This window comes from Lygodium microphyllum, chromosome 13 (genome assembly GCF_053477565.2).
Source record: "Lygodium microphyllum isolate KBCC chromosome 13, Lygodium_microphyllum_v1.1.10, whole genome shotgun sequence".
NCBI lineage: Eukaryota > Viridiplantae > Streptophyta > Polypodiopsida > Schizaeales > Lygodiaceae > Lygodium > Lygodium microphyllum.
In genome coordinates, this window is record NC_141147.1 from 141,927,604 (window position 1) to 141,999,692 (window position 72,089).

The 72,089-nt window shown below is 39.8% G+C and overlaps 1 protein-coding gene and 1 non-coding gene across 2 annotated transcripts; one reads left to right on the top strand and one right to left on the bottom strand.

Annotated features, from left to right (window-relative positions):
* Positions 1-34,191: 34,191 nt before the first annotated feature.
* On the top strand, positions 34,192-38,225 carry LOC148027288 (pentatricopeptide repeat-containing protein At1g11290, chloroplastic-like). The gene is made up of 2 exons (XM_087691866.1): positions 34,192-37,124; positions 37,227-38,225. The coding sequence occupies exon 1, from the start codon at positions 34,227-34,229 to the stop codon at positions 35,949-35,951; it is 1,725 nt and encodes a 574-aa protein (XP_087547992.1). The 5' UTR covers positions 34,192-34,226; the 3' UTR covers positions 35,952-37,124; positions 37,227-38,225.
* Positions 38,226-62,718: 24,493 nt separating this feature from the next.
* LOC148027289 (small nucleolar RNA SNORD36) lies at positions 62,719-62,787 on the bottom strand. The gene has a single exon (XR_015693001.1). It is a non-coding gene; the product is annotated as a small nucleolar RNA SNORD36 (small nucleolar RNA).
* Between the last annotated feature and the right edge of the window lie 9,302 nt (positions 62,788-72,089).

The following is a 72,089-nucleotide window of genomic DNA, read 5'->3' on the forward strand; positions in this document are numbered from 1 at the left end:
AGCCCATGTAGATTGGGTTTGACTATTCAGAGTTTAGAGTAAAATCTGGTGTAAAACAGTGAGTTGTCTGCAATCTTCCCTGCACTAAAATATGGCCATAGATAACCAATCTTCAACCAAAAGAGTCTACCAAAAAATATAGATGCTGGTCTAAATGAGATCCCAAGCAATCCATTAGCCTCTTGGATCAAAAGGTATTTTGTCATAATCGTTGTCCAACAGAAGAGAATGCCCATCAACCACATACTCCAATCCACTGGGATCAAATGGATATAGTGAAGTATCCCGATAATCAGGTCCATAATTACATCCATAATCTCCCAGATCATAGGGAAGCACAATGCCATCTTCATCTTCATATATGCCCAAATCATGTATTACATCATCATCAAACATATACCAGTCATCGTAACCATGATCAAGGTATTCATTATCAAATGCGTTCAATGGCTATTGTAAACCTTGATTAAGTGTCAACTGATGCTCAAGAATATCATCATGAGGTTTCTCCAAGAGTCTAAAACCTTCAGCATAACCATCTACATATGTGAGTGTCTCATGTGATTCATCACCTAAGATGTCATCAGTTTGTACATCTTGCTCTTCAATGTTCCCTTCTTGTACATCTTCTTGGTCTTCTTTCTCATCTTCTTGTTGATCGTGTTGCTCATTATCCTAGTCTTGTTGTTTAGCTTGCTCATTGCTCTCGTCTTCATAATGAGCACTTTGAAAAGAACTCATCATTACATTTGGGTAATCATGAGGTATGAATTGATTGGGATATATGATACCATGGTAGTTGTGAACTTGCTACTAATCAAAGCTAGAAGAGTACCGATAAGCATGACCATTATTATCACGTCCATAAGAACTGGGCTACTAAACTAAGAAAGGTTCACATGTATAATCATGACTATGTTGCTGAAAAGGTAGATGCTCATAAGCATAAGCATGTTGCCCATAATAACCATTTTGCTGCCAAGGTTTAATGGAGTGATACTCTGTATTATGACATGGTACATCATATCTATAAGCATTAACATGATGTCTAGATGTACTTGCATATTGCTCATGTTCGTTTGCATGTTGCTCTTGTCCATATTCATAAGATGCATGCAGGTCATAGTATGTACCATCAGCATATACATGTTGGCCATAAGCATAAGCATCGGGTGCATAATGCCCATGAGAATTTACATTAACTGATGCGAAGGTGGTTCTTTCAGCATGTGCATGTGACTGATCTTCTTGCTCTTTCCCTTTATTTGGAATTCCATCCACTTAGTGAGCTGGGCAAGTAGCAAGGGTGTCCATAGTGGTCCTCATTTGACCAATGCCTTCTATCAATTCTCTATGCCTCTCAACATGCTTTGTCTCATGCAAACTAAGGGTGTTAGTGAGTGTGCTGAGGCTCCCCATGTCATGAGAGTAATCTTCATCTTCCACCTCAGGGTTAGTTTCAACCCTCGGGGCGCGTGCATCCCTTATTTGTTGCTGGAGGTCATCATTTGCCTTAGTTTTTCCCATATTCCCTGCCATGGCTAAGTGTAGTCCCGTTAGACCCCCACTCACTATTATGCTCGTAACTTGAGCTAGGGAGCTCCGATTGACCTATTTTTTTGTTCAAGTCGAAGCCAAGGGTGTCCTCTTCGAACTGAGCATAAGCACATTGCTACAGGTTTAGTATAGAAAATTCTGTACAGAAAATCTGTAGCTATTTTATGCAGTCTTGCACTTTGTTTGAGAGCAGTAGGGGACTGTTTTGGCCTGTAAGGGATGGGTAATGCCCAATTAAAGTGCCAAACTAATAGGGGGGTTACTGAGGTCTGCAAACACTCTTTGGGAGACCTTCTCTTCAGCGCTAGTACTCACTCTTTACCTCTGTAAAAATGTCTACAGCACTACAAGGAAACAAAGCAATAGCGACGCTGAGCGTCGCAAAATAGTGACGCAAATAGCGACGCCCCATAGAGAAAAAAAGCGGGCCGAAACCTGAGTGTGTTTCATTTCGCGCATTTGTGAAACTTTTCGAGAGGGAGAACAAGAGAGAGAGAGAGAGAGAGAGAGCGACCGTTTTGCATAGAGAGGGAGAGAGGGAGAGGAAGAAGGCTTGTCACCACCGCCACCGCCGTCGTTCGCGAAGGAGACGAGGAGCCGCCAAACCCTCCTACAAATCTTTACGGTGAGTCTATTCTCTCCCTCTTTTACTTGTTTAGGGTTTAATTTGTGTATATTGAGAGAGGGAGAGGAAATGAGAGAGAAAGAGAGAGAGAGGGAGAGGGAGGGGAAGGAAAGGGAGAGGGAGAGGGAGGGGGAGGAAATGAGAGAGGGAGAGGGAGGGAGAGTGCATTCTCTCTCTCTTTTACTTTTTTATATAATTTGTGTATATTGAGAGAGGGAGAGGAAATGAGAGAGAAAGAGAGGGAGAGGGAGAGGGAGAGGGAGAGGGAGAGGGAGAGGGAGAGGGAGGGAGGGAGAGAGAGAGAGAGAAAGAGAGGGAGAGGGAGAGGGAGGAAATGAGAGAGGGAGAGAAAGGGAGGGAGAGAGAGAGAGGGAGAGGGAGAGGGAGGAAATGGAAGAGGGAGGGGGATGAAATGAGAGAACGAGAGGGAGGGAGAGTGGATTCTCTCTCTTTTTTATTTTATTTATGTATAATTTGTGTATATTGAGAGAGGGAGAGGAAATGAGAGAGAAGGAGAGGGAGAGGGAGAGGGAGAGGGAGAGGGAGAGGAAATGGGAAAGGAAGAGAGAGGGAGAGGGAGGGAGAGAGAAAGAGAGGGGGAGGGAGATGGAGAGGGAGAGGGAGAGAGAAAAGGAAATGAGAGAGGGAGAGAGGGAGAGGAAATGAGAGAGGGAGAGGAGAGAGAAAAAATGAGAGAGGGAGAGGAGAGAGAAAAAGAGAAAGAGAGGATGAGAGTGAGAGAGGGAGAGGGAGAGGAAATGAGAGAGGGAGAGGAGAGAGAAAAAGAAATGAGTGAGAGAGAGAGGAGAGAGAAAAAGAGAGAAAAATCATTAAACCTAATAGCGAAAGAGAGAAAGAGAGGGTCAGGGTGAGGGAGGGAGAGAAAATGAGAGAGGGAAAGAAAGAAAGAAAAGAAAATGAGAGAGGGAGAGGAGAGAGAAAAAGAAAAAAAATCATCAAACCTAATAGGGAAAGAGAGGGATAGGGTGAGAGAGTGAGAGGAAACGAGAGAGGGAGAGAAAGAGAGAAAGGGAAATGAGAGATGGAGAGGAGAGAGAAAAAGAAATGAGAGGGGGAGAGGAGAGAGAAAAAGAGAGAAAAATCATTAAACCTAATAGGGAAAGAGAGAAAGAGAGGGTCAGGGTGAGGGAGGGAGAGGAAATGAGAGAGGGAGAGAAAGAGAGAAAAGTAAATAGGACCTTACAATAAGCTCATCCTAGGCTCATAGGGGTTAGGCCGATCCTCAACAAACCTAAGGGATATATGGCTAGAGAGCCCTAGCATACTTGTGCCTCCTAGCATAATGTTCTTCTTGCAAAGAGACCTCTCATACATGGGGCTTGTCCTAGCCTCCACCACGCAAATATACAACGAAGGCAATTAGCATATCAGTATGAAAAACATTCATTTTTCATAACGTAATCCCAAAAATAACTTTGGATATTTCATAAAAATCAATCTCTTCTTAAAAAGACAAATACAGAAAACTAAAACAACATCATTCATATGCTTCGCAAAACTAAAACAGCATCACCATAAGATCTCTTAGGAAACTCATCTTCAACTATCAATTTTAATTAATAAATATAATATAAAATCACTTTCAAGGAAGGACACTCTTTTATCATTAACCCTCTTTCTTCCTTAGAATAGTCTTAGGAACAAATTTCTGCTCTAACAAGCATATATTTGAGCATAATAACTATTTTAAGGTTTATTCCATGAGTAGTAGTAGTATATATGCAACCATCAAGCTGGAGATCATGCTTTGGTATCTATGGAGATCCCAATCTCATGCCCTCATAGAGATTGTAGTGTGCAATAGTATGGAGAGAAGATGGGTGAGTTGTAAATGGTAAAGGATAATTCTATTGATGATGGAGAGAAGATGAGGTGAATCGCCAATCCTATTCTTAGTGAGTACAACCTACCCATAGTCCACACGTATGAATGTTTTCTTGGACGACCTCCAACATGTATGAATATTGCAAGCTGGTACGAGCTGAAAATGGTCCACACGGAGTCACATCCAAATGGAATGCGGCGGTTCTCAGTTTTCTACGAGTTGCCATATTAGACCCACTTACAAGTCAACCATTTGTTGGATCCCATGCGTATTTTCAAGAATGTGGGCAACTTGCTTTGGGACCACATCATAGGAAAGAGAGACACTATAGGGGAACGAATGGATTGGAAGGAGGTAGGTAAGATGGAGGCGCTTTGGCCACAGTCGAGTGCTAATGGTCGCGTGTAGCTACCTCACGCTCCTTGGGTTTTGTCCACTAAAGAAGAGTGCATTGTGAAGCAAGTAGTCAAGTCTATCCGCTCTTTGACGGGTATGATGCGTGGTCATGACCAGACTTGTTTAGAGGTCTGCATTTTCTAAAGACGACCAATTATCAAGGCAAAAATCCCATGACTGGCATAAGATATGTCAGATTTGTACTACGAATGGATTGTAATTGGCGTGCCCATTTTGCTATTTGGAGTGTAGCCATTATTCATAATGCTTTTTCATTTGTGGTAGTTTGTACTACCAATCACGATCGCAGGATGTCTTACTCCAGAAATACGGGTATGATGCGTTCTCTTAGGTCTGCATTTTCTAAAGACGACCAATTATCAGGGCAAAAATCCCATGACTGGCATAAGATATGTCAGGTTTGTACTACGAATGGATTGTAATTGGCATGCGCATTTTGCTGTTTGGAGTGTAGCCATTATTCATAATGCTTTCTCATTTGTGGCAGTTTGTACTATCGATCATGATCGCAGGATGTCTTACTCCAGAAATACGCAGGGCCATTTATAGGTTGTCAACTTTGATGCAATGGATCTCACAGAAGGAGATTAGGAGGTCCTCTATTGAATCCACGAGGTGGGGAGCAGTGGAGACGATCTGTCTCTTTGAGAAATACCTGCCCATCAGCATGCTCACGATACAAATCCACCTTCTTGTGCATCTTGTAGATGAACTAGAGATTGCTAGACTTGTCCATATACGATGGATGTTCTTCTTAGAGTGCTTCATGAAAACCCTGAAAGGCTTTGTGCGACAACGAGCTCGGTCAAAAGGTAGCATGGTTGAAGGTTGGTTGGTGTCTGAGGCGCTAGTGCATATTTCACAATGGCTACCAACGGTGGATCCAGACAACGAAATGCTATGGTCGTTGAAGGACGATGATAGACTAACTGGAGATGTGATGGTTGGAAATGGGGTAGAAAAAAGAATGGATGTCTCAATGGAGGAGAAGGTGAATCGCTTTTGTATGTTGCACCATGCCTCTATGGAGACGTGGCTCACCAAGTACTAGATCACTAGGCAAGATCGAGAGGAAGCGCGATCTGGATTCCGACGTAGTACGTGTCATCGACCGATTCGATATCCCGAGGGCATGGAGGAGATGCCGCGGTTCATGTCAACGCGATGGTTGCATGGAGCTTTGACCGCAGCATCTTGTGAAGGGACAGAGGTCTTAATGGAGGAGTGGGAATTCTTGAGGGGATGTAGTCCAAAGGCGATGAGGTGTTTAGGATTTGTCATATCTATATTTTATATGCGACATCTAATTTGAGTGTTTCAATGCACATTACAAAATATATAGTGTAGTGTGGTCACGCGGACGGCATTTTCGCGTGGAGCGTATTGACAAAATGCGCTCCACAATGGACTGTGGTATCATGGCAAGGTTCGAGCAAGAGAGCCAGCGACGAGCAACGGATCCAAACATAGTTGTAGATGAGATGGAGTATTTTGGAAACTTGCAAAGTATTGTTATGGTGGATTACCGTAGCTTCTCCATGATACTATTCGATGTGCAGCGGTTCAAAGTGGTACTTGGAGGAGCTGGAGCAACAGTTCGACAAGGTTCATCTGGATTTCTCGAAATAGATTCCGAAAAAAAATGGACGGATTTTCACGACACCTTTGTGTTGCTAGCCCATTGTGAATAGGTGCATGGACTCATTTGTTTATTAATTGTATTATGACATGGTACATGTCACAATGGTTTAAACTCTCTTGTACGTGTTTGTGAACATGTAATCTTCTATCCAAACCCCCGACAACCTCGATGGTGGTATACCTTCAACTCCACCAATCCACAATAGACTTTCTCATGGCCAGTAATGTTTGTTCATAGTAATGTTTGTTCATTGCAGCCTCCTAAAAAACTAGGGTTTCTCCTGATAAGATTATATGTAGACTTTAATGATGTATATAGCTCATCAATGGATTGAATGTCCAAATATTTCAGGAGGATTGTTTCTTTATCTTCCTCTTTGAAGGTATTAATATTAACCTGCATTAAAAGAAGACAATATAAATTAGTATGCTACTACATCATAAGTTATTTAGCTACTTCTTAATTTTAATATATATAATAACATTGAGTTATTGATGAAGTTCCTAAAGACAGTTTTACATTAGGAGAATCCACTTTTTTTAATGGATCAATATGGTTGAGCGCCTATAGTGCAAACAAAAAATTAAACTTTTAAAAAAAATCATATCGCATTACTTTAAAAAAATGCAAAGAAGTACTTTAGATTGTTTCTTCTTTTTCCCCTTACTATCTTTTTGGTGTTGCTTACTCTACTTCATTTTCTCACTCATCTTATCATAACAAGTTTGTAATTAGATATAATTCATTAATTGCATCCATTAAAACAAATGATTGAGGGATGACTAAGTATACCTTTCATACACGAACACTTTTCCGTGCAGTTTCAATCTCCTCGAGATCTTCAAATGTATCTTGAGGAAAAGAGCGTTCACTACTATATGAACTCTACAATACAAGGAAAACAAAATATATTTTCATATATAAGTACACAAAATCAAGAATATTATATAAACAAAATACTCATACATTTGGGATTCCTTGTAGAAGCTCCATAAAAGTATGATTAGAGTTCAAATAGTCCTAAAACATAGGTTAAGTATTAGAGGAAATAAAATGAAAAAAAAACTGTAAATCAAATTATACCAACCATTTCATCATCTTTTTTATGTTTGTTGGAAGTAGAGACTGAATCAAGGGGTGGGCCATCATTTTGTGATTCCAACTAATAGAAGTAGGAAAATTAAAGTCAATATCCACAATTTATAATTTCAAATATCAAACTATATTAATAAGTAAACGATGTACATACATGCACTGTGTTATTCTCTGAAAAGGTACATTGATCTTCCACCATAAGTTGTGGATAGTATACTTCACCATTTGTATCCTAAAATTTTAGAGAAAGTATACATAATGAAAGGTAAATATATTTAAGTAACTTAAACATAAATGATTATAATAATTAATAATAATAATGATTACATTAAACGATAATACTTAAGATGAAAATTTATAAATCTTACCAATTTTCCTTGCATATCTTCTTGCTCAAAGCTACGATTCTCCTCCTATAAAAAAAACATAATTGTGTCCATTAGTGCTAATTCCATCTATATATAATCTACACTGAGAAAAATTTTGATAATAAATAACTTACCAAAGATATATCCATAGAAGATTATCTTTTCCTCTTGAGTTGCTTTCTGAGATTTTGAGCAATGGAAAGATATTACAGATATACATCATCCTTCTTCTAAAGGTAAGTAGCACCAGGAAACTCAAGGGGTAAAATTTGATATTATTTTTTATCTATGATCTCTAGAATTCTTTGTTTGTCATCTCTATTATTATGAAACCACATATCCTTGCCAAACTCATGGTTCTTAACCCAATTGTACACTTTTCTGTGATTGGCACAATATCTAATATTTTGTATATTTCTATAATACTTCAGTAAAAATGGTTTCCCAAACTCATCTTTGTCTTCTCGACTAATCTTTTTAGGTGGTCTAAAAATTTGGTCATACGTAGAAGTCTTCATCAAAGAGACATCTCTTAATTGTATATTATTGATTTGCTTCTGAGGTGATAATTAGACTCTTTTACTTTGCATTGAAATTGATTTACCCATGCTCACTATTTGCTCAAAACTATCATTCTTCGATTTCAATTCCTCAATTGTTTTCTGCAAAGTGATAATGGTATGCATCATTGAATCTAGAGTTTGCTGACTTAGAGAGGCCATGAGACAAGCTAAAATTAAATTGAAAAAAAATGTGTCAATATTCAACCAACAAAAAATCATTTCATTCTGTATAAAAGGATACAACAAAATCTCTCTCTCTCTCTCTCTCTCTCTCTCTCTCTCTCTCTCTCTCTCTCTCTCTCTCTCTCTCTCTCTCTCTCTCTCTCTCTCTCTCTCTCTCTCTCTCTCTCTCTCTCTCTCTCTCTCTCTCTCTCTCTCTCTCTCTCTCTCTCTCTCTCTCTCTCTCTCTCTCTCTCTCTCTCTCTCTCTCTCTCTCTCTCTCTCTCTCATGTCCACAACCTACACATGATGAGGCACAATATGAGCTATAACTATGAAATACTATCCTCATATACAAACAACCATAGATAAAACATAATGATATGTACTAGTGGGTTCCTTCAAGTTCTTATGTCTGGGTGAGTTCCAATGCCTACAAATATATCGCACGTGTGGCATGTAGCAACTGATGTTCAGTCAATCAGCACACAGCATCGAGCCACACTCCCTCTAGAGAACATACACCTCCAAGACAAAGATTAAGAGAAGGTGGTGCTCTAATATATCCCGTGTGAGAGTGGAGCCTAGCAAGCCGGTGTCATATTTGTGATTGCTGCAAGTTGACCGAGAGAGAGAGAGAGAGAGAGAGAGAGAGAGAGAGAGAGAGAGAGAGAGAGAGAGAGAGAGAGAGAGAGAGTGTGTGTGTGTGTGTGTGTGTGTGTGTGTGTGTGTAGGTTTGGAATTAATATTATTTTTAAAGTTTGAGATCACTCACTCGACACTTGGGATTGGTCTTAGATTTGGGAGATCTATGAATACTAAGATAGTAGAGATATTAGATTATTTTTGCGTTTGAAAAGAAGTTTCTCATAGATTTTGCATTTTTTTATATTATGATCAAAACAATCTAGACTTTGAAAACTCAAAAACACTCTCGAAGCATGTCTTTATAATTTGACACTCGGATATGGTGTGAATGTGTTGATATGAGAAAATGTTGGTTATAATCAATTAATTGTAAAAGGAAACAAAGTGGTAATAGAAAAATATTGTGAGGAGGTAGTTTAGGAACAATGTAACCAAGACTCATTATTCTCCTTTATTATCTTTAACTACAATTAAGCCCAAAAGCGCATCTGCATGAACATGTCACGTGAGCATCCTTGCATGCAGTTAAACACATGGAGCTTTGTTGAGTCTTGCTTGTATAGGGTGAATACAAAAAATGAGGTAATGGAGGACAATGAGCTCCCTAGCATGCAAGACTTAGGAGGCAACAAACCTCTCTCATAAGAGAAAAAGGAAGGAAGCTTCCAACTCTGATGAAGGTTTGACAAAAGTTAGTTAGCCATCTAAGGAGCATATAAGCACGAATGATCAATCTCTCAACACTACTCAAGACTTTCAACTTAATCTAGAGGCAAGACCCTAGCTAGTGTTTGACATTCTTTCAAAAGCTCTTAAGCATAATATAGAGGGGGAGTTTGAAGGGAATGGAAAAAAGATTGAGTTGGATATATATAAAGTATACAACAATATCCTTCTCTTTAATACTAGAGCAGCTCTCATATTCTTCACTAGTCGGACCATCAAAGACAATGGAAGTGGCTACTTGGCTGAATATGATTCTCAAGGTAGAAGGATCAGTGGATCAAACTTACTATGGGGGTCATAGTTTCTTTTAGATGGTCTTTGACAAGAGAGAGGTAGCATGGAAAGTATTGGCTCAAGGGACCTACTTCTGGGGCTTGGACTTGGTGTACATTGTGCAATGGCAGCCCTTAGAAGTTGAAAGAGACTTGCTCAAGCAAGAGTGTACTATTTGAGTGGAGGTCTCAAATATCTTGGCTTACTTACACTACAAGATACATGCCTCATACCAATGTTCAAAGTGACGCAAATGTTCATCAAAAAAATTGCCCCCGTCGTTGCCATGTGCATACAATCTATCGATCAATGTAGTGAGACCGTGTCTCTCTGCATATTGAGTCTTCAAGTCAGTGGGATCGCGGTTTGTAATGGAGTGCTACAAAGAAAATAGAATACAACTGTTAGAAACACGATTGTTAGTACAAGTGATATTGCAAATAAGAAAGTGAGAAGAATAAAAGAAAAACTTACAAAGTCCTCTAGATAAGTCCTATGGCCACCACTTCCCAGATGATGCATGACCCCTACCTCTAATCATGCCCTTGCTGCCTTCCACTGTTATCACCAACGTCCTGAAGAATTTGTAGCCTCATCCCTAAGTCTCTGCCAGCCATTTGCATCTAGCCACTTGGGCTTTGAGGTGCCACTCTTGAGCGCCTTCCATGCGTTCGATCATCTATGTGACATGTATGCACACATACACTCCATCATCCACCCAGTGGAAAATCTCTCTGCCTCGGTAGGTATTGGAAACTCCTTGTGCAAGGATACTACTATATAGTCCTTGCTCCCCTCCGGTATGTTCTACCAATGCTCCAAGACATTGTGCCGAAAAACTTGTTGGCACAACTCTCTCATGCAAGACATCACCCTCCTCCCCTCAACATTCATGATCACAACTCCTCTCCTGTCATCTACAAGGTATCCATACCCCTCTGGGATATGTCTAAGGTATGTCCTCTCCCACCTATGATTGCACTGCTAGGCATAACTAGGAGACCCCTATACATCTGGTGTACCCACGGGGGTAGTATCTCCCGGAGTAGCACCCATAGGGGGTGCCACCTGTGGACGACTGAGTAAAAGCTGGAGTCACTAGAGTAGATGTCCTCACAAGTGTGACAAATCCTAGAGATGACACGCCTCCACAAGAACAACAAGACAGAGACACTGCATCGATGCCTCCACAACACCTATCTGAGCCACCCTCTCTCGAACCTGTATGAGAGCGAGGAGTAGCATCCCTATCTTATCTGAGCCACCCTCTCTCGAACCTGTATGAGAGCCAGGAGTAGCATCCCTATCTTATCTCGAGCCAACCGTGGGCTCACAACATTCACATCTCTACAGCACCCCCCAAAACCACTCCCTCCGTCCAGGCCTTGTCTAGAGTGTCGACCTCGTCTACTACTAGAAACTGAAGCATCAGAGCATACTGAAGTAGATCTAATAGAACGGCCCGATGGTGTCCAAGACAGCTCCTAGTCCGTCACATCTCTGAATCAGGCCATCTGATCTGGAGACACACGTGTGAATATGTCCTCCAACTCCTCGTCACTCATCCCTCTAGTCATCATGCTCTCCAAATATCGTCGAAGGTAACTTGCACAAATAGAAAATGATGTTAGCATAATCAATATAAAGATTCAAGTAAAGCATGGTAATATAACTCTGAAAAAAATGATGTCACTTAAAATGCATATTCTAGCGTACCCTTATAAGTGATTCATCAACGAATTGAGTAGGCAGATATTGTAAGTATGACGTATATGGTCCCATGTCAATCTCCTGGCACAACTTTGTTGAGATATCGAGCTCCACTCGTGATATGCCAGGGTGACCGTTGTGCATTTATGTCACCGACTTGTCAGTTGTTGCAGATGCGGTTGGTACACCGTCCATGAATAATAGCTAGATGATAGCTATCCTTATCTACTCTAGTCCGTGGCTCAGTTAGTATGCCACCTTAGTTAGTTGAGTTTGGTTTGAGACCCATATATAGGGTTCTTCTATTTCTATGTACTAGAGTTCTTTTTGGCTTACACAACTAAGAAGAGGAAAACTGTTTTCAGCCTCCACCTCTGTGTGTATTCCCCCATTGTGCAAGCAAGAAAGCTACAAGTGAGACTCCTTCCTTCTCTCCCATAATCTTGACATGGTATCAAAGCCTTGTTCGTGGTAAGAAGCTCAAGAAAGCAAGCCAAGTTCACGGTGTTCTGGTAAGAGGACCAGTGTTGCTTTCATTTTTCTGTTTTGGGAGCAAGTCTCTGCAAGTAGCACAGCCGGAAAGTGTAAGAGTGCATTGTCTCAGATTGAGACCCCCTTCGGGGTGTAGCAGGAGGGCAGTATATGTTGCGGTAAGGGCTTTAGCCCTTGGTTGCTCTGTTTTTTTGAATTGAGGCCATTTCGGGGCCTGTTTTGGAGGCGGAAGTTTTATGCACGCACTCAAGAAAAGGCCCTGTTTTATGCTGTGCGACCACTGTTCTACAGGTCGGTGAAAAGTAACCACAGAAATTGCATCGTATGCTTGTGTGCAGAGACATTGGGAGTTACAAAATCATCCTTGTTTCTTGTTTATGCAAAATCATCACTAGGAATTGACTGTGTGGTCAAATACCACTTTCGCCAGTTTTGCAGATTTGCCCTTGTGAGGGTGAAGCTGTGTTTTTTGCAGTGACAGAATTTTTTTGCAGTGTTCTATAATGGCGTCTGATTCTCTTTCACAGATTGTAACTGAAAAGCTTGACAAGAACAACTTCCAAGCATGGAAGTTTAGAATGATGAATTTCCTTATGGAAAAAGGATATTGGGAATTTGTTGCAGGAAATGAAGAATAACCAGTTCTTCCTGATGTTCCCAATCAACAGCAAATGCAGACCTTTAAAGCAGGGCATGAGAGAGCCAGGAAAGTTATGTACTAGCTGTCTATCAGCATTTCAGACTCTATGATTGTGCATATTCAAGATGCAAGTACGCCAAAGGAGGCATGATGGGATACATTGTCAAAAATGTATAGCACAAATACGCAAGCCAGGAAAATGCAGCTCAAGCAAGAGTTTCACAATGTGCAAAGAGAAAATATGAGCATCAATGACTACCACATGAAGGTGAAGAAGATTGCAGATGCACTTGCTTCCATTGGGTCGCCAGTGGAAGATGATGATTTAGTTTATGTGACCTTGAATGGTCTAGGAAAGGATTATGCACAGTTCCGAACATCCATTTCTGTCCGTGAAAGATTTCCTGATTTTGAGGAGTTGATTGCTCTTCTAATTTCTGAGGAGCAGAGAAATGGTGGTGCATCTTCTTCAGGAGGAACTTCAAAAGAAGTTGTCTTCTACTCAAATGTTGGAAGAGGTAGAGGCACAGGTAGAGGAGGCCGATTTGGAGGCCGTGGTAGAAATCAGAATATGCAGCAAACTCAAGAAAACCAGTCCTATGGAGGAGGACGTGGTAACTCTAGAAGCGGGGGGAGCCAAAGAGGTCGTGGTGGATGGCAAAGAGGCCAAAATGCAAAAAACAATGTTGAATGCTACTAATGTGGTAAAATGGGTCATATGGCTAAAGACTGCTATAAAAAGCAGAATGACATCATGAATGGGAAATTGCAACAAGGGAATTATGCATCTTCTAGTAGATAGGCTGATGATAGAAATGAGCATTTGTTTATGGTGCAGCACATGAACAATTCTGTGACAAGTGTAGAAGAAAGCAACGATGTATGGTATGTTGACTCACGTGCATCAAACCACATGACAGGTCATGCAGAATGGATGGAGGATGCAAGGAAAATGGAAAAACTAGGATTTGTGGAGACTGATGATGATACTGCACATCCTATTGTGAAGATTTGAAAATTTCCTTTGTCTATGCAGGATGGGAAAAAGAAATACCTGTCCGATGTATTTCATGTCCCGAATATCACCAAGAATCTGGTTTCTGTTGGTCAAATGGTTGAGCAGGGCTTGCAAGTCAGATTTAATCCTCATGGATGCTTTGTTGTAACGTGTCCCCTAGCATCATCCAGGACACGTCTTGGCAGCCCATCGGAAAGGATGTCTAGAAAGCTCCGCCCGGCACTCCCATGGAATGTTACGGGTTTTGTGATCTAGTTCTTCCCGCGTCTGCCACGTAGCAGAAGTATCCTAGCCGTTCCCACTTAGGATCGACCGAAATTAGGGTTTTCCTAATGGGTCATTAGCTAACAGCAACTAGCGTCAGACCCGAGCGAACTAGTTTACGCAGAAACGCCAGGTCCAAAGCGGATTCACGCTGCACTTGGTTCAAGGAGAATGGGAAACGAGAGGGATGCAAAGCTCAACCTCTTTGCCATAAGGCATAGTCCCATTCCGTTCCCCTAAAACAACGTAAATCGGGTAAGACGTAACTCTAGGTCATTGTTCTCGTTATTCTTTTTGATGATGATGATCATTCCGCTATTCTTCGAGATTTTTGAGAAAAGTTCCCGGCTAACCGGGACCACCCAACCGTAGGACGGACCCATGGCCCATCCTCCGCACTTTCCTCGGTTTGTTTTAGTTATGTAATTATCTAACACATTAATTTGACATATAACAGTCAGCTTCTTTAATTAATCCCTTTAAGCATTGGTTCCTTCACGTAATCTTATCACGTGACATAGAAAAACAATATCAAGCAAGTTCTTTTAACATTTCATCATTTTTTCTTTGAAATACAAGGAGTTCTGCCCGTAGGCTTGTTCATAATCTGCCCGAAGGCTATCCAGTAATCTCCAAGGATCACTATTCCAAGCTTCCGCTCGTCAACTAGTATACGGGCCTTGAGATCCAATCCCGAGTCACGTTAGCCTCTTGTGCAGGACCCGGAAGGCAAGGGATTTACGGCCAGAGCCCCCCTGGCACCCAAGCGTCCTCCTGCTCCAAGTAGGGCTCAACGGAAAGACCTCTCGCAACGGGTTCGGTCCACGTTCGCGGCGCGGTCAACAACCCCCTTGGTTAGGGTTAGGCAGGCAGTCGGGGGTAATTGAAGCTGCCTCTCCCTTCAGGCCTTTTAATCTGAAGTATAGGTACTCATTTAATTTGTAATTCATCATTCAAACAGAGCCCTAAAATCTCTAGCAAGCACAAACATTTCCGTTAATCAACCGAGTTGTTTGGCAAACTACTAAGGAAGTGTTCTTTCCTTTTGAGTGTAACAACACTCGTTCCCAAGGTGTCTTGTAAATTGGCAAGATCTCTTACATTCCGGTGTAGGGCATACCCAACTTGGTTAACCCTAAGGTGCCTTAGATATGCTAGTTTCTGGTTTACAACTTTCTTTATTTAGAAGGATATCCAAAAATACGTCTTTTTGCAAGATAACTTGCATAGGGATCTGCCGTCCTTGATGAGGGTTTTTACCCTTTTCCCTTGTGAATCAATCACAAGACTAAATGATCTCATACTTGTTGCGCAAGTCTTGCGATGGAATAATCTGTTTAGGTTCTTTAAGCTGACGTATGTCAGGCCTAGGGTTTCTTCTTTTAAGAACCTTAGGGACAAACCCTAGTTCCTTATCTTTATGATTTTATTGTCCCTACAGTAAGGAAAGTAGTCAAGTGTTTAGGGTATGAATGTTTCTATGTTTAGATTGGTTCAGTTATCTTTTGGAAGGTAATATTAATCATCTTGTCATGGTTTTGCTATCCTTGTAAAGAATAAGGCTAATGGTGCAAGATATAATTTCTACACCTTAGGATTTAACTAAAATATACTACTATAGTAAATGGATAATCTTGCTCGTAATTTATAATGCTTGATGCAATTTGAAGAAAACTAAGTTCTATTCATTGTCATTCATAAGCTAAACTCCTTCGTTACAAATAACTCGAACAAATATATCCTATCCTTAACAATTTTTCTTTGCATGATCGATTTAAAACCGAATTAAAGCCAAGAAGAAAAACCTGGCTTTGAGGTGAGATATCCACATGGATACCGGGGGATGACCCTCCCGCAGCTACACCTTGGACTTTCTTTGGCGGCATCGTAGTTCGAATGTGAGATAGCCTTTTCCTCTTTCTTCTGGAATTCCACCGTCTTCTCCTTCCTTCCCTTTCTTTTGTCTTTTTCCCACTCTTCCTCCTTCACTCCTTCTTTTCACTCCCTCTACTTTCCCTCCCTATCTTTTATCTTCACGGCTATTTTTCCCTTATAGGATACCATCCGAGGCCATGATGATGGTTTGGATTTTTAGGTTCGGGGGGAAAATAATAATGGGGATACGGGGGGGATTAGGAAGAAAGCTTAGGGAGTTGTGAGAAAATGAGAGTTATGAGGGGGTTTAAAACCAGGGGAAAAAGGAAAAAAAAGAGGACTTTAGAGGGATTAACCGCCGGGGGGGGGGGGGGGGGGGGGGGGAAACAAAGGGGGTTTAAGGGGGAATTAAACCCAGGGGGAGGGGGGGAACAAGGGCTTAGGGGGAATTAAACCCGAGAGGGGGGGGAACAAGAAGGGGGTTTTAAAAAAATCATAAGGGGGGGGGGGGGGGGGGGGGGGGAGGGGTGAAAGGGGGCTAAGAAGGTTCTTTAGAAGCTTCCCCCCAGGAAGCTTCTAAAGCTTCCACGTGGGAGGGGGGAAAAGCTTATTAAGCAGACTAACGACGGCGAGGGGAGGCGGGATGATCAGGCGGCGAGCGAAGGCGTCTTCTGTTCCTCCCTCTCCTTGGTGGCATGCCACACGCAGCAGCGGCACGGCCTCTTCCAACCCTTCTTCCTCTATTCCTCACGGCTCCAACCTCCCTTTTCTCCAGCGCCCCCCCCCGTTTAAATAATGGAGGGGAGGGGGATCTTCCCTCCCTGCGTGTCGACATGCATGTCCCCCCTCCCTCCATAAGGCTCCAACAAGGAGCTTAATGGCTCCTACTATTTCCCTCCCCCTCTAGCTCATCAGTCGGCTAGAGGGATAAGGGGGGAAATAAAAAAATTTCCATTAATCCAATTCATTTTTTTTTAACGCGAAATATTACATTTGTTGAGGATATGAAAAATAAAGGTCGCTTGATAGCAAAAGGAAAGAAGAAGGGCAGAATGTTTACGTGGGATGTAGACATGCCTGAATTGAGTGTAGCAATGTTTGCACATGGGACTGGTGTAGTTGCAGATATTGATATCTGGCATAAACACATTGGTCATGTTAATGTACAACGACTTAAATCAATGCAGGCCCAAAATATTGTTGCAGGATTGCCTAAATTCAAGGTTGCAGAAATGCATAAGGTATGTGAAGCCTGTCAATTTGGAAAACAGGCAAGGAAACCATTTCCTAGACATGTTCAAGAGAGTAAGAAGCCATTGGAATTGATCCACTCTGATGTGTGGACTACTAAAACTGCATCTCTTGGAGGCTGTCATTATTTTGTCACTTTTATTGATGACTATAGCATAAAAGTTTGGGTGTATTTTATGAAAAAGAAAAGTGAAGTTTTTGGGCATTTCAAAACTCTTAAAGCTATGGTTGAAAAAGAAACAGGCCTGCAAATAAAATGCCTAAGGTCAGATGGAGGGGGAGAGTACCTCTCAAATGAGTTTGCAAGGTTCTTGCAGGAGCATGGCATAAAGCAGCAATATTCATGTAGTCATACCCCACAACAAAATGGAATTGCAGAAAGGAAAAACATGGATATTGGAGAGGTATCTCATGCCATGCTCAACGAAAAAGACTTGCCAGATTTTTACTGGGATGAAGCAGTTGCTACAGCAATCTACATAATGAACATGACTCCCACTACAGCAATACATGGGATGACTCCAGAGGAGAGGTATACTGGTAGGAAACCAGATATTTCTCATTTGAAGATTTTTGGTTGCATTGCCTATGTTCATGTGCCAGATGAGTTGAGATCCAAGTTGGATCCAAAAGCTGAGAAGTGCATCTTTATTGGTTACTCTCTGTAGCAAAAAGGGTATAGATGCTATAACCCTTCTACTCGTAAGTTTACAGTGAGCAGAGATGTTGTTTTTTATGAGATGAGTAGCTGGTATAAACCAGTAAATGTGATTGATGATGTAGATGCACAAAATAGTAATGCTGCACAAAATTCACAGCAGCAGTCACAAAATATTAGTGGGCCTGGAGCATCCTCTAGCAGTGGTTCACATTCTTTGCCATGGACAGGCAGATTGAGATTAGGACAATCTTCTCAAAGCAATGCAAATAGTGGTATTTAGGTATCACGAAAAGGAAAAGAGAAGGTAGATCAGCCCATGTTTGATGTGAATGCAGGTCACTCTTATGTGGATGGTGAATCCAGTGGCTCAAAACAGAGCATTGATGATGAGTTGGGTATTCCTTCTATTGTTACACCTGGAGTAAGGAAGACCAGGGATGTTTTGAGAGCACCTGGGAGTGAACCTACTTTGCGCAGGTCTACCAGAGCTAGGTATCCTGTGGATAGGCTGAAATATGATGGATTTACAGCCATTCACTATGCCTATATGGTCAAAGTGATACAGGAACCAGAACCCACTTCTTTTGAGCAAGCCATGGGAAAAGAAAAATGGGAGAAAGCCATGGATGAAGAAATGGATGCCTTGGAAGCAAATGCTACATGGGAGTTGGTACCTTTGCCTAAAAATAAGAATGCAATTGGCTGTAAGTGGGTTTATAAGGTGAAGCACAACGCAGATGGTTCTGTGAACAGATACAAGGCAAGATTAGTAGTCAAGGGGTATGCACAAACATATGGCATTGATTATGAAGAAACATTCAGTCCGGTTGCAAGGATGGCAACCGTAAGAGTAGTCATTGCTATGGCTGCATCATTGCTATGGCTGCATCAAAGGAATGGTCTTTACATCAGATGGATGTAAAGAATGCCTTCTTGCATGGTGATTTGCAAGAAGAGGTCTATATGGAGCAGCCACCAAGTTATGTGCATGTTGTTCATCCTGAGTTTGTTTGCAGGTTGAAGAAAGCATTGTATGGCTTGAAGCAAGCACCTAGAGCATGGTCTGACAAGATAGTACAATATCTTGTCACTATTGGCTTTTAGATTTCCAAGGTAGATTTCTCACTTTATGTGAGAAAAACAGAGAAAGATATTATGCTACTTGTCATTTATGTTGATGATTTGATTATGACAGGTGACAGTGATGAAGATATCCTTCATGTGAAAATGCTATTGAAGCAGAAGTTTGAGATGAAGGATTTGGGAGAGCTGCATTATTTCTTGGGCATTGAGGTGATTAGATCACCAAGTGGGATACAGCTCTTGCAGAGGCAGTATGGATTGGACATGCTGTCCAAATATGGGATGACAGGCTATAAGCCTATTTCAGTTCCTTTGGAGTAGAATGTGAAGCTGAGCGCAAATGCAGGTGAGCTTTTGGAAGACCCTACTATGTACAGACACATAGTAGGAAGTTTGATTTATATGACTATTACCAAGCCAGATTTGAGCTATGCTATTGGATTGGTAAGTCAGTTTATGCAGGCTCCAAGGAAACCACATTTGGATGCGGCTAGACGCATACTCAGGTATGTGAAGTCCACATTGCAGTATGGACTACTTTATGAGATTGGGGATTAGATACAGCTGCATGGATACACTGATGCTGATTAGGCTAGTAGTATTTCTGATAGATGATCTACCAGTGGATATGTGTTCTCTTTTGGGAGTGCTGCAGTCACTTGGAGCAGCAAGAAACAGCCTACAGTTGCCTTGTCGAGCACAGAGGCTGAGTACAGGGGTGCAGCAATGGCTGCATGTGAGGTAGCTTGGTTGCATAAGCTACTTTATGATATGCATCAGTCTGCAGATGGGCCAGTTGTCATTTATTGTGACAACATGAGTAGTATACACTTGGCAAATAACCCAGTCTATCATGCTAGAACAAAGCACATTGAGGTGCATTATCACTATGTCCGAGAGAGGGTTTTACTAGGTCTTATTGATCTAGTTTATGTCAGCACAGAGGATCAGGTAGCTGACATATTCACGAAGGCATTGGGCGTAGAGAAGCTGTGCAAGTTCAGAGACCTACTTGGTGTGCAAGAATTGGGATTGAGCTCGAGGGGGAGTGTTGAGATATCGAGCTCCACTCGTGATATGCCAGGGTGACTGTTGTGCATTTATGTCACCGACTTGTCAGTTGTTGCAGATGCGGTTGGTACACCGTCCATGAATAATAGCTAGATGACAGCTATTCTTATCTACTCTAGTTCGTGGCTCAGTTAGTATGCCACCTTAGTTAGTTGAGTTTGGTTTGAGACCCATATATAGGGTTCTTCTATTTCTATGTACTAGAGTTCTTTTTGGCTTACACAACTAAGAAGAGGAAAATTGTTTTCAGCCTCCACCTCTGTGTGTATTCCCCCATTGTGCAAGAAAGAAAGCTACAAGTGAGACTCCTTCCTTCTCTCCCACAATCTTGACAAACTCTGCGTATACTGGGAGGTCTATAAATTCCTGGCCTCCTGTTTCTCTATCATCGTTACCTAAATCTGCCTCCTCTACACGCTCCAAGCCATCCTCGACCTCCACCCCTTGCAATACCGACCCCTCCACCTGCATGCTCTCCTCATCTACATTGGAAACATTGCTTTGATCATACACTCTCGCACTCCGCGAAGCTGAAGGCACAACATACCACTATCAAGATTGTTGGGGGGTTTGGATAGAAAATTACATGTTTAAAATCACATATAAGAGAGATTCAACATTTTTTATTGTTCTATGTCGTAAAAAAATTTTAAAAAATAGTTCATGCACGTGTTCACAATGGGCCAGCAAGACAAACGTCCCGCGCATATCCGTCCATCTTTTCTTAGAATCTATTTCAAGAAATCCAGATAGACCTCGTCGAACAGTTGTCCCAACTCTTTCCAATACCACTTTGAACCACTGTACATCAAATATGAGCATGGAGAAGCTACGATAATCCACTAAGATAACACTTTTTAAGTTTCCAAAATACTCCATCTCATCTATAATAGTGTTTAGATCCGTGGCTCACCATCGGCTCTCTTGCTCGAACTTTGCCATGATACCATAATCCATTATGGAGTGCATTTTGTTGATGCACTCGACGCGAAAATGTCGCCCGCGTGACTACGCTGCACTGTATATTTTGTACTATACATTGAAACGATTAGATTAGTTAACATATAAAATCTAAATATGATAGCTTATAAAACATGCGGTCACCTTCAGACTACATCTCCTCGAGAATTCCCACTCCTTAGTAGAGACCTCCACCCCTTCACGAGAAGCCACGATCAAAGCTCCATGTAACTATCGCATAGACATAAACCACCGCATCTCCTCCATGCCCTCAGGATATCGAATCGGTCAATGGCGCATTCTACGTCGCAATTCTGATCGCGCTTCTTCTCGCCGATTCTTGGCCTGCTCGTATCTAGCGAGCCACGTCTCCATGGATGCATGATGCAACATACAAAAACGATTCACTTTCTCCTCCATTGCACCATCCATCCTTTTTCTACCCCATTTCCAACCACCGCATCTCTGGTCAGTCTATCATCATCCTTCAGTGACCATAACATACTGTTGTCTGAATCCACCATTGGTAGCCACTGTGAAATATGCATTAACGTCTTTGACACTAGTCAACCTTCAGCCATGCCACCTTCTAGCTGAGCTCGTTGTCACACAAAGCCTTTTAGGGTTTTCATGAAATATTCAAGAAGAACATCCATAGCATATGGATAGGTCTCGCAATCTCCACTTCATCTACAAGATGCACCAGGAGAGGTGGGTTTGTATCGTGAGCATGCTGGTGGACAGGTACTTCTCAAAGAGACAGACTATCTCCACTACTCCCCGCCTGCGGATTCATCAATAGAGGATGTCTTAATAGATCTCCTTCTGTGATATCCATTGCACTAAATTTGACAACCTGTAAATCGCCCCACATATTTCTAGAATGAGGCATCCCGCGATCACGATCGGTAGTACAAACTACCACAAATGAAGAAGCATTATGAACATTGACTAGATACTAAATAGCAAAATATGCAGGCCACTTACAATCGAGGTCAGTATAAACATGATATATCTTATGCCAATCATGGGATTTTAGCCCTGATAGTTAGTTCTTTAGAAAAAATCCCACACAATGGACATGCATGATAACCTGAGATAACCAGACCTGTCCCAACACCCCTATTTAGTCAACACAAACTTGAATGAGCTATGTTAGATATCACCAATGAGAACGGAAGCCTACTAACCTGAGCACTCTTCGAATCCCAGAAAGTCATGCATGGTTCGCATGAGAATGGCTCGTATATTGGTGGACTGTCTACCATCGCGCTTGCTCATATTTTCCACGGTGACACCCTCCTCCCACAAAATCTTAAGCTCATCAACTAATGGACTGAGATAGATGTCCATATTCTTGACTTTGTAGCGCCCAAGAATGAGTAAGCTAGGGATCAGGTGTCCTTTCTTCATAGAAAGCCATGGTGGGATATTATAGTTAACAAGGACTACATGCCACACACTGTAAAAAGTTGAGCGGAGACCAAATGGGTTCACGCCATCCATAGCAAGACCAAGCCAAAGATTCCTTGGCTCTCGTGCAAAGCTTGGAAAGGTAGAGTCAATGTGGCTCCATGCGTGTGAATCCGTTGATATTCGTTAGACTCCATCTATGGATCTATTCTGCACATGCCACGTTGTCAAGCTCGCTATGCTCGATGTATGAAACATGTGACGTATACGCGGGATAAGTGGAAAGTGTCTAAGAACTTTCTAAGATGGTTTGCCCTTGCAAGTCTTGTCAATACCTGTGAGCATCACACTTTGGACATGTCTCCATAGTCTTGTAGTCTCCTCGAAACAGCACACAATCATTGACACATGCATGGATGCTATAGTAGTCCATGCTTTTCATAAAACATGTCGCACATCATCACGAGACTCAGGCATTGTATTTCCAAGTGGTAATATATGATACTTTAGCAACCTGAAAAAAAAATCATAAAACACCTTGAAAAAGCACGATTGTTTTTTTAACGTAGAATATACCTGAACAACTCAGTCACACTCGCATCACTCCACCCCTATTTTGCCGTACACTTAAGAGCGCGAGCAACATCTTCAGGCAAGATGCTCGGTACCTATCATATAATAGTATGGACGCTTCCTCTCTTAGCGGATCAGATGACTCGGCATCCATGGGTATCAATGCATCGATCATTGCCTCCATCTCAGGCTCCAAGATTGGAGGAAGGTCCGAAAGGCTGACTATCTCCTTTGGTATTTTTTCTTCATTTGCACTCGACGCATCTCACTAAATAAAATCAAAATCAAAGATCAAAAATAAAAAACTCATAAAACAAGGCATTGAAAGACTCTCTCTCCCCACCCCTCTTCGTGCCTCTCTTTCCCCTCTGCCATTCTCTTTCTATAATTTTGTTCTCTCTAATTATCTTATTATTTCCGTTTTTCTCTCTCTTTCTCTCTCTCTATTTGTTGTTTTTTCTATCTCTCTTTTTTTCATATTTTGTCTCTTTTTCTCCAATTCTCTTTCTAGCTCTTTTTTTTTCCACTATCCTTCGTGTTCTCTCCCCCCTCTCTTTCTTTCTCTCTTTCTCTTTCTTTGTTGCCCCCTTGGGGAAGTTACTCATGAATATATGTGTGCATCATGTGAGTTTAAAATAAGATATTTTTAAAATATCATATATATATGTGTATATATATATATATATATATATATATATACACATACATACATACATACATACATACATACATACATACATACATACATACATACATATATATATATATATATATATATATATATATATATATATATATATATATATTACATACAAAAGGGTGTAATATAAAGGGGTTGTTTACAGATTGAATAGAAAAGGGTTATGTTTTATTCAGGAAAATTTCATAGATAAGGATATTTATAAATAGGCCTTGAACGCACGTGATGTATAATATACATATAGTAACTTCCCCGAGGTTACCCCTCTCTTTGTTTCTCTCCGGCCCCTTGTTGTTTCTCACTCATTCTCCTCTCTCCCTCCCTTTCTCTCTCTCTTTCTCTCTTTCTTTGTTATCTTTTATCTTCTCTCTCTCTCTCTCTCTCTCTCTCTCTCTCTCTCTCTCTCTCTCTCTCTCTCTCTCTCTCTCTCTCTCTCTCTCTCTCTCTCTCTCTCTGTCTCTCTTCCTTTTTCTTTCTTCTTCTCCCTCTCTCATTTCCTCTCATTTTCCCTCAATGCATCTCATTCTCAAGAAAAACAAAAAAAGGAAAAGAAGAAAGCACAATAACAAACCATGAGGAGGTAGTATACTTACCGCAAAGGCCTGAGGATGGATTCTTTGTCTCCTCTTCGCAACGTCCCCTCTTTCTCCTTCGTACACTTCTCCCTCTACTTCACGTACGACAGTGGCGGCGACGGCGTTGAGAAGCTCTCCTTCTCTCTCTTTCTCTCTTTCTCTCCCTCTCCCTCCCAAAGCCACGATCTCTTTCGCTCTCTCTCAAACTGTTTGCGGCAAAATGCCACGCTCGGGTTTTTGCTCCTTTTTTTTTTCTTAGAGCGGCGTTGCTAGTTGTGTCACTATTTTGCACATAAACCACCGCCCCTATACCTCCCTTCCCTTGTAGTATTGTGGGATCTCCTTCTAAACATTGCCAAGGTGCATTGGCAAGTCCCTTCAAGAACCGTGTATGCCTACTCTAGGATATAGCTAACAAGAAATCAGATTTTGCGGAATTGGCTTTGCCAACTATTTGCTAGCTTAAGTTGTGCCTAGTCTGAACTAAGTTTGTGGGTCTATCTCGAGAGGTTTACTATATGTATATTCTCCATATCACGTGCATTCAAGGCCTATTTATAAATATCCTTATCTGTGAATTTTTTGTGAGTAAAACATAGCCCTTTTTTATTCAATATGTAAATAGCCCCTTTATATTATACCCTTTTGTATGTAAACAATATATAAAATGGTATTTTAGAAATCCCCTATTTTGAATCGATGTGATGCATACATATATCTATGAGTGATCCCTCGAGGTGTCCATGTTTTAATTTTTGCTTCTATGGCTACCATTATAAGGAATGTCCTAGTGGATTGGAGGAGAAATGCATGGATAAAACTAGCCCAACTAGAAATCATTGGGCAGATGTGGTCAAAGGGTCATAGAAAGTTACCTCGGGGAAGTTACTATATGCATATCTATACATCACGTGCGTTCAAGGCCTATTTATAAATATCCTTATCTGTGAATTTTTCCTAAATAAAATAACCCTTTTCTATTCAATCTGTAAACAACCCCTTTATTTTACACCCTTCTGTATGTAATATATATATATATATATATAAATGGTATTTTAAGAATACCTTATTTTGAACCCATGTGATGCACATATATATTCATGAGTAACTTCCCCGAGAAAGTTACAAAGTTGATTGTAGAAGGGAGCAAACTTGATGAAGGAGATGAAGGTTGGATTGAGGTAAAAAATACCAAATCTAAAGTTCCGTTTGCTAAGTGCAAACATGTCACATCAAACAATACTCAACAAAAATTAGGAACTTCTAGAATCATGCTACTATTCCTTGCAATAGCTTTTATGTAACTTAGCAAGGTCCCTCTAGATCACCTTGAGAGGGAATTCCTAAGCATCGATGCTAAGGTTCAAATGTCCATTGTCATGAGGCAAAGGAATTTGTTGGATGTGCAAAACTATGATTGGTTCACTACTCGTACAACATGGAGTGTATTTTTTTTGGAGCCCCTACAACTCAAAGATTTGACAATCAAATCTCATTTATTATCTAAACTTGTCATGTTAGGCAATATATACATATTTATACACAAGGCATATATGCATACACACTCATGTACTTATAGTGGTTATCCTCTACTTATCCAATGTTAAATAACACATGAAATGCAAGCTTTATGAGAATATATATATATGGATATCAAGAAGTTTTTGATTTACGATCCCTCTTTACATTGTAGTATAGGTGACTTCATGCAATAAAATGCCTTTAAAATTTTAGCTTGTAGCCATATTAGGTGATAAATGGTGATTCTTTTTATGAATTGCAGCCAAAATTTTGTGTTTTGGAAGCAAGTCTAGTGAAATGAACGATAAGGATTGGATGTTGGAATAGGGAGATCTAGATGCTAGTACTAAGGGTTTTGAAAAAGAACCGTCCCATAAATTATAGTAGTGAATTCATGAAGGACCATCTTAAAATAGCTACAATCAATGCCAAAGGATTGAATGGTGAGGCCAAGAGGAGCTTGTTTTAGAGATGGATTAGAAAAGAAAACTTGGATGCAATGTTAGTGTAGGAGCATAAACTACACAAATGGAGTGGATGATTCTTTAGACATGGAGAATACACTTACCTCTTCAAAGGGGAGAGTGATGAAGAGTCAAGTTGTCTCACTAGCCCTCCAAGGCATTCTACTCTATGACATAGAAAACAATGAGCTCAAGTGGGCCAATGACATACTCATGGGGATGTTGTAGAGGAGCAATAGGCACAGCCTTTCAAGAGATGACATCAAAGCATTTCAAGTGGCACACAAAATGAGAAGAAGTTTGAAGAGCTTACATGAGGGAAATTAAAAAAATCTCCTTACAATTTAATAGGCGCCCTAGTGTTGGATCCATATTGCAGTACTTCACCCTACTTTATTAGAAGTATTAAGTAAAGAAAAAATAAGGAGAGCTTATTTGTCTTGGATTAGGATGATGGGAGCTAGATGATCAATCACGTGCAAATTGTCAAATTATGTCACAACTACTTCTCTCACTTGTATAGGAAGATGAAGGTTTTGATAATGTTTTGCAACTAAATTCCTACTAGGCTTTGTTGAGAATGTTGTCACAAATAAAAACAATTAACTCTCTCTCTAGGCCTTTTTCATAGAAAGAACTTCTAACTACCATCAAAGGACCTAGCAATAATAAATCTCTTGGCCGTGACAGTGTGACAATTGAATGCATGCTCCACTTTTGGGGGAATATTTTAGAGGAGATTATAGGGGGATCATAGGCATGATTAATATGTATTGGAAACAAGGTTGACTTCATAGTTCCTAGATTTTCTTGATACCTAAGCAAAACTAGTATATTAAGCTTTCATACTAAGCATGGTATACAAATTATTTGCCAAAGTAATAGCTTGGCAGCTTGCTCCCAAAGTTCAAAAATGTGTCAACTAGGAACAATATGGATTTATTAAGAGTGGGTCTCTCTAATAATGTCTTAAATGCTATTATTATTGAGCACTAGGCCAAATGATATGGTTAAAAGATCATTATCTTCAGCTTATGTCAAGAAATCTATTGATTGGGTTAGATGAAAGTACTTGTGATTGGTTACGCAAAAAGTGGGGTTTTTCTCCAAAATAGTGAATCTTCTTCGTCTTCTAAAGAATGGGGACATCTCTCAAATCACTATATGAATGGAGTTTCTTATTGGGAGGGGTGTCATGCAAGGGTGCCTAGTAAGTCCACTCCCTTTCACCCTTGCTACACGATCTTTTTCTGTATGTTTGACAAAATGACTAACAGAGGAGATATCTTAAGTATCAACTTGATACAAAGGTGTGCAACTAGTGGGTCAACATTTTGGTGATGACCTTCTAATGAATCTTCCAAAGTGAATTTACAAAAGGCCCTTGATATGTTTGAACACTACAATGATGTGCCTAGTTTCTCCTTCAATTTTAGAAAGTCCACATTGATAAGTGCAATTGAATATACCTTGCTCAAATTGGGTTAGAAAGGTAGGATTATGAATTGAGGTCGATATTTTCATTATCAGGAATATCTAATAGCTATATATGCCAAAGAGCCTATCAGAACTAGCTAGGTATTGGAGAAGCTTAGAAGCAAGGTATGCAATTGGAGCAATATGACGTGACACTCCATGTAAAACTAAAAATCTTAAAACTTTTCCAAGAAAGGAGTGGTAGATAGAACCATGATGCATGGCTAGGCAATGAATCAAGGATTTGGGAGTCACTGGAAGTCTCTAGGAGGCTAGGGAGACTAGAACTTATCCAAGGCAAATGGAATTTGTTGGGAAGCAGTTGCTCATTAGTTGATTGGTTTCAAGACGGTTTCAGGACTATCTCCAAGAGAGATAAGGACCCATGGATTGTTTTGTTTCTCAATAGGAGCAATAGGAATATAGAGTGTTGCTTTGATACTTCCAAAATTAAAAATTTGGGCAATGCATATGGATAATAGCATATTAGAATCAACACAAAGCGTGGGGAATTGTCTTGTTTAAGGAAGAAAGTCAATAAGTTTTGAAGATCAACGAGTTTGCAATGCTCCCTATGAAAGAGAAGTTATTCTTATGGAGAGTCATACTTGGTGTATTCATGACATGGGATAAACTTTTCAAAATAGGTATCATGGATGGTCAATGTAGATGTCGAGCCCACAAGTCTACCCATCGTTTGTTTTGGGAGGAATGTCAAGCTTTGGCAAGAGGTATTGGCCCATTTGCAAATCATAGGAAATGAATGAGACAAACTTAAGGTATGTACTTTTGGCCTCTCCCAAGGGCATAAGATCGAGAGCTCTCTCAACCTCAATCGTGGCACATTCCTCATTGTCCATGCATTATGTGAATAGAGGATCTTTGTGGGCTGAAGTGATCGCCCTACTTGGGAAGATCTTATTTACAAATACTTTTAGTTTTGGAAGTTAGAGGCCGAGAACTTGAGGGGAAAAGTTAATCTAGTGAGGTTTTTCCTTGTGTTGGTTTTTTGTGGATGTTTTTTTATTCAACCACCTATTGTCCATATGTCACTTCAGTTATTCTTCTTACTACTATATTATTTTGGGTTGTAGGTTGTTTGGGAAGCCCCGAACCTCCTTTGGGCTTCCCGAACCTACCCCCTTTTCCAAACCTCTCTTTTTTTAATTTAAACCCCCTCCCCTCTCTCTCACATATATCTCTCTCATGTGTAGGGTCTAGTCTCTCTCTCTCTCTCTCTCTCTCTCTCTCTCTCTCTCTCTCTCTCTCTCTCTCTCTCTCTCTCTCTCTCTCTCTCTCTCTCTCATTCTTTTACCTCCCTTTTTAAAATTAAAACCCCCTCCCCTCTCTCTCACATGTAATCTCTCCCTTTCTCTTCCCCCTCTCCTTTTTAATTAAATTCCTCTCCCCCCCCTCTCTCTCATGTGTAGGGCCTAGGTTGACACACACACACAAAAAATTCAATATCTCAGAGCTAGATTGAACTTTTTAATTTAAACTTTCCTTTTTTAAAAGTTCTTTTAAAGAGAGAGAGAGAGAGAGAAGAATAAGAAGAAGAAGAGAGAGAGAGAGAATTATAAAGAGGAATGATAAATTTTAAAAGAAGAAAAAAAGAAAAAAGGAGAGAGAGAGAGAGAGTGTGTGTGTGTGTGTGTGCGTGTGAGTGAAGAGAAGCGAGGAGAAAAGAAAAGAAAAGGAGAGAGAGAGAGAGAGAAGAAGAAAGAGGAAAAGATGGAGAGGGGGAAAAAAGAGGAAAGAGAATAGTCTTTTTTAAATTAAACCTTTTTTGACATGGTTTTTTACTTAGAGATAGAGGTAGAGAGAAAATATATGATTTGAGAGAGAAAGGAAATAGGGGGAGAAAAAGGAAAAGAGAGGAAATAGAAAAATAGAGGGAAAAGAAAAAATATAGATAGAGAAAAGAGAGAAAGAGAAAAAAAACTTGAAGGGGAAAGAGAGAAGAAACGAAAAATGAGGAGAGAGGGAGATAGAGAACAAAAAACTAAGAGAAAGATACAGAGAGAGAAGAAAAGAAAGACGAGGAGAGAGAGGGGGAACATCAAGAGAGAATTATAGAGAGAGGCAAGATAAAATTTAAAAGAGAGTGAGAAGAAAAAATGGAAAAAGAGGCACAGAGAGAGAGAGAGAGCGATAGAGAGAGAGAGAGAGAGAGAGCGGGAAGAGAGAGAGAGAGAGAGGAAAAGTGGGGAGAGAAGAAAAGAGGAGAGAGAGAGAGAGAAAGAGAGAAAAATAATAATAAGAAGAAGAGATAATATGGAGAGAGAGAGAGAGAGAATTATAAAGAGAGGAAAGTAAAATTAGAGAGAGAGCGTGAAAAGAAAAAAAAAATAAAGAGAGAATGAAGAGAGGGAAGAGAAGAATTAAAAAAAGGATAAAAGAGGAGAGAGAGAGAGAGGGGGGGGAGAAAAGAGGAAACATAATAGTCTTTTTTAATATAGTTTTTGACTTAGAGAGAGAGACAGAGAGGAAATATATAATTTGAGAGAGAGAGAGAGGAAATAGGGGGAGAGAAAGGGGAAGAGAGGAAAGAGAAAAATAGAGAGAGAGAGAGAGAGAGAGAGAAGAGAGCAAGAGAAAAAAACTTGAAATTAGAGAAAGAGAGATGAAAAGAAAAACGAGGAGAGAGAGAGAGAGCAACAAAGAATAAAAATCAAGAGGAAGAAAATTTAAATAGAGAATGTAGAGAGAGAAAGAGAGAAGAGAGAGAGAGAGAGAAGAAAAGGAGAGAGAGAGAGAAGAAAAGGGGGGAGAGAGAGAAGAAGAAGAAGAAGAAGAAGAAGAAGAAAGAGGAAAGGAGGGAGTGAGAAAAAAAACTTGAAAGAGAGAGGAACAAAAAAATAAGGGGGGAGAGAGAACAAAAAACCGAGAGAAAGATACAAAGAGAAAAAAAAGAAGAAGAGGAGAGAGGAAGAACAGAGAAAAATAGAATTATAGAGAGAGAAAATATAAAATTTAAGAGAGAGGAAAAAAAACGAGGAGAGAGAGAAAGAGAGAGAGAGAAGCAAAAGAGGGGGGGGGAGAAGAAAGGGGGGGAGAGACAAAGAGAAGAAAAGCGGGGAGAGAAGAAAAGGAGAGAGACAGAGAGAAAAGAAGAAGAAGAATAAGAAGATAGACATACATACATTTGCTTTCGAACACGGTCCCTCATAGCCAACATCATTTCCCTTCTTGAAACTGGATTTACATAGGATCCATACTCATTTGATGCTGGGATATTTGGAGTACAAAGCTCCCTTTGCAACCTGCATAAATGTGGATTTTTTTCCAATTGTATATCCTCACACGCACAAAAATATACCGATTTCATGCATGATATGATCCACTTTGTTCACTATGAAATGTGGTATCCAATCCATGGTCCATAGGTCCTTTGCCATCACTGCCAATCTTTGCCTTGGCATTATGAGCACATACTGCACTAATGTGATAAGAGGTCTTAGCATGATCATTCAATGTCGACAATTGGATGCTTTGAGAGCCTCCTTGTGTATAGGTATTTACTTTGTTGGCATGTTGATACCATTGGCATTTCACTCTTTCCTCGTTACATAGAGTTTTACATATGTATGACCATGGAGGCAAAAGAGTCCATTGATGTTGCCACTTTCATTTCACCTTTTTAATAGAAGCATCAACATTGGAAGAACTCTCTATTGCATTTCCCACATTCACATTTATATTTTTTGTATCATTTGACACTACTGAAGTCATTCCCTCTTGCATTCTAGAAGCATTTGCATTTAGTGCTGACATTTGACCCATAGTTTCATTAGCATCTTCTGATGCCAAACCCCTTGGCCTTCCACAAACACTTTGGCCTCTTGATAGGAAAAGAGGCTATAGAAGGATAAGCCTTTTTCCTTGCCAAAGCCTTTTGAGATTTGGATGGATTTATGGTCGAGCTATCTACAATACATAAAAAGATAACATAAAGTAATGTACCTTATGTTATGATTATAATATGCATGCTTTTCAAAGGTTGTTATGTGAAACAATAAAAGAAGGTTGTCAGTGTGTACTTGAAAGTAATAGCTCAAGTTGATATACGTTGGTGAATTGGAGAGAAATTTCCAAGTCCCAAGCCTCCCACTAAATCTCCAATAGTATCTATGTCACACAATAACGAGACAATAACTATCAAGGATGCTTACATCCATCAAAGATTGAATCATAATGCATATTATAATTTGAGTATAGCATTATGTTTCAAGTATTGCATACTAAGCACAATTGGCAGATTGAATCATAATGCATATTATACTTTGAGTATAACATTATGCTTCAAGTATTGCATGCTAAGCACCATTAATAGGATGCACAAAATTATGATCAAGGTAACCACTTGGTTACATTCCAATCTATTGCAAAGAGCAAATATATTATAGGCCCAGAGGCACATCACACCTACTTTATTCACGCACCTACCTTTGTACTTGTTAAGTATTGTTGGCATGAATCTTCCTTTTCGGTTTAGCTTCATGTCATCTATTCTCTATATACTTTTTAGAGTAGGAAAATTAGTGTGCATGTTTACATATGGTTCAAAAGTCCAAAAGAAGTCACCTCCAATGGGTTAAAGGCTAATATTTCCCACAAGAGATTCTCTTTGGAAAAGATGAAACAAAGTTTTAGATTATGTGCATGCACCAATCACTTAGGTTGGCTAAGATATGACTCTTAAGGGCACATGTATGAAGTTACAAGAAGAATCCTAAAACAAATCCTCAATGAAAGGGATGGTTTCTATATCTTTTAATTGTTTTAAGTTGATTAAAGGAACCTACAAGCTACAACTCTTTTGTTTCTTTTCAAATGTATTAAAAGAAGCTGCAACATGCTAATTAACTAGACAACTTTCCCCTTAAATACAAGCTAGACTCCCCTAACCATCTTTATAGCATGCCCTTATTGGCACTACTAACAAAGGAGACCTTACGAGAATAATTACTCTACATATTATTCCTTACTTCAGAGATGAGCTTGAAAATTCATTGCCTTTTACATATTATTTTTAAAAATGCATTATGTTGAAACATGGTTTTGGGTCATACTTTGGGCTCTAAAAGACTCACATTTCTTCCAATTTTAACATGTAACGAAGCCTCACCCTCTCATCTTCTTGAATCTTACTTTAGTGAGTATTCCTTGCTAACCTACAAAATGTTAAAGCCCAATAGCGATAACGAATCATGATTCAACCTTAAACTCCTAGAATAAATCGATCAATTGATAGAATAGAAAAACCCATTATATCACTAGCAATAGCATGGGCCTTGTAGGTACCTATTTGGTTGAACTCAACTCTCGCTGCCAGCTAATGGACTCATGAGCCTCCGCCTATTACAATCACCTCTGTCCGGTGCTGTCTTCCTCGTAATGTGTTGATGAGTCACTAATGATTGTGCCTCACTCGCTCTCACTTGGTCATGAGTAGTGACTCCAAACTTTGGCCTTGTAACTTTTGACTGGCCCGTGGGCTGTAGCTCTAGCCTTGAGCCTACCACTTAATATAGCCAGGTGGCTTGAGCCTCGCACCAAACAAAATCCAAATGCCTCGTGAGTCATTGGCGACTAGGGTGGCAGGCCTGTAGCCGCCCACAATTAACGACTCAAAGCTTGTCTCGTTGGAGCTTGGTACCCTAGCTCTTGAATCTCGAGCCCTGTTCGCAACTGCCCAATGCTGTTTACTGCCTCATGAGTTGCAGCCTCAAGCCTAGACCTGCTTATGCCTTATAGTTCAGCTGTCTAGTTCAAGTACATTGTACCACTGCTTAGCTTCAGTCCATTGGATGGAGAGTCGAGACTAGACCAGGGTAGATTTGAACTTGAAGATTGAGCAATGGTTGTTTGCAAACTGCGGTGTGCACTCTAGATTGGAGATGAGAATATGATGTACCTTCTTTGAAGTTCGCGAAATTGCGAATCACACTGTTACTCGACTATGTTAGAAACCTAGATTGATCCCGACCGTTGATTCTCAAATCCTAGGTTTTAGTCTTAGATGAGGTAAATGAAATATAGTAATAGTAAGAATCTTTCGTCTTACCAAGCCACTAACCTAGTTAGTAGTTGAAACTTGAAAACTCACATGGTACTTGCTAGGTACTCGAGAATCACCAATTCCCGACTTGCTATATAATACCAGTACATACAACTAGTAAAAATGAAAGGCAGCTTATAAATGTTGACATGTCAAATGATAGGGCATTTTAGCTAGGCATGTCGTCGTGATGACATGCAAAATTCGATCTTCGACTTGTATTTTGATAGTGCATTTTTGAAAAGTCTTGTTTTGACAAGGCAAAATGGCCCGTCACAGGAAAAACAGCCGTCACATTTACTTGCCATGTTGAGAGAGCTTGCAAATTCGTATTTGAATTTTGAAGCGTCAGCCTCCAAAAGTTCTGAAAGTTTTCAATAGAGAGCCGATGAACGAAAGCACATGCTAGCACGCCCGCCCGGCCCCCCGCCCGTTAACTAATAGTATAGAAGTATAGATGCTTCCGTAAAAGATGTGAGGGACAAAGCTTTCGCTCACCATGGCGGCTCGGGCTTTAAGTTTTACATCACCATTCGACAGTGAGCGTTCGATCTCCTTCTGGCGCCGGGGACACGTCTTGCGTATCAACTCGATTTCATACTCTTTCATCTTCACATCGGACCAGGAAGAATCAGCATTGGCGGCACAGCACAGAGACTTTAAGCACAAAGGGATTAAAGAGCCCTTGTGGATCAATGGCTGGAACAATCCACCCTGGGTTGAAGAAGAGATCTCCAGACGGGAGCTGCAAACTTATCAGCTAGGGTCGGACCAGAGGCTTATTACCGGCATCAGAAACCGCAACAGCAATGGCAACGGACAGAGGCCTCAAGAAGACAGTGCAGCTGTTCTGGCATTGTTGAAGGTCTGTGCTAAGCAAAAGGACCTCTGTAAAGGCAACAGGATCCATAATGATATCCGCAAATCTGGGCTGCTCGGATCAAATATTTATGTTGCCTCTAGTCTAGTCAATATGTATGCCAAATGTGGTGCACTTGCAAAAGCGCTGGAAGTGTTCGAAGAGCTTCCAGTTCATAATCTAGTCTTGTGGAATGCTCTAATCACAGGATATGCCCAACATGGACATGGTCATGAAGCACTTAACTGTTTTGAACAGATGCAACAGGAGAATTTTGCTCCAAATGCTGTCACCTTTACTTGTGTATTGAAAGCCTGTGGCATGGTAGGAGCAGCTGGGAAGGGGGAAGAAATCCATGCTGAGATTGTTAGGCAGGGATTGCTGGAAAATAATACTATTCTTGGCACTGCATTGGTGGATATGTATGCCAAGTGTGGTGCACTTGCAAAAGCCCGAGAAGTGTTTGAGGAACTTCTAACCCAAGATGTGGTCTCCTGGAATGCCCTAATTGCAGGGTATGCCCAGCACGGGCATGGTCATGAAGCACTGAAGTGTTTTGAAAAAATGCAACAGCAGGGCCTCTGTCCAGATGCTGGGACCTTCACCTGCACCTTGAAAGCCTGTGGCAGCATAGCAGCGGCTGAAAAGGGTGAAGAAATACATGCCGAGGTTGTCAAACAAAGGTTGCTAGAAAAAAATACTGTTCTTGGCACTGCATTGGTAGATATGTATGCCAAATGTGGTGCACTTAATAAAGCACAAAAAGTTTTTGAGAAACTACTGGTTCAAGATGTGGTCTGTTGGAATGCACTAATTGCAGCATATGCCCAACATGGGCATGGTCATGAAGCACTGAACTGTTTTGAACAGATGCAACAGCACGGTGTATCTCCAGATGCTGTCACCTTTATCTGTGTTTTGAGAGCCTGTGGCAGAGTAGGAGCAGCTGAGAAAGGTGAGGAAATACATGCTGAGGTTGTCCGACAACAGTTGCTTGAAACAAATACCCTTCTCAGCACTGCATTGGTAGATATGTATGCCAAATGTGGTGCACTTGCTAAAGCACGAGATGTTGTTGACAAGCTTTCAGTGCAGCATGTGGTCTCTTGGAATACGCTTATTGCAGGATACACCCAACATGGTCAGGATCATGAAGCGCTGAACTGTTTTGAACAGATGAAACAGCAAGGCCTTGCTCCAGATGCTTTTACTTTTACATGTGTCTTGAAAGCATGTGGCAGTGTTGGAGCAGCTGAGAAGGGTGAAGAAATGCATGCTGAGGTTGTTAGGCGGGATGCATATACTACTTTTGGCACTGCGTTGATGGCTATATATGGCAAATTGGATGCACTTGCTAAAGCATAAGACATTTGGCAAGCTTGCAGTCATAATCTTGTTAGATGGGTCGCACACATGACTTTTGGCACTGCCTTGATGGTTATGTATGGCAATTGTCATGCACTTGCTAAAGCATGAGAAGGTGTTTGACAAGCTTCCAGTCAGAACTGGTGTCCTAGAATGCCGTTATTGCAGGGTAGCCCAGTGTGGATGAGGGCATGAACCATGGAATTAATTGAGCAAATAAGAGCAAGGCCTCTCTGTGGGGCCGTCACTTGTACCTGTGGCGTCTAAGCCCATGACAACAGAGAAATTGTAAGGGTAAACAAGTACGCGATAAAGGTGTTAGACAATGGTCAACAAAACAGTAAGTAGGATTGTTGGCAGTGCATTGGTGGATACTACATTCTGAATATGGTGCACTTCCAAAAGCATGAGAAGTGTTTTGACGAGTGTCCAGTTTAAGATCTGGGCTCATGGAATGTGCTAATCACATTGTATGCCCAACGTGGGCATGGTCTTGAAGTAGTGCTAAGAAGGGTATTTTTCAGTTATCCTATGCTGCCACAGGTTTCAAGTTGCAGGTAAAGCTGATCAAACACTTCTCACGCTTTTGCAACTGCATCACATTTGGTGTATGTATCCACCAGTCACTTGAGTATTGTCAAACGTACTTTGGTGACTTCTGATACAAGCTATGGTATCATCCCAACTTAGACCTTTACACTTGCATGGTTGATCTGTCCTGCTCTGCAAGACACCTGAAAAAGGCAATTGATTGAGCAAGAAGATGCCACCTCCGAATTTGTTGATTATTTCACTATTGTCTGCTCTCTGGGCTTGTTGAAAATGGGAAACATGAAGCTTGTTGGAAGATGCCTTTGAGTGACAAGTTCAGTTGTTTTTGTTGGGGATGCCAGCATGAATTGAAGATCTTGCTGGTAGACTGATTTTGGTGGATGAGTTTATTCATTTATTGTGGGGAATATGAGTTCAGCAAAAGTTGAAGGTAAAATTATTATTCTCAGAAATAGAAAGCTGGAACTGGCACGGAGCCCTATATGGAAAGTTTAAAGGTGATTTTTTGACATAGGGCTGTCTAATACCCTTACTGCAACATCCAGAATAAGAACAGAGCACAGATTTCAACCGGTCTTTGGCTATGCAGTTGGATGTTTTCACTTTTGGGCCATTGCCACTGTGGGTAACTTTCTCTTCTTTTATGATACATGGTCATGTGTTTTATCTTCACCCTGTTTTTTCTTGTATATGCTTACTGATGCTTAATTTATGTTGTGCCAGATAGCTTTCAAGTTGTAGGGAATGGAGGAAATGGAGGAGGTTCCATGCAGAAGCATGCAGCACACTACCAGGTCTGGCTTCTTCTTTGTTCTTCTGCATGTAGCAGGGAAGTATGCTCTGTTGTCTGTGTAAAGCAACACCATTAAGCTGCAGGAGCACATTGCTTCAGCAAGTCTGGAGCAGCAATCATGCATGCAGCAGTGTGTAACACTATTGCTGTGCTGTTCATTGAACCGCCATACATACCTGGCTCCAGCAGGTCATGAGCAGCTGTGATACCTGGCATAGAACACATGCCAAACTGCCAAGCATGCTTGGATCCAGCACATGTTGCAAGCATGAGAGGCATGGCAAGGTGCTGGTGAAGAACACTTGTGAGTGTTGCTGTGTGCTCAACTGTTCCATGACACCGGTGGCTGTCCTTTATGTGGAGTCTGCAAAAGAAGACATTGAGCGTACGACCACGACTAAAACACAGAGAACTCAAACACAAATGCAAAACACAACACAAAAACTCAAGACAAATACAAATAGAGAAGAAAGATAACTGTGAAGTGAATGAATGAATGCTGTAAATGATTGAAAAAGTGTGCAAGATGCTGAAGGACAGAGTTGTCCAACAGCCGGGAGCTCTCATAGGAGTGGGTTAAGGGAGATATTGATGTGTGATGTTCATTGAAGATGGGTCCCGAGTGTTGTAACCACTAGTCAAACTTGAGATGAGATTGAAAGTGAATGGGTAGTAGGTTAGAAACCAAAACACAGTAGTCTTTGGAGTTGAAATTGGTAAATGCAACAATTTAATCATCTGATCACTAGAGGGTATAGGAAGCTAGGTGATAGTAGAGAAAGGTGAAGATCTAATTGGGCATGCACTACAATAAACACAAGTTGCAACATGTATTGAAAGTGACTCTGCCGTCAGCAAGCCAACCACAGTGGAGAGGGTGCCTATTATAATACAAAAAAATAAATAAATAACATTTTTATTATTTTGTATATTTAACTATTTATTAAATTTCTTTGGTTTGCACTTGATATAAAGAAAAGTGTATTAGAGCTGGCTATTCATGAGTTATCGCAGGCTATGGTGGATCTACGTAGTGGGTTAAATAAAATAGTACACATTTTTACATATATAATTTGATTGGATACTTTTGATCAGAACTTAGCATATTAAGATTAGACTTGTACATAGAAAGGATTATTGCTTTGAAGTGGAGATTAGACTTGTCAGATTAAATAGTTATTGTTACAGACATGCCATGACCAAGTGTAGAGGTTAATTCTTGCTCATATCATATGAATCCACATACCATGCAAAGACATTCTTAATAGGACATCATTGAGTTAACCATGCGAACACGCTCTTGCTATGTCATCATAGAACTTGCCAGAATATATGCCACGTCATCATTTGTATCATTGATGATGTCATCATGGTTATTTTAGAAGATCTTTAGCTGTTCTCCAATACCTATAAAAGGAGGGGCTCGTCATAAAGCTCCTTAGTATTGCCAATGCTAGTCTTGGGAGCTCAAGGAGTCTAGGCCTCCAAGTAACTTTGAGTTTCAATTCTAGTTTTTATCTAATCATGGTATCTAGTCTTGTCTTGTTTTCCATTATATTCATATTGTTTTGTCACCTTGTAATCTTGTAGTACGAGATCTTGTCTAGTAGTGTCTTGTATCTTGTTCATCCTTGTCTAGGGAGATTATGTAATTTTGATATCTTGTATCTATACTTACGGTCTTGGGTTGTGGGATCCTTCATATTCTATTGAGTCTTGTTGTTCATACTTATGGTATGGTTTGTGGGATTTATTGTATCTTGTTAAGTTATCATTGTACCTTGTGTTCCTACGTGGAATTATCTTAAAAGAAAAATTATTGTAACAAATTTTGCATCTAGTCTAGTCTCTTAAGTACAATCTAGTGCTCCCATAACAGTTTGGCAAGACTACTTTCTAGCCCTACTAAGCACCATGAAGGTGACCCTTGAAAAAATCGTGGCCGTTCTTTAAAACCTCAAACAACAAATTCAAGACTTGAATGAACGACAAGCATAACTTCAAATAGAACATCCTACGTATCTAGGTCGTGCGCTTCAAGAGATGCAAGACTAGATCCGAGACTCCTAGAACAACAGAGGAAGTGATCGGATGATTTCACTTGTTTATCAATCTTGAACAAGAGAACCCAAGATCAGTATGCTAGAGAAGTTCAATAGTGATCATTTAAAGTTCAAGGGATTTTCGCAACAAGTAAAGCTCTATATTCGCATGTAATTGGATAGGTATGTAAATGATACTTCCAAGGTGGAATTCATTGGGGCTTTGCTTTGTGGTTAAGCTTTATCATGGTTTGTCCTAATCTTGGAAAAGAATATGCTAGTACTTTATAACTATGAGGCATTTCTTTGTGAGCTCACTTTCACATTTGGAGATGTAGACATTGGTTGAGTAGCAGAAACAAACTTCGGAAGCTACAACAAGGTAATTGCCTTGCCTCTGCTTATGTGTTTGAATTTAGGGAATTAATCTGTGATCTTACTTGGCATGAGGAGCACTTTATTAGCCAATTTAGATGGGGTCTTTGAGATGACGTGATAAAAGATTGTTTGGGAGAAAGTAAGAAATGTGAGAAGAATTAAGGTCTCGCCAATGAAACCTTGCCCCAATCAGAGAAGAAACCAAGCCCGAACCGATGTAAATAGATAATATCGAATTTCAACCCTTGATTCCATAAGAAAAGCAAAGAAGAGAGAATCATCTATGTATATGTTGTGGAAACCTTGGATACATTGTTCTAAATTGTCCAAATAAGAGGGCAAGAACCCCAGGAAAATGAGAATGTCTGGTTGTGAATGAGATTGTACAACTAGACATTGATATAAGAAAGGGTCTCTTGATTCCAGCCACATCTATGGAAACTTTCCTTGTCACAATCAAGATGATCCTATTGAGAAAGACCCTTTTCCTTAAAGCCATGGTTGACTTTGAGGCCTCTACATGTTTCATTGATGATGGCTTTGTGAATAGATACCAGATTTTGATACTCTAGAAGACCAATCCTGTACTAGCTGAAGTTATGGATGGAAGATCTCTAGCATTTGGAGATATTACCAAGGAAACTTGACCACTCGTGGTAACTCTTGGCGATCACAAATCTTGCGTATGCTTTAATGTCATATCTAGTCTCACAAATCCAATCATCCTGGGGATGCCTTGGCTAAAGAAACACAACCTAGAAATTGATTTGATTAAGTAAAAGATTACACGTCGTGAAAATCAAGGAAAGTCGGTATATCTAGAAGCCAAAGCCTTTATGTACTCAGCAAGGTAGGAATTGACCTATATGATATATCGTATACCAACTCAAGAATCTAGTAAGGATGAGTTAGTTAAGCTACCAAGCCAGTATAAAGAATTCCAATATTTCTTTGAAAAAAAGAATATAGATCTCTTGCTTGAGCACAAATCATATGATTATGCTATAGGACTCCATGAGGGGACTTAATCACCCTTTAGACCTATCTACAAGCTATCCCCTGATGAACTAGATGAACTATGCAAGAATATCGATGAGAACTTAGCCAATGGCTGTATTAGGCACTCGAAGTCTCTTACTAGAGTCCTAATTCTATTTGCAAAGAAGAAAGATAGGTCACTTCGAATGTGTGGATTATCGAGGACTCAATAAGATAACAGTTAAGAATCGATATCCCTTTCCGTTGATACCAGAGCTCTTGGAATGCCTTGGAAAAGGCAATATCTTTACAAAGATTGATCTACGAGGGGCTTACAAGCTTATACGGATCAGAGAAGGGGATGAATGGAAGATAGCCTTTTGCACAAGGTATGGTCACGTCGAGTATGTTGTTATGCCATTATGCGGTCTCACCAATGCTCCTGCAATGTTTCAACATATGATGAATGATATCATTCGAGAGCATCTAGATGATCTTGTAGTTATATACTTGGATCTTGATATTCTCAAAAGATCCAAAGGAGCATGAGCACCATGTAAAAATGGTTTTGGAAAGGCTTAGAGAAAAATGACTATATGCAAAACTTGAGAAATGTTTTTTCCATCAGATAGAAGTGGAATTCTTGGGGTGTAATGTCTCCCATAGAGGAATCTTCATGGACCCCAAGAAGATTGAGACTATTCTTGACTGGTAGACACCCATGTGTGTCTGCGATGTCCAATGTTATCTTGGCTTTGCCAACTTCTACAGGGTATTTATCAAGGATTACTCAAAGATAGTCACACCACTTACCAGACTCACAGGAAACTCAAAGTTATCATGGACCCCAGAAGCCGAGAAGGCCTTCTAGACCTTGAAGACTGCTTTTACCACTGCTCCAATCCTAGTCTATTCAGATCCTACCAAGCCCTTTGTAATAGAGTAAAAATGCCTTAATGCCTTAGCCAATATTTAGTCTACTAGGAATAAGTATAAAAGGCTAAGTTGTAACTTGCCGATGATTTTTTTGCCATTTCTAACATTTCATATTTGAGGTCTCAACCTCCCACTATCTAAGAGGGTGCATACCCTTGGCCACCATAGCATTGGGGTGTATACCATGTTGCAGTCCCTCATCAATTGATTCTTAGCCATTAATGGTAATATGATTTTAGCCTAGCCACCTTGGCTATGGTTTCTTGGCAATTTAGTCTATTTCCTTGTATTTCTAATTTAATTGTTTCTTGTGGGAATTAACTTTTTTACATTGGCATCAAAGCAAATCTTTGATTCAATGGGAAGGTCATTTTCATGGTGAATTTGATTACAAGACTAGGCACATGGTAATTGGAGGACAAGAATTAGTCACAAGACTTCACACAGTCAAAACCGTGACTAGTTAAGGTTCTCTGGAGTAGGCCGGGACTAAATTTGAGGATCTTGAAGAAGGTCTGAAGGAATAATGGTGGATTTAAGGTATTTTAGTGGCTCGTGGTCAATTTGGGGCCATTTTGAAGAGTCTTGGACTTAACTTGAGCCTAAATAGGGTTTGAAAGAGTTAAATCGTAGTTACTTTTTGAAGCAGCCTTCTCTTTCCTCTTTCCAAGCTTCCTTGTGAGAGCTTTCATGGAGATCTCCTCATATCTCTTTCCCATGGCCATTACTTCTCTTGCAACCTGTAGAGGATGATTGTTGAGGGCTTAAGCAACCTGTAGATTACCATTATGCTTCATCTTTGGCTTGTTTCTCATTACGTGATGCAAAAATGTGTCCTGGATAGTTTGTGCTAAATTTCAGCAGCCTCTTCCACTCTAAAATCAGAAATCCTGGTCATGTTGAAGCTATTCTCTCTCTCGTTGGATCAAATGCAACCTTGACATGACGTGCTAACCATCTCTTACTTGATCTTCACTCTTCTTCAACCTTGGAGCTCTCATCATAACCCTAGCTATGATTGAACTTGGACGACATGAAAATTTTAGAGATTTCTTGAAGTTTTGAGTCAATCTTGGTGCCTTTTAGCTTCAAGAAGTGAAAGGCAAGCATCTAAAATAATCGACATTGGGCATACATTGAAGCTTTAAAAGGAAGATTGTAAGCATTTTCTCCATCTCAAATTGGGGCAAAATAGGGCATTGATGAATTTTCATCAAATTTTAATTTCTTGAGGCTTCAATCCATGGGGCTTTTGTTGTCTACAACCCTAGGTTGAAGCTATTCTATCAAGGATTGGCTTACATTGAAGCATTCCATTAATATTGATGGCATTTTTCATCCTCTTGAACATGGAAATGTATGAAAATTTTTGAAATTTTTGATTCTATCAAGAATTTGGATTCTTCAAGTCTCAAAGGATATTTTCCATAAATCATCGTGGACTTCTACTCAAGTATTGGATTCTCTTGATGCATTGGAGCAATCTTTATGATCGGGAGCTAAAGTTTCATGGAATCAATCATCATGGAACAATTCTTCTGCTGCTCTTATGTTCTTCAATCTTGATCCATTGATAACGGATTGTGTTGAGTATTGATTGGTTGTGGTTCATCTACTACTCTTCATCAACATTAAGAGGTAATTCTATTGCTTTCAACAGAATCTCTCTTTTCAACCAATTGTTGAATTAGTCCTACTGTTGATAAAGAGAGATCGAGTGGAATAGATCCTCTTAAATCACCATTGAAGAGCATGTAGAATTTGACCTAGGACTAATTGTGATTTCTTTATGAATTCCCTTTTCTGCCCATTAATAAATTGATGCCAAATTGACTGCATAAGCGATATTCATTGCCTACCTAACTTGGAATTTGATTGGATGATTGAACATCGATGCTATAGGATTGAAATAATGATGAAAATGGTAAGTGGGATATTTGTAAAAGCAGTGAGTCACTGCAAAAGGGTAATGCCCTATCCCTAGCCCTTTCAATTTAGCCATTTTCTAATACCTACTATTGCATATCATTAAAGAATCCAAAGGCTTTTTTAGTCAATGCATAGTATCCTTGTTTGGATAGCCATTAGAATGTACTTGTCATATTGATTCCCGTGAGGAAAAGCGAATGCCAGGCGAGTTGGGAAGACAATAGTGAGGTGACCCTCCCTTCCTGATTATGACCCTGAAGGGGTGCACAACCCGGCTTGAGGAGGAACTTTGCATACCCCTTAAGTCTCGGAGTCTATGCAATTTCAATTTTAGGTGCATGTACATGCCCATTGACAGAGTTTGATAGTAGCACATAAGTGATCAACCCTATTCACAGAGCTATAGGTGGTTGACGTTCCATTGGTACAATATTGGAAGAGGTGTAGGGCATCTCTTATTCTTTGGATACTTATAGGTGGTCACAATTTCACTAGTCTACATAGTAGGTACTTATCATTTCACAGGTCATTCTTGAGCCGTACAGGTGTCCCATAACCCCCTTCAAGTTGCTACACGGGTTTACAGGGATTACTCTCACATAGGGAACTCCCACAGGGTCAAATAGGCCACTTACAGGTTGTAAATAGGGTGCAGGAAACTTCTATTCAGCACTGAAGATCCTATTACAAAAAGTTCTGTATTGATCCATATTGAGAACTTGATAGCTCCTTTTGAAGAGGGGATCCTAAGCTTTGATTTAAATAAAAAAGTTTGTTGATCCGATATCAGGAGCTCAAGTTATTGTTGATTTATTAGCAGTAGGTACATTGAGTCGGCACCCAGACAACATGCAGGATGACAATGTTTATCATTGTTTCACCTAAAGTCATCAACCCAAGTTGAAATATTTTCAAATCTATATATTCCTATATAATGAGCTTTCCATTGAGCTATTAAGTATTGGGATTGGTACTATATTCTGAGAGAAATAGGGGATTTATTGATAAACTATCTACAACTATAGCATTGTTTTCTAATGGCCAGGATTAAGAAGAAAGACCCTATTACAGAAGCATTGAATGAGGATATCAGAAACTTCCAAGAGGATCAAAAGTATTTTGAGCAAATAGATGAAGACTTAAGCATTGGAGTTGCTTACAGCCACAATAAGAAATGAAGGACACTAATGAAGTATATGTAGTGAATGATTAATTGTTACTATATTAAGAGTTGGGACATATGAATGAAGGTATTTCCAAGGATTTGAAGACATTAAATGAAGGCTTAATACATATGAATCAAGGTTTGTTGCAAGGGATGGTACAAGTAAATAAGGGTATCACCAATCTATAGCAAAGCAAAAAATCTTTATTTCAAGAACTTAGCCATAAAAGAAATTGGTAGCAAGCCACAAAGGGAACTTTAAACTATTGAAGATCCACATGTAATCCCTCTTGTTGATAATTTATCCCATCCAAATAAAGAAAGTTCTTAGCCAGTTATGTATACTTTTGAAAGAGGAGAATCATCAAAAGTGAGGGGTAACCACCACCCTTCACAAATTCATGGCATTTATACCACAAGGCCTCAGTTCAATAGCTCAAAAGATAGTCTTAGACATGAAGGGGAACAAGATAACAATCGATGGGATGATAATTATCATGGATGCAACCCCTTCTACAAGTCTTTTTACCATCAGCCCTCTAATGTGCAAATAGAAAATGTAGTTGACAATCACATTCATGAAGATGAAAGAGATGATGGGAGAAGATCAGCCCATGATCTCTCAAATAAAGAGCATGTTTGAAATGGTCAACCCTCATCTTATGGTTTTGGATAATCTACTTTTTTAGGCAACACTCTTGGAACAAAGTTTCATGGAAGCAATATTCTTATGGATAGCCATCTTACAATGAAAAGGAGTATAAGGAAATGATCAATATTACTAATTTTAAAGGGGATAACACCACCTTCAAAATAGGAGGAATGGATTAACAAGCTTGAATTGTATTTTACTGTTTATCCTCGAAGTGGAGAAGCCAAGTTTTATTTTGCGACTTTTCATGTTGAAGGCTATGCCCATACTTGGTGGCAATACAAGTGCAAGATTGGGCAAGACTTTCTCACTTGGGACGAGTTCAAGCAAGTAATGATTGATGTTTTTGTTTTTTCTTTTAAAAAAGAAAGGCTTCAAAGAAAATGTTATGCATGTGCTTAAAGAGGGATGTCTGTTAGAGACTACTTCAACACCTACTTGTATCTCTCAATGTATGTTGAAGGTATTTCAAATTTTACTAAGCTGAATAAATATATTTTTGGTCTTGACCTTGCTCTATCATCAGAGGTGGGAGCTCAACAACCAAAAACTTTGCATGAGGCCATACAATTGGTTGAAAGATATTCTTTGAAGTACAAGAGAGATGCATGGTATTTCCAGTAAATAGTCATAACAGTTATGATAGCAAAGTGCTAACTTTCCCTACTGTTTATGCCTCTAAACAAGGTGAAAATTATGCACTGAAATAAGGGCAAAATTTTAGAATGTGACTGAGACAAGAGGTAAAATTTCAAGGGCTATAAGTGCTCCTAAATTGTCCCAAAATAGTTCTAATGGTAACTTCCTTCCTCACGATAAGCTTAGGGAAATGCATGCCAAAGGATTATGTTTCAAATGTGGAGAGAAGTGGTCCCAAGAGCATAAGTTGAAGTGCAAAGCCAAGAATTCTAAAATCAATATGGTAATCACTCAAGATGTGGAAGTCGACGAAGAAGAGGAATACGTGGATAATTTACTACATGTTGATGCTTATCCAATAATTGAAGAAGAGGATGCAACTAATGAAAGTTTCTATGATCGCATGTTTGTTTTTTCATTTGATTTGGGTGGCACCAATGATTCTTATTTTTCCTTGTGTGCTATTTCACATGATGCATGGACGGATATAAAGAAAAAAGTACACTTAGACTCAAAGGTATCATTAATGGCAATATTGTATATATTTTAGTAGATACGGACATCACTCATAGATGTGTCAACACCAAATCTTTGAATGGGCTGAAGTTGCTATCCATTGACATGGAATCATCCTTGCGGATACAAGTTGCCAATGGTGCATACGAGTCTAGCAAAGAAGTATGTCCATATACTTTAATGGAACTATCACCCTCTTGCACAGTACAAGTGGATTTGATCACTTTGGATACGGGGCCTATTGACATTGTTATTGGTTGTAATTTGGTAAAAACCCTTAGCAAATTTACTTAAGATTTGGAACAAATGTAAATGGAGTTTAATTGGTAAGAACAATACATAGAATTGAAAGGCATAGACCACAAACATATAGAACTCATCTCCATGAAGAAATTGCAAAAGAAAATCAATGCTAAGTCATGTATCTTCACTCTTTTGCTTGTGAAAGTAGATGAAATGCAGTCTATCAACCATATTCTTCTACAAAGAAAAGGAATCCAAGATTGGAAGAGCTATTTGAGGAATTCAAGGATTTATTTCAACCATCATAATCTTTGCCTCTAAAGCGAGAGGTTGACCATCCTATCAACTTGTTGCCAAACATAAAGCCCATCAACAAACATCCCTATTGCTTGTCCAAGTCTGAGAGGGAAGAGGTGGAGTGACAAGTCAAAGAATTGTTACAAATGGGTTTAATTCAGCCAAGTCAATCACCATTCGACTCTCGTGCTCTTAGTCATCAAGAAGAAGGATTGATCATTTCGTATGTGCATTGATTATAGGGATTTGAACAAGTCAATGGTCAAGAATAGGTACCCTATTTTCCATTGACGATCTTTTGGACGCAGTTAAAGATGCAAAGGTTTTTACCAAAATAGATGTTCATTTGGGTTATCATCAAATTTGAATGAAGGAAGGAGATAAGTTCAAAACAACTTTTAGGACTGAAAGGGGGTTATACCACTTCTTGGTTATGCCATTTAGGCTTTCTAATGTGGCCACTACTTTTCAAGCCCTCATGAATAAAAAATATTGCAACCCTTCTTGTTCAAAACAATCCTTGTTTTTTTAAATGATATCCTTATCTATAACAAATCCAAGGATGAGCATTTGAAGTATGTACGAGAGGTTTGACACATTACGAAGATACACACTCTTTGCCAAGATGACAAAGTGTTCATGAAAGGTGAAGTAGAATACTTAGGTCATATTGTGGGAGAACAAGTCATTAGAGTGGATCCCAACAAGGTGAAATGTATTAAAGAATGGCATATTCCTACGAATGCGACCTCTTTGAGAGGATTCCTTGTGTTATTGTCATTCTATGGGAGGTTCATCATCAATAATTATGCTCATGTGGTAGCTCCATTGACAGACACGCTTAAAAAAGAGGTTTTCTTTTGGGACTCCATAACCGATGAAAGTTTCAATGCGTTGAAATCTCTTTTAATTTCAATACCTATCCTTATATGCCCAAATTTCTCTAAGGAGTTTATAATATATGCAGATGCTAGTGGAAGTCTAGAAATTGGAGATGTTTTATGTCAAGATCATGGAGTTATATCTTATGAAAGTCGAAAGCTTGATGACAAGGAGCGTCAATTATATGTTTATGAGTAAGAGATGTTGGTAATATTGCACGCTATTAAAAAGTGGCATCATTATATCTATGGTAGCCATGTCAAGGTCAAAAGTGATCATCCTGTGCTTAAATACTTCCTTTCTTCACAATAATGTGGTAGTGGATGCCTTATCAAGAATGTGGGCAGGTTCTATTTCTACCATTTCTACCGTGCATAAGGATTGGATCCATGACATTCAAGAAGAGTATTTGCTGATGAGCAAGTATCCACAATGATGAAGAAATTACAGCAAGGTAAAGGAGAAGAGCATCCAAATTATTAGTGGCACAATGGTCTTTTATGGTATTAAGGACGGGTCTTCTTGACTCCTCAATCATATTTTAAAGACCACATTTTGAGAGAGATGCACTCTTCACCATTAGCGGGACATCATGATTTGTTCAAAACATTTGATAATATCCATAAGAGCTTTTATTGGAAGGGTATTTGGAGAGATGTTAAAGACTATGTCATGAGTTGTCTCCTGTGTTAACAAAATAAGGATTAGTTTGCTTACAACAATATGGTATACTTATTCACAAGAAAAGCTCCAAATGAGACAATACATAATAAAGTGATTTATCCTTGATCATTCGGACTAAAGATATGATTTTTGCTAGAGTTTGCTTTAGATTTGAAAATAGTAATGGATCAAGTTTGAGGTACTATCAAAGCTAACCAAGAGCGATAAAGAAAATAAGCAAATAAATGAAAAAGATATTTGGTTTTTGATATTGGTCAATATGTGTTACTAAAATTTGATTAAAGTAGGCTAAAATAAGGTTCCAATCAAAATTTATATTTTTTAGTAGATATTTTTAATTCTTCAAAGTCATTGTAAAATAAATAAAGTTTCATATCGACTTGAGCTTTCTACTCATTGAAAAATACATAGTGCTTTCCATGTAAGTTTCCTAAAGTCTTAAAAATGATTAGAACTAGAGGAACCTAGTATTGAATATATCTTAAAAGTTAAAGAAATATAACAACTCTTAAAACACGAATAAATTTTATTTCAAAAGAATTGAATAATAAAAAGTGACATTGTGACATAAAATTTTTTACTGAAATTTAAAAATTTATCCATAATAAATGTGAAGTGGATAAATAAAAAATTTATGAAAGATTAATCCAACATTCTTCTATCATATAAAAAAGCTTTTCAGCTGAGGACAATTGAATAAAAGTAGGAGGGCTATCATAACACAACAAAAAGAGAATTTGTATGTTTAATTTTTTATATATTTAATTATTAATGTTTTTTTCATTTGCACTTACTAGATATAAAGAAAAGTGTATTAGAGTTGGCTATAGATGAGTAGTCATAGGTTATGGTAGACCCACATAGTGGATTAAAGAAAAGATAATACACACTTCCATCTATATGATCCCACTGGACACTTGTGATAAAAACTCAAGCATATTAGGATCAAGCTCACACACATAAAGTATTAATGCCTTGAAATATGGGGTAGATTCGTCTAGAACAAACATTTACAATCAACAACATGACATGATCATTAAATGTTTATACTTTGTGCATGTGTAGGATGAAAACTTAAAATATACATATCTTTAAAAAAATTTGTATAAATATTTCATTACTAATTTGGTAATGTACTTGTAAGAGCTTTTACATGACACCCATATTGGGGAGTCTCTAAATTTTAGGGGATTCTTAAATTTTAAGAGGTCCCTAAATTTTAGGAGCCTCGGATTGATCTAAAAATACTAGTCTTAGAAAATAGGGATGATATTCTAAAAATAGTAAGTTGTATTCTAGTAGTGCTTACTAAATTTGATTGTTATTCTTTATAGTATTAAGCTCAAAAGGAAGGCCACAAAAGACATAAGTGTCATGACACTTGTTATACAAGCTTTTGAGTATCCTTTCACTTGTTATACCTCATGATATATGGCTGTCACACTTGTCTTGTGCTATTTCACTTTTCCTTTTTAGGTTGGCTCTCATCTTTCCACTATAAAGGGAGCTAATATTTTTTTCATTTTATAGTAGTTTTCTTGGCTATAAGCTCTTGTATAGCAACTAAAGATAGCCTAAAATCGGCCCCGTTCATCTATATCACCATTCTCTACTTCTCGACCATCAAATAGTCCCATATTCCCTATTCTTTTATTGTTGTTCTATGTGATAACAAACCTACAAATTCATTGAATCACTTCTTCCTTGAGTTCTTCCATTTCAAGAACAAAAGCTAAGCCATATCAATGTATTTTGATCAACGATAGAGAAATGCAAATTTTTCTCTTTCTACTAATATCTTGTAAAGAAATCTTTGATTTTTATTACATATTTATGATGTATATGTGTATGTACATCTTTTCATGTTCTTGTGGAGTGAGAACTATTTCTCCTCGCTCTCTGCTTGATTGTAACTGAACTCTTAAAGAACTTGATTTGAGCAAAATAAAATTCCTTTAGGAGGGCGGGAGGCACATTGCCTATCTTCAACCCTCAATCTTGTCTCCATTGCTTTTACATTTTAATGGTTTTAAATTATTATATTTAATTTTAAGTATTTGTTCTCTTCATTTCTTGGAATATTAAGTTTGGAAATAAATAAAGTTTATAATTATCGAGTATCCTATTTTGTTTGGAATATTATAGTGTTAGGGGCTAGTGAAGATGTAGCAGTAGTCACGATGGGTTCAACAGTTTTGGAGTAGTCACGATGGGTTCAACAGTTTTGGAGGGAGAGCTGATGGTTGAAACTTCCAAGAAAAGGAATGGGTAACTTGCATATTTATAATATAGAAGGATACTCCCAAATTAAGGTTTTGCTTATGGGACATAGAAACTCTCTAGAACCACGCAATGTTTAATGAAACTTTTGGTAATTTACATATTTTGGGACTATTTTAAAGAGCTAATGAGTTTGTAATGCATTTTTAGCTCAACACCTCCTCTTAGGCCCAAAATTGGAACCAAGAAGAGACTAGAAGAGAAGCTAGTCCATTTTTATCGCAAGGCATTCCATCCCAAAGTAGTTAGGATATTGGAAAAAGGGTGCACGTCGGCTACCTAGTGGCCTGCCAAGACTACAGAGGTGATGGTTATCTTACTACCAAGGGAGTCCAAGTGATCATCTAAGAAGGGTAAGGTATCTGACAAACAATTCTCATTGGCTATTTAGTGGCCTAGCAGGACCTGCAAAGGCGAATGGAATCATATTGATTCTTTTTTTTTTCTAAAAAGATATGGTTTGCAACCTATCAAGTAATTGCGGCTCAAGGGAGAGTGGAAAGGGATGCCTAGATCCAATAATTCACAAAATAAACAAACTATCTTGACCACTTGTGGGTATCGGTGAAAAGAAGTATAGAGATGTGATAGTAAGGTGGTGAAGAAACCATTGGTGAAAATAGCTTAGGATCCACTTAGGGGTGCTCTACACAATGGATGTAAAGAATAATGCTACATGATGAGAAGGCACATGCAATAGCTACTACTTAGACAATGTCTCTCATGAGGACATTGTTCACTTGTCCAAGTGCCCTTTTACAAATATGATAATGATCATACAATAATGCAAAAGGTAGGTACAATAGGAAAGGGAGCTTGATATCAAATACAAATGCCAAAAGCTATGGAAGACCAAGCAAGGGTAACGAACCCCTCTCAAATATGGATGGTGATGCCAAAGGAGAAAGAGGAACTTGATATCAGACTTTGTGGTACTGAGAACCATGAAGAAGGATGTGGATGATGATGAAGGTATAGACATGACACCCCTTAGCCAAAATGCCTAAAGGAGAATCGGCCAATTGGTATGCTGAATATGCACATACTCAATCTTGGGAGAGGGCTCCTATGTACTCAAAAATACGCAATGCAAGTCTCCTTTTTGAAATAAAAATTGTGGCTAATTATATTACCGAGGGAAAATCAAGTATTACAAGGCCTTAACAACATACCTAGAGAAAAATGGGGTGTTCACACCACAGTTGGAGATAAACCAGCTCAATATGAAGCCCTTTTCTGGTTTTCAAAGAAAATAAAGATTTTATTAGTGACACCTTGGAGGAGAAAAACTCTTTCCCCCTTTCTTTTTGTCGTGAAGTAAAACATACATGGTAGAAATAAAACCCTAGAAAGAGAAGCTAAGTATATTGTAAGTACAATGGTTGAGTAAACAACCAATTTGGTGGGTTATAGTGCTAGACCATATAAGGAGCTCGATGAAAAATGGTGCGAGAGTCCTCCACGTTCACATGAAAGCATCGGGTCAATACAAAGCCTCTCAAGGAGGTTGGTGGGAATGGGTGAAAGAAGCCATGCCGGAGGCACCCCCCCAGGTTCACATGAAAGCATCGGGTCAATACAAAGCCTCTCAAGAACCGTGGTGGGAATGGGTGGAAGAAGCCATGCTGGAGGGCTATAAAATGCACTGAAAGGACAAGCAGATGCAAGATGTTCGTTTTGCCCTGATCTGAGAAGGGACAAATATTTCATTTACATGGCCTGCCCCCCCAAACGTGCTCTGCCACTGCCACTACTCCTCCCTCACTAATGCCACCCCAGCCCACCAGAAGCTTGCACACACTTGCCTCAAACTGCTATCTGCTCCACAAGTAGCGTGTGACGTGTAGCTTCCAAACTTCTATCGGTTGGCCAGCAGCAGCTCGCTCAACCAGAGGCCCTTTAATAAGCATCGCATGCAATGAAAACGTTTGTTCCGATGGTGCCAAACACGTGCGGCTTTCTCTGATGAACAGCTTCAAAGCGTCTGTGCCACGGAGGAGACCGTGATCTTTGGACAGGTTGTGGGTCACTCGCCTTCCCGGGCATAGCTTTGAGATGGGCTCCATTCTACCTTAAGTATCGACACTGGATATCTTCATAGTTCCACCCACACATTTTGCACCATTTGTTTCGCTTTTAGCAGCTCTTTGAATAATACTTGTGAAGTTGATTATTGCAGAATTATTTTAAAAAAGTCCTAAATTTATCTGAGTTTTTACATTCCCCATTCCCCTCCGTTCCCTAATTGGGGCCTCCCCATTCTAGTGGTGTTCCCTGATCCATGTGACTATGAAGAAAGCTAGCAGTATCAACAATGATCTAGTATGGATTTGGCTGACCTGAACTTTAGCACCAGAAAGAAACACACTTGTATAATTGCCAAAAGTTTTTCCCATTGAAAAAAGGAAAACACTTGTATATTTAGCTTTCTTGGAGTAGTTTCCCACCATAAATTTCAAGGACCTTAGAGACCAATAAGAGGTTTGCAATGGTGTGAGTATTCTTAATTTTGAAATAAGTTAGATGGTTGGTTCGGATGAGAGATAGAGATAGGAGTTTATGATATGTTGCCGCAAACTACCACTGTTCAAAATTTTTAATGGTGGTGAAGTTGTGCATTTTGTGTTTCCTCTAGGAGTTTGTTGGCCATATACCATCATCCTTGAGCCTTTGTAACAATCATTCACTTTGCTCGATATCTTGAGTTACCTTGGCTTGATGATTTCTTGTGTTTTAAAGTCATTATGAATCTCAGTATCAGAATCTCCACGTATGCAGATGGTCCTTGATTTGCAAGGTAAGCTAGATTCAATTAGGACATTTGGTGAATTCCATTTTACTACTGAGACTAGTTGACATTTCAAGCACAACCATGTGTGCAAGTATGAATACAACTCAGATAGGCACAGCCTTAGCCTCAACTTAAAGAAAAGCCACAGCCCCTCAACATCCAAAATTTCCCATCCATTCCATCATCTAGGCTCCCATAGCAAACCTGCAAAATCTAAATCTTAGAGGTTACATTTTAGATAGAAAGTAGACTTTTGCCTGGCTTCCATTTGGATTGGCACATGATAAATGATTCTGCTTTCAACTTATCATTTTCTTACAAGTTCAGGTGGACACTTGCGACCATGTAGTTGTGGATGTGTTCTTTCCAACATTCAAAGATGTTAACAAAGAAGAGTCTATCCTTGCATTTTGGGATGCTTTGTATATGGCATACAGATCTCGTATTGAAGCTATTCATGTATTGAATATATGTTTGTTTAATAATCATGAGAGCATAACTATTATTGCCCTTGCATTTTGAATGAGACTAAAGCAAACTTCAAAGAATTTGAAAAGGTGTTTGAGATGAATACAAGGCCAGAAAGCTTCTGCTCAAGTTAGAGTTGAATCAAGTTAAAGGAGACTTATGTATTAAAGATTGAGAGTATTGTGGAAGGTCTTGGATCTATCAGTCTAGCAGTTGATGATGATGATGTTATGCAAGCTTACACAGTGAATTGAGGTCAAAGACAACATCTAATGATAATCGACCTTGGTTTGTCATTTTAGTACATAATTTCATCATTTTCTGATATTAAGGAAATTATAATGACTTACGACCAAGCATGTGAAGGGCAAGCTGTTAAGGTAGCTTTTTTAGGTGCTGAATTTGAACCCAATGATGGACCGATACACATAGTGCTTTCACCCGTATGGGGCAAGGCACCTTCTTGGAAAATCGGATTACAAAAGAAATTTTAATGGCTTCATTAGAAGCATAAGATGGAAGCCACATGTTCATGCAATAAAGCCAACCTCTGTATTGGTGGATAACCAACACACCGAAAAAGATAAATTCATGAGACATGAGAAGACAAGGATATTTTTCTTAAAATTTTTTTGCAAATAGTTGGTGTTTATGAAGGCATAGCTACCAAGAGTAATTGTTAAGGGGGCAGTTCTTATGGCATCTAGCAAAAAGCAATTGTTCTAGGAAATTTTTTGTTTTGAGGTCAAATCAAAGTACATGTTAGAAGGCAATGGTACGGTGCTTTTTAGCAAATTGAAAAAAACTAATATGCAAACAATGTCTAGGCATATGTTGTGTTTGTGCATGCAAATTGGGGGTGGAAATGCAATTGGGCCTCACCTTGTTATTGGCTTTTTTTCGTTAAGTCACTTGCTATATCACCTAGCATTAATGACTCGAGACTATACCGATATTAATTCATTTCATTCTACTCAAAAAATTCAAATCCTTCTCTCATGGCAAAAAGCACCATGGCCTTTGCCTTTGTGACGTGCTAACAAGAAGCACCAAATGGATCACAATGTTTACTTTCTTCCAAACTTGAATTCATTCACATCTAGGTTGAAGCAATGGAAATTGTTCATCAATGACTTATGTATTAAAGATTAAGAGTATTGTGAAAGGTCTTGGATCTATAAGTGTAGCAGTTGATGATGATGATGTTATGAAAATATGTTTAGATGGACTTGGAGATGAGTTTAAGATCACTATTGATTGCAAGAATAGACTTGATGAATCACAATTCTGCTCAAGCTCATCAATTACCGATTGGTCTTGGATGTTGGTCATACAAACATAAGAAGGAATGAATCGGCATGACTACAATTGCTCTTGAGAAAGGGTCTTAATATACTCATCGTGAACCAAGAGGCCTTTGAGAAAGAGATGCTCACTCTCTTTCCAAGTGAAATGCCACTTGAAAGCAACTTGTATTGCCTCATTGTTAGCAAGGCCTAAATCAATCATTGCGACTAACTTGTGATTTAGTTGGCTCAACTAGATCTAACTGGAGGGTTGAGTTTAGTAGGGACATCAGTAACTTCAGCCTTAGGATCTAGAGTCTCGAGCACATTGCTTTTAGCCACCGCGTCAATGTTAATAGAAGTTTACGTATATACCACTTTATCATGTAACGAAGATTCATTCTGGATGGTGATAGAAGCAAAGGAAAGATGAGGTTCTATGTCACTCAGCCTTGTGCTGCAATGAAGCATGGTCATCAAGAAGTTGTGAGTCATTTGTTAGGTGAAAAATATATCTAACGACATCAATCATCACGTTGCTTTGTCCCAATTGACTTGCAATGTGTAGCTCTTCCTCTGAAAGGAGTTTGTCACACAAGGGATCTTTTTTGACAAGTTTAAAAAGTTGACATTGCAGATAGTTCCACACACTCTTAGATATGTAGCGGCTACATATATAGGATCATGTAGAAAAATCTAGAGTGCCTTTCATTGCTCAGAAATAGTCATTAGGTCGCTGTAATATCTTGCATCTAGACCTTGATAAGAATACCATTGTCTTTAAAACTCACTTCGTCCTGCAACTTTCTTGGCTAGTCCTGCAACTTCCTTCCTACTTGCTTGACACCGCCCAGGGTGAAACGCGAAATCAAGCGATGTTACTTTTGTTTTACCTTGGTCATTTTCTTCATGACTTCTCCCACAACTGCTAGATAATATCAACAAATTTGTGATTTCTTTGACCATATCAGAGGCCTTTCTAAGAGCTTCTCATGCTAAGCAATCTGAATTTCAATATTGACATGAACATGTGCATGAGTGTCTGATCCAACTTGCCATGAAACCACTTCCTTACGCTCTATTATCCTCTCTTAGAATCTTGTATTGCCACAAAAGTTGAAATTCACCCATTGCTTGATAAGATTTTGATTGCAGAGGAGTTACACATTGCTAATCGCTTTGCAAGTCTATCCTTGCTTAGCAATCTGATTACTTACATTTGTGGACCAGCCAAAACCAATTGGCCTGGATACTTTTGCTAAATTGGAGTACAATCCAAATTTCTATGACTGGTGGATCCCAAAAACTATAAAAGACTAACCCTCTAGCCTTAGTTTCCTTATGTATATTTTTCTTTTTTTGCATTGACAAGAGATAAAGACCCTCTAACTTTTGAAACAATGCTACGTCTTATGTGAGGGCAAGATCAAAGGTATGAGATCACAACTTTGGCTCAAGATACAATGCTGAAATGAAGAAAAGTTGTTTGTAATTCTTTCTATCTTTTGACTTTAAATCTCCTACGTGACATTCTCAAAGCTTCACCAAGTGAATGTAGGAAAATGATCGGTGACAAAGCAAAGCACTGCTTGGAGTGCATAGGGACTTTGCAATGATATCTGCTACTTTAGCCTCGTCTAATGTAGACTAATTTTGAGGCATAGATGGCATTCTCTCTACATCATGTAAGCCAAATTCAAGGTGTATGGATTCAGAGATATATTCGGCACATTAGAATTTTAGATGTACATGAAGTTGACAAAATGTCATATATAACACATTTTTAGGCAACCCACTTGAAGTACTTGAATATTCCATCCGAGGCTCCTGAAATAAATCCTTTTGTCACTCTATTGAGACTAAGTTAAACATCCTTAAATAAATCCTTTTATCACTCTATTGAGACTAAGTTAAACATCTTCCCACCATCTAGCATGAGTCTTTGCATTTGCTAGAGTCACAAGTCTTTATAAGCTCACATGTTGATGTACTTTGGGATTGAGATCATCTATGAATTTATGCTTCTGTGTTGGATTTGAATTTTCATTTTTCGTACAAAGATTTCCATACACTCAATATAATATTTGACACTCTCAATCACTCCTTGAGACAAATAATCTAATTGGATAGCCAATCTGTCCTAGAAACCTTGTGTTGTGTGGTCTTTGTGGTTGCTAAGCCTTGGCAAAGAGATCATTGGTCAAACGGTCGCTTGGGAAACATGACATGCTTGCTACATGGCAAATGGTCGATTGTGAATTTTGGTCAAATGCCCATGTGGCAAACGGGTACCCATCATTTCCACATCGTTGAACATGTGGCACTAAGTGTCATTGTCTTGCACATGTGGGATTGACATATAAAGTTTGCCTAGCTCATTTTTCCAACTCACACTTACATCAAATTCGTCAAATTTGTTAGATCTTCCAAACTTCTTTCAAATCTCCAATTCATCGATTCTTCCAAGTGTTTGTGTGATGTGAGCATCCCAAGTGATCTTCCTAACAATTGCCAAGGGATTTTGTGTTGCAACCCTATGTCACACTAAACTGTGTTATGTGACTCTTGATATCCCATTCCACATTCCATGTGGTCTAGCTATCCTCCTACCCACAAATCCATATTGACACACTTATCCCACTTGTGCAATATCAAGCATAGTTTAGTCATCAACTCCCTACCTTCCCTCAGTTTTGTTTTTTATTAAGATCTCCATTAACAAAAACAAAATAACAATAATTTGAAGCTTACTTCATTAGTTTTCTATGTTCATTACTTTGCATCTTACCACATGTCCATAAGTTGGATCGAAATCTTTCCATCTCCTTATGTGGCTTTTGTGGACACATTTGTTGAAAATTTGTGGGTTTTGTAGGCACACTAGGCTATCTCCATGACCTAAAGTTGAAATAGATAGGAATATTTATCTGGACCCTATGGCACACAAGGGGTCAATCCCACAGGGTTGTTCAACCCGAATAGTGCTCCGTTGGGTCTAGGTTGTCAAATGCATTTTTATGCAATAATTTTTAGCTTCCCAAAGGAGAGAATACACAAATATTTCCTCAAAAATGGTAGGTGAACACATCAATCAAGGATAGGCAACTCATGGGGAGAATTCCAAGGATGGCCATGGAGCACCCAACAAAACAATCCAAGGTCAGAGTCAAGTAGCATCCAAGGCACGAGCTAAAGTCCAAGGCTAAGCAAACACTCAAGAAGGAGATCAAGACCAAGATCCTGGGATACCAATGGGCACAATGATAGGTTTAGCGGCTCCACTCCCTAGCATAGTGAACTCAAATGGCAACACCCAAAGGACTTGCAATTTTGAAAAGGGTGAACAAGGTGCATATACCCATGCATTGGCTAGCAATGCAAAAGAGAGGGCTGCCAAGTTTGTTAGGAGGAGGTTGAAGCAACAAATGAATGCACTAGGGGAAATTAGGAAGGCAAAAAATCCTTTGACAAGCTCATCCCCAAGGCTCCTTTGCTCAAGCTTGTCAAGGATATTTGTGATAGATATGGCCTAAGAGTTAGGTGGTAGAGTTCTATTCTTGCATGTCTTTGGGAATTCGCTAAAGATTACTTGATTGATTTCCTCCAAGATAGATATGTTCGTGTTGCACATGCACACATAGTCACAGTGATGGATAAGGATATGCACATTGCTAAGTTGATATGGTACAGATTTCACAAATTGCTTATGCTGCTAACTCACACAACTAATAGAAAGGCCTATGAAATATTAAACATTACCCCTACTAGAAGGCCCAAGGAATCCAAGAAGTCATTTCATAGAGATGTGCATATTGAAGAGGTGACTTCTAGCAAAGATAAAGAAAAGTCTCAAAAGGAGTTTGCTGATAAGGGAAATGAAAATGACAAATTTGCATATGGAGGACAAGAGGACGATTTGCCTAATAACCAAGGTGAGCAATGCAATAAGAAAAATTGTAAGGACAAAGAGCAACACAATTAGGGTGATGATAAAGAAACAAAGGAAGAAAATTTGTGGAATATGCTCCTATATCTGGAGAAGGAAAATGCTAGAAAGCTAAATGCAATTCCAAGGCAAGTAGTTGTTAATGATGGAGGAGAACAAGATCAACAATATCTCTTTATCTCACTTGAGGACACAATATTCCTTCATAGAAAGGACAATGAGATAAATGACACAACAACTCTAGTTCTTCTAAGGTATGTTAGTCCATTGTTGTATTTCATTTTATCCTTGATTTTTCACTTATATTGTCTCCATTTCTTGTTTTTTATACAAAATATTTTTTGGATCCAAAAAGGACCCGGACCCTATGGGGCACACAGAGACAATTAGTCACCTTTGAAATGCCCACTTGCACATCATGGGGTCCGAGTCACAAATTATCTCCTCTTTTCATCATTTTGTTAATCACATGTCTAATCTCATTATGTCTAGGTGCTTGCTCACACTCCCACAAGATTTAATTTTTTTTTGTAGTGGATCATCTTGTCTCTACAAAAGCAAATTCAAATTAACTTGAATTCTTCCTACAAGAGATAAACCTTGATGAACTTTAATTTATCATCATTCATTATCATAAGGTATATATTCTTGTCCATAGAATTCTCCATGAATAGATTAGATATGGTCATTGCTTTGATTTATCATTCTTATCTATATTTTAATATCATGTAGTTCATACTAAAGTACCTCTATCTTGGACCTCAAATTTAGACAAATTTGTCTTATGAATTCCCTCAATGGTTTCCATGGAGATGTTAGACTACAAATATGAGTTGAATTTTATGTTACTGGTGTATTCAAGTAAACTTCAAATGACTATCACAAGCATACTGAATAGAAATATTGCAAAGTTGGGTTTGGAGAAGCTAGGATAATTAAATAATGAGAACTGCAAGATCAATATACATAAAAAGGGGAAGAACTACAAAAAGTATTAAATAATAGTTTTCTTTGAGATAAAATTAAAAGTAATTTACCTTTATTATTTTGAGGTGACTTTAAAGTATCCCATTTTTTAAAAGCGACATCAAGGAGTTGAAAGCAAGGAAAAAGGACTCAAAGAAATGTCACTATCAAGGACAAGTCCTTTGATTGGAATTGCCTCATGAGGATAAGTTTGGAGGCTCCTTTTCACATTTTTTATGGTGTTAGATGAAGTTTGGCCGAATCAGTAAAGAGTCAAATGTTACATTGGGCCATACATGGCAGTATCCCATTAGTCTATTCACTAATCTTATCATCAAAGAGATCAATGAAGGAACCTTCTTTTAATCTAAAAGGAGATCTCCTTGACACATTCTGTGCGTATTGCCTCACCTTTCTCATACAGCATATTGATCATCATAAGGTAGAAATCTACACCATCTCACCTTTGCTCCACAAATCTAGTCATTAGTACTTAGGATCTAGAAAAGTATATGATACTATACAATGGTTTTTGGGTGGCAACCCACCTTTGATGAAAATATATTAGCAAATCTTTCTTTGGGAGGCCTTGAGAGGTTTTAACCATGACTTTGAAATGGAGTCCTTGATCTACTCAAAGGGACTTCAAAATCTACTGCATTGTCCACCATATCATCCATCCTTTCCCTATATTAGCCACCCATTTAACCATGGTGCATATGGAATACATGACATGCATCATTACATGCACATCAACCATAGACTACCACCACTTGTCTTTGTACAAGCAACTAGAATGCAACCTAGTAGTTGTATCCCTCAATTTCACACTTTTCTTATCCTCTAGTCATACATGTTCACGCACAAGAATGTCTCTATCACAATAATCTTATTTCAAAGAAGGTACTCCAAAGTGTAAGAACATGTTAATTTTTTTTTTCTCGGTAGAAAGCTTAAGCATGCATGACATCCAAGCATGGTAAATGTCAAGCACTCAACCTCTCTTGAGAGTAACCTTGACAACTCACCTACAATCATCAATGATATCAAGAAACCAATCTATATCTTGCTCTTCATACCAATCTTTTAACACTAAATTGAGTGAGTAGGTGTTGCATCCACTATAGGTAATCTATGGATAGCACTCTTGTATAATTGTGGTAGCATTTTTGTAGTTCTTTGCACTTGATCTCTCTTGAGAGTAAACTTGACAACTCATGGAGCCCCAAGAGGAACACCAAGGAAAAGGGAATTCTCTTGCAATAAAATTTATCTTGTAACACCAACAAGCTTGTTTATTATGTTTCATATGATCACAATAAAGAAAAGAACACCAGGCACAACAAATCTTCATACAGCATCATGTAGATCTCCCACGGATTTAATAGAATCAATCATATTCTTCAATATCTTCACAAAATCCATCAATAGAACAAAGAAAGCAAAGGAATACACCATCTTTGAATGAAAATACATCACATAGTATTCATCTTCAATATCTTCATAGTCTTCTATTTTAATCTCTCATATACAATCACTCTGTTTCAGTAGAATTGGCTATCTCTGACTCTCTCTCTCTCTCTCTCTCTCCATCAATAATACATAATATCCTCACTACAATCTCTTAAAAATCACTCTCAATAATCCCTCTTAGGTCATGGATACCCCTCCCAAGAGGTATGTCTGATATGAAGAGTCACCAGAGCCACTACAGTGTCCTTTCATAGCTCACTACTGTCACTTCACTCTAGTCTTCACTTGAGTCTTCAGCAGCTACTTCTTCCACTTCTTTCAGCTCTTTTGCACTTGTATTTACCTCTTTCCAAAGCTAGAAAACTTTCCCAAGCTACACTCTCATCCATCAGAACACATACAGAAGCATACAGAACAGTCACAGAACAGTACCAGAACATTATAGAACAGAACAGAAACATAAGACCTACAGAAGGTCATCAAAACCACATAACTCATTCTCAAACCATTCCAAACTTTCACAAACCATTCAATAAGCTTTCACAATATCTCAATCTTCATCAATCAATACTCCATCCCTCCTTACAAAAGACAATCAGAACAAAACAGAGCAAAACAGAAGGTATATAGAACCAATCAGAACATCACAGAACCACATATCTCCATTGATAAACATCATGAACTTCCAAAACACAATCAATATCATCCAAAACACTCTCAAACCACTTCCAAACCAATCAATCATCTCATAAAATCAACCATTTAGCTCTCAAAAACAACAAAAATCAGCCAAAAAATAAGTCATTTCAACACTCAACATATCCCCACACTTAATAAGGAAGCATCCCCGCGACTCAGGAAAAAGGGAATACAAGTTCAGGTAAAAAGCGCAACTTTAATCTTCAATATCTTTTCAAAAAGAATCCATCCACCATGACCCCAACTTATAACATGCATTTGATATAAAAATACAAAGAAAGGAAAACCCTTTACATATAAACACCGCTTATCAAACTAGAAATGACAACAAATTTATAAAGGATATAAGAGTTTTCTTCTTCTTCATCAGCATCAGCTTCAACTCTGCAACCACGACCCCATCACCACAATTCTCCAAAATGTAGCTCGCACACGAAATCCAATCCAATAGGAAACAGCATACCCATCCCATGAAACGGTTCGTTAAAAAGGGAAATTAAGTGCAGTGAGGGGGAAATTAATTTAATGAAGGGTTGATTTTAAGAAATTATTAAGAATGAGTGAAGTTTTATTAAGTGATAAACCTTAGCAAGAAAACGGCGGTTTCTTATTATAAATTTAATTACCAATTATTAGGTGAAAACGGTGCTTTAATTCGAATCCCGGACTTCGATACCCAGACTGGGTCTCTAAATGCAAGTTTATGGATTACAAATTAAGGTGATGTGGAGCGCTTTTTTGCCAGCGCGTGCTCATGTGATGGCTGATTCATTTTAAATAAAAATTAAAGTGCCTCTGTAGCGCATGTAGCGCGTGCTAAGTGAACGGTGGGTTTATTTTAATTAAAAAGTATGTGTGTGTAGCGTGAATGCGCGTGGAAACTGTGGGTGAATAAATAGGTCATTTTAACAATTAATTTGTGATTAAGGGGGAAATAAAAATAAATAAATCACATAAAATAAATACTTGGAAGGGGTGTGTATGTAATGCCTAAATGCGTACGGAAGAGTCCCCCAAAATGAGTGAATCCAGTAAAAGAAAAGTAAAGACTACTGACGAAACAACAAAGAGAACACCTTAGTGGGATTGTTGATTTGAAATGAATTTTTAAGGTGTGATTGTGGATGGGAGTGGGATTATATGTTAGGTGTGTGTTTTTTTAAAAGAAGAATAATAATAAAAGCAAGAGATATAGCACATGAATATGTGATGAAGGGAGAAAATGAAAATTCAGCCATGGAGGAAATATCCACAATTTAGGGTATGAAAATAAGATGGGGATTTGTATGGTTAATTGTTATGTGTTGTTTTTTTTTTTGGTTAAATAGGGGTTCCATGTATGAAAATATTTTAAAGTGAAAAATGAATTATAAAATTAAAAATGAATGGAAAAGGGTCAAGAGGGGTGAGGGGAATTTTGTAGAATTTTTTAGATTTTTTTTTCACTAATTGTAAATGAATTTTTGACATTTGTTGGTAATTTTTGGGATAAATTAGGAAATATTTAATTTTCAAAAATTTTGGGGTTGGAAATTTCTAGCTGACAAATTTCCAAAAATTGGCAAAAAGCGAAGGAAATTTTTAGAATTTTTTTTGATTTTTTATGAGATGGAAATTAATTTATAAATTAAGTAAATCAGGTAAATCAGGAAAATCAGCTTAGTCTGGAAAGTAAGGTCAAATTAAGTCAGATAAGTCATGTTAGTCTGTGTAAGTCATGTAAGGCTAACTAAGTCAAGTTAGGTTAGTCACATGGAACTAGGTGAGTCTAGGTGAAGTCAGATAAGTCAATTAGGGGGACTAAGTCAGTGGAGACTAACCTAAAGGGGGTTAGTTAACCTAAGTAGGGTTAGGGTTAGAGTTAGGGTTAGGGTTAGGGTGACTAACCTAACTAGGGTTAGTGGGGTGGGGTTAGGGTTAGGGTTAGGGTGACTAACCTAACTAGGGTTAGTGGGTTAGGGTTAGGGTTAGGGTTAGGGTGACTAATCTAACTAGGGTTAGTGGGGACTAACCTAACTAGGGTTAGTTAGAGTAGTTAATTAAGTGCATGAAGTTAAAGCAAGTTAGGTTATCTGAAGAGAAGTTAGTGGAACTAACCTAATGGTTAGTTAGGAGGAGGAGATGGCGACGCCTGGCGGCGGGCGGGCGGCTACTCTGCGACTGTGGTGGCGGCTCTGTAGGGCAGCGGCTACTCGGCGACTGCGGCGGCGGGGCAGCGACGTCAGCGCCGAGGGGGGAGAAGGGAGGAGGGAAGAGGAAGGGGGGAGGAGGAAGGAAGAAGGGGAAGGAAGAAGGCGTGGGGGTGGGAGAAGGAGGGGAGGTGGGAGGGAAGAAGGAAGGGAGGAGAAGGAGGGAGAGAGGAAGGAGGGGAGGGAGGGAGGAGGAAGGGTGAAAGAAGGAGGGGAGGGAAGAAGGCGTGGGGGTGGGAGAAGGAGGGGAGGTGGGAGGGAAGAAGGAAGGGAGGAGAAGGAGGGAGGGAGAAAGGAGGGGAGGAGGCGTGTAGATGGGGGAGATGGGGGAGAGAGAAAGAGGGCAGAGGAAGAAGAAGAGAGAGAGAGAGGGGATGGTAGGTGAGATTCGGGGAGGGGAAAGAGGGTGTCCGTTGGGGGGGAGGGGTAGGTTAAAAAAATAAAAAATAAAAAACTGAATGAATTAATTAATTAATTTAAAAAAAAAGGAAAGGGGAGACGCCCCTGTCCCGCGCGCATGCGCGGGACAGGGGTAAAAAAATTTGCGGTGACGGGAGGGAAAGGACGCCTGGATGCAGGGACGGAGCACGCGGACACGACCGGGGCGCGTTAAGACGCGTAAAATTGAAAAAAGGCGCGTTCACGCGCGAGACGGAGCGCTTAAATACTCGTAAAAATAAAGAAAAATTAATAACTCCCAATCGGGCCGTCAAAATGAAATAGCGTAAAAACAAAAAGTGGGCAGGACGACAGGGGGAAAACAAGGAAAATATGTGATGGAGGTTCCCGGGGGGGGGGGGGGGGGGGGTAAAGGGCGGTCACGTGCAAAAAAAACACAAAAAAGAACCAAAAAACACAAGTAAAAATTAATATCGGAAGATTCGTGCATCGGAATGAGGTGCAGAAAAAAGGAAAACTGTGCAGAAAGACGTGTCCCACAATCCTATCACATCAAAACATAGTTCCAACTAAGATAAGACGCGTTCACGTGGGAAAAACCCAAAAACAAACCCGAAAATGGGATCAGAAATTAATATCGGATGAACCGTTCACCGGAATGACACGCAGTAAGAAGAAAACATGTCCGCAAGAAGGAGTGGCACAGGGTTATCACGTTAAACCTCAGTTCCGGTGGAAGTAGGAGGGGTTCACATGCAAAAAACTCCAAAAATACACTCGAAAACTCATAAAAAAATTAATAATAATAAATCCAGAAGGTGAAAGAGGGTGGAGAAAAAAGGAAAAAGGTGGGGGAAGGAACAGGGGACACGGCAGTCAAATCAAATTGGAATTCCAAGGCAAACAGGGCAGGTTCACATGGAAAAATATCAAAAAGACGCACGAAAAAGTCGTAAAAAATCCAGAAAATTAATATTGGACAAACCATGTATCAGAATGACTCGGACTAAAAAGGGAAAATGTCAGGGGAAGAGTGGTTGTCAGGACTATGACGTGAGATCACGGTTTCGAAGCAAGCAAAGCGCATTTATATGGAAAACCGGCTAATGGGCGCAAAATGCTTCAAAAATTAATAACTCAAAAACTGGACACCGGAACAGGGTAGATAAAAAGGAAAAATGGTCAATTCAAAGAGAGGAACAGGTCTAGAGGGTTGGATGTGGACGTTGGTGAACGTAGGGTGTATTCACATGGCAGATCCTCAAAATCAGGGAATGAAGGAAAACTTCAAGGGAACAGCCCCAAGGGTGGGTGGAAAATGAACGGGTGGGTGGGAAGGGACCCCATCAGGGTAATAGCAATGCATGGCATACATGCATGAGCAGGTTGAGGCATATGCAAAAGGATATGCAATGTAGACGCGCAGGGACGCGTCCCCACACTTAAGACCTCAATGGATAGGGTTAACCGAGCAACAGGGACCTAGGACCACGCCACAGACCATCCACTAACTTCCCCACACTTAAAACATGACCGTCACGGAGAAATAGAAGGTGTAGGGTTAGAAAAACTTGGCCCATTTTGTCAAGAAATAAGGTTGAGTGGCGATGGCACGTCCTTTGTTGTTGTCGGCTGCTGGAGGTACCAAGGCATCTTCTCGGCATACGTTTGTCATGGCAGGGACCATGTGGCAGCACCCAGGGAGGTAGCTGATGGAAAGAATCGCATGAAATTTATTGATGATGAGGGATATTGCACTCAACTCACAGTCACTCATATGGAATGAAAGAACAGTCACTCGCCCCATGACTAATATCACTCGAGGAAGAATGATGGAAACCCATATCTCATACCCAGGTTAGGAATCAATAGGGGAATGGTGCAGAGGGAGTATGCTAGGGTGCACAGTTGATGGTGCATTAGTGCGTCCAACTCGTCTGGCATAAGTGCAAGGAGGAAGGCAAGGGAGCCTTACAACGCAGTGTACAGAACAGGGTGACGTGTCTTGTGATGACAATAGAGACCCATCCCGTGGGTGCATAAGGAAACGGGAACATACCTGACTCCAAGTATCGTAACGTCCCGCAATCTCACCTCTCGGTAATTGATTGAAGAAACTCCAGTCACACTCAGCCCACCCCCTCTGTCTCACGCTCTGTTGATAAATACAGAAGGGCAGCCTTTTCCTGAAACCCATTGATGTAATCCTCACGGTCACTTGTGCAAAGATTATATGCCTTGTGCGCATTTGATGGTGCAACGGTGCATCCCTCCCTGTGCCGACATACGGTGCGAGAAGGAAGGCTAGGGAGCCTTATAGTGCAGTGCACAAGAACAAATCGTGCTTTGTGCATTGAGAGGCCCATCCCGTGCGTGCAACACTGCATTCACACTTCTCACCTCTCATTTGATTTGAAGGGAAAAGACTGGTCTCTCGCCCCACCCTCTGTCTCACTCTCTGTTGATAGTTATAGAGGGCAATCCATGCTCACGTCCCCATCCGGTTAGGATGAAAGCTCACATCACTCAAGGGGTTTGTCGATGAAAATCGCGTCGTCAGTTGTTGAAGAGGCGTACCCAGGGAGGTAGCCATTAAATCGAATGTTGTATTGGACAGGAATATGTCGTCTGCGAGAGGACAGTTAAGCACATTGCAGAGAGACCCAGGACACAGCGTACCAAGGGAGGCAGCTTCGGAATTGGATCCTGGGGATATCAATTAATGAATCCACTTTCTGGACTGCTGGGTGTTGCCACCTTTTCCACAGGCAGCTTCGCGCCCAAGGGTGTTTATCACCTTTTCTTGGAACGAGGCCTGCTATGACAGGGAATTGCTTCCTTTTCTCTCATAACAGATTTTTTTTCTTGTTGTTGTTTTTTTTTTTCTTTGTTTTCCCCTATTCCCGAGGGTGTTTCCACCTTTTCTCGAAGAATATGTCGGCATGACAGGGACCTTAGTCCTTTTCTCCCATGACCGATATGTATATTTTTCTTTTTGTTTTTTGTTTTTTTTTTCTTCGAATTGAGTAAGGGAATGGTAGAAAGACCATTTGTCAGAACCAACCTTGCCACTGTCGCTAGTGGAAAATAGAGGATAAGAGATCAAGGCTGGAAGGTAGGATTGAGGGGACAGAGGATTGCGTCCACCTCATCAGGAGTGGCTGAAGAATGGCTATCAGAAGTAGCATCATAAGAAGTACAGTGTCGCGCCAACGAGGGAAAGGATTAAGTGACCATGATTGTCAGGATCCCCAAGGAGGGAAGTACTTCTTCATGCGATATCCATTGATCAGAAAGGGATCATCAGAGGCATCAACGGTCTGCACTTGGATAGAGCCATTAGGGTTGACAGCAAGTACCTTATATGGGCCCATCCACCGTTGTTGGAGCTTGCCAGGAAACTTGCCAAATCGTGAATCATAGGCTAGGACCAAATCACCTTCTTTGAACTCCTTGTGCTTGATGAAGCTATCATGGTAAGCCTTACGTTGAGTTTGCGTGGCTTCCATGCACTGGAGAGCCATCCTACGAATTTCGTCCAAACATTCCAGGTGCAAGAGACAGCGTTGCAGTGAATCATCGTCCCCCAAACACTCTTTGATAGCCACTCTCAAAGAAGGTAATTCCAGTTCAACAGGGAAAACAACTTCTGTACCATACACCAGCTGGAAAGGTGTCTCTCCTGTTGCTGCTTTATGGGAGGTTCTGTACGCCCAGAGGGCCTCTGTAAGTCGATCATTCCAATCACGACGATGTGCGGCAATTGTTCTTGTCAGGATCGAGCAGAGGATGCGATTCGTGACTTCGACTTGGCCGTTGGCTCTGGGGTAATAAGGAGTGGACTTGCGATGGCGGATCTTATACAATTCTGTCAACTCTTCCATGACTTTGTTGAGGAAATGAGTCAAACTCCTAGAATAGAAGGAGCCATCTCAGCATTCGTCCTTTCACATCCGCTTTGTTCATCAAGAAGGACAGGGCTTCATGATCCACATAAAACTTAAAATGGGTGGATAGGAGGTAGTGGCGAAACTTCTCTAGGGCAAACACCATTGCCAAGCACTCCAGCTTTGTCACTGTATAGTTCTGTTCCCTATCAGTGACTTTTCGGCTTGCATAATAGATCGGTTGATCCAGCTTCGAGGAACCCTTCTGGCAGAGAACTGCGCCTAAACCTTCAATTGATGCATCAGTGTGTACATGGAACTCTTTCGTCCAATCAGAAGGTTGCAAAATGGGTGCCTCAATCAGACACTGCTTCAGAGTGTGGAAGGCTTTGTCACATTCTTCCGTCCAAGTAAACTCTGCATCTTTCCTCAGAAGCTTGTGCAAGGAGGTTGCCTTTGTTGCAAAATGGGCTATGAACCTTCTGTAGTAGTAACCCACATGGCCTAGGAATCCCCTCAACTGTTTGAGGTTGGTGGGTGCTGTCAAAGCTACAATCTTTTCGATCTTTGCAGGGTCTGTTGATATTCCTTGTGCAGAGACAATGTGGCCCAACAGAACTCCAGAAGAGACCCCAAAGATGCATTTGTCAGGGTTGAGGGAAATCCCATACTCCCGGCATCAGTCAAAGCATTGTTCCAGGTGTTCCCAGTGTTCACGGATTAAACTATAGACACAGAAGTCATCCAAATATACTTCAATAAAGTCGTGCAGATGATTTTGGAATGCGGCCATCATGACTCGTTGGAAAGTAGCAGGGGCATTGCAGAGCCCAAATGGCATCACTCGGTAAGCGTAGGTCCCCCATTCTGTGGTGAAGGTTGTTTTGGACTGGTCTTCTTCTGCGATTTGGACTTGGTTGTATTCACTGAATCCATCCAGAAGGGAATAAAGCTCATGTCCTGCCACTATGTCCAACAGTTGGTCTGTGAAAGGGATAGGAAAGTGATTCTTCTTTGTCTTGGAATTAAGCTTTCAGAAATCCACACATATTCGTAATTTGCCATTTTTCTTGGGTACAACCACGATGGGTGAAACCCATTCACTATTTGCCACTGGATAGATTAACTCGGCTTCCAGAAGCTTCAGCAGCTCCGCTTTCACCAATGTGAAATAATTCGGGTTCATTCGCCTCTGTCGTTGCCATACTGGCTTGGCATTAGGCTCCAAGTCAATATGATGTTGATATATTGTGGGATTAATCCCCTTTAGGTCTTTGTAAGACCATGCAAACATGTCTAAATTCTCTTTCAACAAGTTGTACAAGGTTGACAACTCCTCTTCTGGGAGGCTGCTACCCACCTTCAAGTGGCGTTCAGTGCCATCTGCATCCACAAAGGTTAATTGCCTTTCACCTTCTACTTCACGGATGAAGGTCCCACGGACTGCTTCTGGATACAGATCTAACTCCTTCAAGGGAGTGGTGTCCTCTTCTAATGTCCCACTAGAACTAACTTCTTCTTTTGGTGGAGACTTAGGTTGCTCCTTAAGATGTTGAAATGGGATTAGAGCCGTTTCGGGTTTGGTTTCAAAATTAATTACCTCTTGGCTTGAAGACTCCTCTTCTGAAGATGACACATCCAAGAACGTCACATAACAGGGACCCTCTGATGCCTGTTGGGTTTGTGGGACTGGTGCTCGTTGGCACAGTGCATCATCATCATCTTTCTTTGGCAAGGATGGGTGAGGATAGTATGAGCCACTGTTGAAAGACGGCTTGTTCTTCTTAATCCATTTCTTATAAAAATTTTGCATATGAGAAGATCCATTTACCAGACCAAATGGTACCATCACCATTCTGTCCCATAGCATGAGCTCGCCTACTTCTGATGCTTCTGGAACTTCTTCTCCAAATGTATCCTCTTCGGGTGGAATAGACTCTTCTAGCTTACTTTCATAACCTTCTTTGTCCATATCATATTCATCCTCTTCTGTCTCTGTCTCTGCTTCTGCTTCTGCTTCTGTCTCTGCTTCTGTCTCTGCAGGCGCTCTGTAACAGAAGAACAGATTCTCTATTTCCTCTCCTGCCTCTGTCTCTGTCTCTGCTATGGCCATGTAACAGGGAGAGCAGTACATCCATGCTTCTATCTCACTGTCAGAAGTGATTTCAGAAGTCATTCCTGGTTCATGCAGGAAGTATTCACCCATTGATAATGGTTTTGCATCTTTTGGGATTTGGCTTACAGTATCCACTGTTAAGGAACGTGTCACTGTTTTCTTGGGAAGGATCTGTTTGACAACATCTTCGTCTGCTGATGTTCCATCTGTAGCCTCATTAGGAGAGTCAGAAGATAATTCCAAGGAGGTAGATCCATGTCCTTTTTGAGAACCATACAGTTTCAGCACCACTTTATTTGGTCCTCTCCCCAAGGTCAAGGTTCCTTTGAACCAATCCGTCCTTGCTTTGGCTTCAAAAAGCCATGGTCTGCCCAGTAAACAGAGGATAGGATGTACCATAAGAGTTTGGCTTCACCACCAGATAGGTTAGCCAATAATCTTTTCCAGCCACTGTAGTCTTCACATATGGGAGAATGCCCAAAGGCTTGATTCTACTTTGATCCGCGAGTCTGATGAGCCATTGGGTGGGTTGCACACCTTGTAGGCCTAGATCCTTCATTGTCACATCCGTCATAATGTTCACTGATGAACCGCCATCAATCAGTGCATTTGCAATAAAGCAGCATTCTATCCACACGCCAGTCTCTGGGGTACCCGGATCTAGGAAGGCGTTAGCCACATCCACTTCTTTTACAGGCTCTAGAGCTTTATTGGATTTGGTTGCTGTTGAGGGAGCAATCCTCAATCCACGTCTTCTTGTCAGTATACTTTTGAACCTTTTTCGGCAATTGGGAGACAACATCAATAATTGTCGGAATGTGAGGTTTGGTCTAAAGGTATCTAGATCTCTGACCAGATCGTATTCCTTAATAGGATCCACTGGCTTCTCTAATCGGTTAGGGAATGGGGCAACACCCATTTTCATTTTTCCTCTTTCTTCCAACAGAGGCAT

Bases quoted from the DNA above. Each gene is read 5' to 3' on its own strand.
- LOC148027288 (XM_087691866.1), top strand. From the start codon at position 34,227: ATGGCGGCTCGGGCTTTAAGTTTTACATCACCATTCGACAGTGAGCGT.